This window comes from Dreissena polymorpha, chromosome 9 (assembly GCF_020536995.1).
Source record: "Dreissena polymorpha isolate Duluth1 chromosome 9, UMN_Dpol_1.0, whole genome shotgun sequence".
Lineage (NCBI taxonomy): Eukaryota > Metazoa > Mollusca > Bivalvia > Myida > Dreissenidae > Dreissena > Dreissena polymorpha.
Window position 1 is genome coordinate 56,025,922 of NC_068363.1, and position 72,089 is coordinate 56,098,010.

A 72,089-nucleotide genomic window follows, 5' to 3' on the forward strand; every position below is an offset into this window, starting at 1 on the left:
TTAACGATCTACGCAGTGACACAATCAATAATGAAATGTAAAATATCGAATGATGTTTAATAGTATTTAATATCTAATCAGTAATCAGGTGCCTGACATATTTAATGAATTTTATTTTATATAATGGTATTCCGTTGTGCATGAGTATATAAAAGTACACTTGTACTTTTGTATTAATGTTCAAAGCTGCATATTAATATGTCAAATGCGCCTGATCTTTAATAATTTACACTTAACTGACGCTTATTACGTGTAAATACACGCTCATGTGTGATAATCTACGTGCTATTATTTTGAAGCGCAACTAAGGTTTGGTGTTTATTTCAATGATATTGTAACATTTTAAATTAAATCGTTCTTGGAGTTGAACTATGTCCCGAATGGTTAGAAAACATTTGCACTCTAAGTTTCTAAACAGCTTCTCGTTTACACGATCAGTAGACCAAACAAGCAGAAGCGCGTGCTTTTGCGTCGATAAGTGCGCGATGCATGCTATAATTTTCCGATTGAATGGAATTGTACTTTAAGCGCGCTTGTTCATTCTAAAAATGTTGTGGTTAACACGTGATGATGCGGCAAATCCCACCTTATATTGAAACCAACTGATTGGTTTGCCTCGACTGCTGACAGAGATCGTATGAGCAAGAGGAATGTGTTATAACTAAATATATAAACGATAACTTTAACCATATACAGGTTCTTTTGCTTTTTCGTCATTTCGTCATTCATTTTCGCTGTGTTACAACAGAAACCGGACAGGCGTCTGTGGATCTCCTGTGGATTGCAGAGTTTGTTTCGGACAACATTCGTAGTAAGATAAGCGTTACGGGGAAACCATGACCTTTTAAAATAACCTGTTGATAACGAATACACATTATTGTGTGAGAGATGGACATGTTTCAGACAAAATGTCGATAAGAAGATCTTTTGTAGTTTGAAATATAATCGATACAATGAAATATGGACTAAACTTGGACACTCAGTACAGTAATTGCACTACACTTATTGCGTGTATGTGTGTATCCTTGAACATATGAATAAAAAGAATAATGCACAGTTGCTGCACTGACAATTATTTAATGTTTAATGCGTTGACATCTTATTATTTATGCTACTCACCAATATCAACCGTTGTTTACAGTTCTGCTATGCGGTATCCTATTTTGCAAAACATTCTGATTGCTTTTGCCATCCAATATAAACTGTTTTATATAAACATGTATGACGCAAATTGTGATTGTATTACATTACACGATGTTGCTGCTCGTTACGTTGGCACCACACGCAACTCGGATTTAAAAGTTTGTACCTCGAATGGGACAGCTATAGGATTGTGTTATAATCTTCGCTGGTATTGGCGAGTGATAAAAGTTGTATTATTATTAAATGTTCAACTGAACTGTTTTTGAATTTGTAATTTGGCAAACGTGTTGCCAGAAAACACATTCAATTCTCCGAAAATTGCCTTCGAAACACGTGCTAATTCCGTCTACTTTTATGGACGCGGTATGCATATTTCAGTGATACAGCATATTTCGGAACGGCCGAGTATTGGTCCACAATTGTTGCAGATGAATGAGAGGATGCATTTGTCCACTTGCAGTTTTAATACATTTTTCTTAAGTGCTTGTATTGTTTAGCATGTAAATGGTGCATGATGTTCAAATGTGTAGTATATTGTCATTAGATAACGATGTATTTGAGCATGATGCATGCGATGAAGTGTAGTTCCATGTGGCAAGCACTTAACATTGGACGTTTAAAGTCATGCGCACATTGCACTTTCACAGTTCAGACACAACCGTCGTAAGACGCTCGTATTCCCTTAATCGTTTTCGTTTAGGATTTTCGATTGGCGTTTGAACAGTATGTATAAGTAAATAAATTAAAATACTCAGTCTGAAACACTTTGAATGATATCATAAATAATAGCAACAGCAAAATTATTTTAAAAAAACATGAATATGATTATCATCGAGGGCAAAACTCTGTGTATCAGCAATAGCAAAAATATAACGTCATGAACAACAACAGCAACACCGTCAAAGTAGAAAGTGGTTGTTAAAGAATCAATATACAAAAATCGCTGAATCAATGTGTAATTTATAATATCTTCATGTATACACATTACATTCGCTATACTTGCTAACCTTCCAACTAGAAAATGTATGATCAAAAGTTCACAACAACAAATTGTTGTATTTATTTATATGTGACCCCAGACCCTATTCCGGCCATATCATGATAAGCATCATATATCTGCATCGATTCAACTTCATGGCATTAAATTTGTTTGAGATTTTGGAATAATACCATGTTATTCACCATCGTGTCCATGACTATAAAAGAAAGCGCGAGGTCGGATCAGAACATGCCGTTCAATTATGAAGAGCAGTGCCTTCCTAAACCTGATCTGCCCATTGTCTTGTTTGTATCCTGAATGCACCTCACCAGTTTAAGCTTACTAGCCAGCATGTCATTGAATATTAGTTTGTTTTTCGGCCAAAATAATAAAATGAACCGAACAACTTTAAATGCTGTCTTGACATTTTCTTAGCGCGCACGTGCATGTTTCATGATTTGGCTGAGTGAGTGAGTGAGTCATTCGTTAACCGCCGATAACTTCCATATCAATATCTCACGCAATCGGTTGTCATTTGTTAATAACAGAGTTGTGTTTTGCGGTAAAAGAATGACATAAACCGGAAAAACTTTAAACGCTGTCTAGATATTTTGTTAGCGTGCTCATGCATGTTTCATGATATGGCGACTAAATATCACATGTGGTAAGCGTGTAGCTATGATATTAATAAGTAAAACATATATATGAGAGAGAATTGTATTTTCAGAGAAGTTGATTTTCCGTAATAATTCGACTATTTGTTAGTTAAAATTATAATTAATATCATAGCCACACGCTTGGATCAAAGCCATCACCGGTGCGTCATTTGTCAACCGCTGACTTACTTCCTTATTAATATCTGACGTAATATGTATGCATTTGTTCAACACAGTGGTGATCCTTATGCGTTTGGATACGAGCGCACGGTGGTTGTTGTTTTGGATCATCAATCTTTTAAATTTAACTATACACAACATGGATTTCATTTTTGGATAGTGAAAAAAAGAAACGATAGTCATCGTGAAGCAAGTGAACTTAAAGCGAAACATTATATGAAATAACATACGTGGTTTCTCAACTTATAGCGAGAAACATATCATACTAATGTTGTGGAAATCCCCTTATAATTATGCTCTAACGCCTTTGTTTCATTCACTTCAATGAGAAGCAATAGCAAACACCTTATAGAAACAATATGGATTTTACCACAAACTTACAGTAATTAAATGAACTGAAGTTAAGGTAGCGAAAGATGCTAAATACGTTACAATAACATATATACTTTATAAGATAATCTTTAATAACATTGTAATACTTTACAAACATGATATTGATCATTTTTATATGCAAACTTACTTGCCAGTGTTAAAATACATCAATTTAAGGAGTAATTTACTGAATAAATGATACAATACAAATTCAAAGGTTGAACAAGTTTCAAAATGACATCTCGAGCTTATGCAGGTCATATGAAAAACTTTTCATGCAAAGCTTGAATCTTGTTAATCCAATCCCATTAGTCATATTGCTTATCAACGATTTCATTTGACGACATTGTTTTTAATTAAAAATTTCAATGTTAAATACTTTCTATTTGCAGTACATCCAAATAATATACCGGTAACTGCAAATATATTATTCAGCTAGACATTTAAATGTATTTATTTATTGTCCCCTTCCCCTACCGGTGAAACCGGAGGGAACTTATGATATGCACTATGTGAGTCCGTGAGTCCGTGAGTCTGTGAGTCTGATACACTTTTCTGGATCCTGCGATAACTTTAAAAGTTTTTCATATTTTTTCATGAAACTTGAAACATGGACAGATGGCAATATTGAGATTATGCACATCATTTCATTTTGTTCCTACGTCAAGAATTATGGTTGCTATGGCAACAAATAGACTAGAGATATTGCTGATAATGGTGGAGTTTCATTGGTAGTGGACCATATTGCTTGACAATAGTCTTGTTTATTTTATTTTAACTGATTAGGCCTTTAATATTATCGTACGTGTTTTTTTATTTTTAACTAAAACATATTCGATGGTATAGACCCTAATGGGATTTTTGAACTATGTTTTATGGAAATTCCAGACCTAAGCTTTTTTAATGTCAATGTCATTTAAATGTCAAATGTTTTACATATAACACTTAAAAGGTTGTCCGAGCTATAACTTCTTCTAGCTTTAAAGGATTGCAAAATAAATTCAGAATAAATGTTAAACACAACAACGAGAAAGCTATTTCTTAGATCAAGGTAATACTTCAATAGATATTAACTGCTACGGGATAGCCCCTTTGATTGCTTGCATCCATTGTCTTCTTATGCATCCAATGTAATCATCATAATTATTCGCACGCGTTCTCTACGTTACGTGCAGAAATGAATGTACTGCGGACCGACATTCCGACCGACTTTCCGACCGACATACCGACCGACCGATCGTCGGACTTGTTCAAAGCAAGGTATCCGCGCTTCTTCACAGCAGAGCAGTATGTATTCTAAGAACACGTATCCGTGTAACATCTTGAAAGATAGGACAAATAGCATTACGCGACATCTTCAAATGCACTTGTATTCATTCAACTATTTAACACTCTTTTCCGTATGACACGTAAGCGGCGTCTCTTCCTATGTCATCTCATTGCATACAGATACTTTAGACTCAAGTATCATTGTAAAATGCTCGTAAATTTTTATGATTCAATGCCGTTGGTAATTTTGTCATGATTGTGCACTTATCAGGTACTATCGTTTATGAACTCGTAGAAAGTGCTATGCAGAATAGAACAGACAGTTTACAGTTAGTTAGCAATTATTCAATGACATAAATAAACTTTATTAAAGATAGATGGTTTTTGGAAAATATAGTTAAATTAAGTGAAGATTTCGAATGTATGCTAGGAATCCGGCAAGGAGAATGGTTATCGCCGTTTCTGTTTTCTATGTATAAAAATGATTTAGAATCAGTGCTCGCTGAAAGTGGCTTAAAGGGTATAGATGTAGATGCTTTTAAACTATTTATTGTGTTATATGCAGATTATATCATTATTTTTGCAAATAATGCAGAGGAATTGCAACAAAATCTAAATGTATTTCTTGAATTTTGTAAACGCTGGAAGTTAGTAGTGAACAGCGATAAAACTAAAGTCATGATATTCAAAAAGGGGGCGGTTGCCAAACAATATTTCTTTTCACTACAATGATACTGCAATTGTGATTGTAACTAAATTTAATTACCTTGGTGTCGTATTCACGTTGATGGTTCGTTCTCTGATGCACAAAACACATTAGCTGGCTAAGCCTTAAAGGCTATTTTCAAGATGAACAAATACCTTTACAAATATACCGACATTACTGTGAAACAAAGATTAGATTTGTTTGAAAAACGTATATCACCAATTCTTAATAACGGCAGTGAAGTCTGGGGTTTTGTCAAGGGCGATGCTATATAACGCATTCATATGCAATTTTGTAAAGTCTGCTGGGTGTTAAAAGAAGTACTCAAAACGATTTTATATACGGCGAACATGGGCATCTCAACTGTCAAACAATTAGATATTATAACATATAATATTGGGTTTAAATATTACATACTAACAGTAATAAATTCAATAAAAAAGTTTACCTTGCATTGTTGAGTGACTGCGAAAGATACACAAATAAAAAAAAGTTGGTGTACCCTACTACGTGTTTTGCTAAGCACACTTGGCTTTAACGATTCCAGGATGTCGGTCACGATACTGTATTTCTTGAAGTTATTAAACAACAACATACAGATAATTTTATCCAAAATTGGAACGGCCGACTGGTAAACTCTAGTAGAGCTCTTTTTTTATAGGAATATAGCATCCTTTCAACTTCAACCATATCTAGTATTAGTTTATATTAAAAAGTATAGATTTAGCCTTTCTATATTACGAGTATCCTCTCATAGATTGAGAATAGAAAGTGGCAGATGGTCTAAGCCCAACCCTACACCTGTTGAACAAAGGACATGTACTGTTTGAAATCGTCTAGAAGACGAATATCATTTTGTGATTGAATGCAATTTATATACAGATTTAAGGTGTAAATATATACCTTCATTTTACAGAAACAGACCAAATATGCAACAATTTATTGAATTAATGTCTTCCGATAGTGAATCTGTGTTAAGAAAAGTAAGTGCTTTTGTCCATGCCGCTTTGTTAGTTATATCAACGAACATGTATTTGATGTATTTTTACCCATTAATTAGCTGAAAAATGTAAACTGATACTGTGTTTTGATTTTGTATGTGAATGAAATCCTGTATAATGAGTATTGTGTGTGAGTTCTTGTTTACGCCTTCTTAGTTTGTTTTGTTGAGTAAATGTATGTTAGAAATAATGCAGAATGTAATAATAAGTAGGATTACTCCTCTTAAATTAAAAGTATTTCATCTATGTATGCTGCCGACTATTTGCTTTAGCTGTATAATCAGTATTTTGTGTGAGTTTTTTTGTTTTACTCTCTTTATGTTTTGTTTGAAAAGTAAATGCACGTCAAAATTAATACAATATGTATTGATAAGTATAAGTATGAGTGATCCTTTTAAATATTATTCTTACGGTTAATATGTATTTCCTGCTGTAAATTTTTACTAGCACTAAATATGTAATTATTATTTGAAAAGTTGTGTACTCGCTTACTCATAATTTCATGTGATTGTTATGATCATGTGTATATGTCTATAACTGTAGTTATAATATTGCGTGTACGAAAATGTGTCCACATGGGCCATTGGCCTTCTGGAAAAACTGTAAATATAATCTGAAATCTTTAGTAAAATTATAACCGATGAAAACGTTATCTAAACGAATATTTGTGTAACAAATGTAGTTGATCATTCGTTGTAATATGGAAATAGTTCACCTCTATGCTTAAACATGATTAGATAAATAAAAATGAATTAAGACAGAAACAGACGTAAAAGTAAGTTTTGTAATATACGAACACGGAAAATGTGTTAATGTTTGAAACAAAAAGTTCACAATATCAACGCTTAATAAACTTGCTACATGTTAAAGATAAAATGCAATATAAAGTTGAACATAATATAAACACGGAATGTCACTTCCTGCGTTTAATTTCATTCCTCTAAGATATCATGACAAAAACAATTTTGTATATACACACATTGTATCTCTAAGGACTTTTACTTTATATGGAAAGATAAGATGTCCATTTAAACAATGTAATCGCTGGGCGTCCGTTGGGAGTTCTTATTGGTTGAGAATTATGATAAGCAGCTCAATTAACTTTTAATCGTGAACTGACACCAAAGCTCGGTCGTATCCTGGTGCATATGGACACCAATGCACGCGACCGAGATTTCATACAGAATGATCACCAATACAAACTGATTAATACATGTTCTGCTTGTCTTGCTCGCTTGAAAATATTCATATATTTATGAACGGACAAATTTGAGTTAATGTATATGTATGAACAAAATGTACACAAACGAAGAGGATACCGGAACTAAAAACGCGAATCATACGCCACCGGACATAAATCATTGTGAAGTGTGTTTCAACTTTGTGTCGCATATTTAACATACGAGTTGAATTTTTCATCATTTCCTTGGTGTAAAATATTCCGTCGGCCATAACGAAAACGGCGTAATTGTAACGACAGCTTATACACAAATGAATGCAGAAATTGCTATTGAATTCTTAAGCAATGCTTTCCATAACAATGCAGGAAAAAATGCATTTTCTTTAAATGCTGTCCACTCTCAATTCTCATTACTCCAAAGTCGTGAGTTCAACACTGTCTTGGGCTTGCATTTCACACAGTGTCTTCTTCAACTATCTCAATATGTATTTAATGTTTAAATGCTTTCTTCCGAAGGAATTGAATTTTATTAAACAATTGAATTTTCTTTAAAGTATTATTTTAAAACCTTTTATTCGTTAACATCATTTATTTAGGACAACAACGGCATTCAATATGTCCATTACTTTTCAGCAATGATATTCATTAAAAAGAAAACAAACTGAAGATGTTTTTAATTATAGTACTTGATTTGAAATCGACAAATAACACGATTAAAATCATTAATAAGTTTATGTTTGGATTGGGTATAACATAACAGAATTAACCCAAGGAGGATCCCGCAATATAAGCTACCTTTTTAGAGGATTTAAACTTACAGATATTACAAGGTATTTGACAACATCGCCTCTTATAGAAATATCCATCTATCTTATCTTACGACATAGTATTAAACCAAATAAGTATACTGCTAACCCACATGTTCTTATATGGGGTGTTATGTTTTATCATATATTCGTTTTAGCGACATAGTTTACTTTTCATTTTACACCTACCTTATATGGACTCGTTTTCCATAAATGCAAGGTATGTACTCACTATAAATACATTTTGTAATGCATTAAACGCTTAAGTTTCTACATCCTCATTGAGGAATGTTAACGGTAACGTATGAAGCTTTTCTTTTTTTCGGAATGTATGACATACAAGGAAAGAATTCAGGAAATTTGTATACAAGTGTATCTTATAGTTTTGGACTTATGCGCCATATGTATTTTCAGTTAACACTTGATCTTCAAAAGATAAATTTAAGAACAATAGTATTATGAGTCGGCTTACTTATATGCAATGTCATTTTTCCGTTTAAAGATGTGCGTATATTTAAGAGCGTATTTGATATTTATTGTGTTAATTAAATAAATATTATTTCATAAAGTGTACGTCCAATCCAGTTCTAAATGTTTTTTCATAATGTTTAAAATAGTAGCTTTATTTTTTATGCAAAGCGTTTTAAACATATATTTATGTGCTATTAAGTCGTTAAGAGAAGGTACATTTGATGGCTAAATAACGGCAATTGTGCGCTAAGCAAGTATGACACGTGTCGCTTAAAAGTTATTAAGGAATAATCAAAACTAGTAGACGCTCAACAAACTGTATTTCAAACATACACAATAATATAGACAACAACTATATCAGTGGGATGTTTGTAAGCAACTATTAGAGGTACCTGTCCCGTCGTATACCAATGACAATACAGAAAGGTGGATATTTAGTTTACATACATGTATATTGATTTCCGATACAAGTCGCTTACCAGATGCGTGGATATTTTAGAAAACACTGGACATCTACGTTTAATATTAAATAAACTAAAGGATTGAATGTCATTCTTACAAAAAGTCAACGCAGCAACCTCTTCGTACTTTGTTTTGTCACCGTTTGTTTGGCCACGTAAGTTTAGTTATTTATCAAGCCTCCATGTGAGAATGTATTTGTGTTGTAAAGCTATATCCGGCCAGCTCAATCCTTAATTGACAATTGTAGTCACGTGTTTAAAAAAAACTAATTACAAAAAGCAGACATTCTCACAGCATTTTTATATAAAATGGCATCGGATTTACTAATAACGCAAACTGTTTTAATGTACGACACAGATGACTTCACGTTGTTCTGCGGGTATACAGTAACAAAATATACACTGTAGATTCCCGCTGTTTAAGATTCACATTTAATTTAAAAAAATAATCATATTAATATTTCACATTTCTATGGTGTTTGACATCTTTTATAGAAATGTAACTCAATCTGACAAATAGTTTGAATATCAAATAATGATACGGGTACACGGAATTTATTTTGTGTGTGCTCATGTTCCGTTTACATCAATTTTACCACTGCCGTATATGGACTCGCTTTTCATTCATACAGTACAGCCAAATAAGGACTGTTTTCCCAGTTTCAAAGTAACATGAGCGGTAATGGATTTTCCTTCCGGATTGATCCGATATGTATACAACCATCTCATATTTAGAACGCGTTTGCCTAAAAGGAAGTTTTGTCACGATTGAATAGACCGCTTATGACAATAATGTATTTATAAAAGTTAATACGAATTATTTGATTAATCGGTATGGCAAATAACCGGCCTTTTCCAAAGTCGCATACTCATTTTAGGTCGCTTCTTCATTTGTGAACAAGGCGTTTCGTTCCATAGTAATATAAAATGGTCACGACAATCTGTTAACGAGTCCAATTTATACTTAATAACCTAATCACCACGTTACTATATCAGATAATATAGGGTATCTCGCCCTTGAGTCGATTTCGCCCTTGAGTCGGACATTTTTATCTTTGCAGTTTGTCAAGATGCGTGTTGTTTGACATGAGTTGAGACTTTGTAATAAACACTTTGCAAGTGGTAATAAAACTTGGTAAAGTTCTAAATCAAGTGATATAAAATATGTTTACCCGATTAAAGTGTATATGTACATGTAACAGTTTTAATAGCTTCTGGTGATGGTAAACAAAGATTTTTAAATTTTTTCGATCAGCTTATACCATTGGCTTTCTGGTCTGATGTATTACTGAGCTATCATCAATGACTATATATTAAAAACGTTATCTGTTTCTTTAATAATGAAACGCTATTTCAGTGGTTAGTTTGATTGTATAGATTTCAAAGTACAACATGTTATACAACTCAATTAGCCCTTGAGATGAACACAATGCGCCCTTATGGCGAACATGAGTTTGACTACTGGCAGAGGCATATGGATGATAATTAACCACATATTCTTTCAAATTAGCATGACTCAATCTATAAAGAATCCATTAATTAAAATACATTACATAATGTTTTATCTCTGTATTTTCGCACTTTTCTGTGTTGCCCCAGTGCTTCAAATGGTCCCGTTGTGGTAAAGTTCGAAATGAAACCTAAAGTGACCCTTCTATTTGTTTTCCTTTTAAAAGCTCATTTTCGTCAGCACTTGACATATTTGAATTGTAATACATCTTGGGAATTGATAACCCAATTAGTGCTTAAGACAAATATGTATCACTGTTTAGGGATAATGTGTTCAACTCATGCGCGAACTCAGAGGGTACTGATTTTCAACCATTATTTAATCAAAATAATCTGAGGACCAAATATTTATTTAAAAAATAGATTAGTAAAACATGGTACTAAATGCCAGCACCAGATGAGTCGCGGCTTTTATCGATGAGCTTGTTAATATAGAATCGTACCGCTAACCCGTGCGACTCAATGACGAGATACCCGTTATAAGAATAAAAAGTCATTTCATGATTAAGCTGATATAAAAGATTCATTAATCGACCCGGATATTTGGATAAATACCACGACTTTACTTTAAAAAATGTAAAAGACATGAAACATGCGACACAGCAATGTGTTTAACAAATTCACAAATACAACAGTAAAGTCTATAATTGAAGTAAAAAGTAAACACCATAATAAAAGTTCATATCAATCCTTAAACATACACAGCTGTTAAAAATCATACGTAAAATGCAGTGTGTATCATCAACCGTAATATGAGCAAAGCAACTGAGAGCACATAGAGACTTGAAGCTTCTAGCATTCGTTAAGGTACGAACGGGTGTACATTGGCATTAAACATCGAGCACATCATAATTGGCGTAACGAATTTAAGAGGCGACGCCATTTTGTTTTTACCAGCGTCAATTCGTAGAACACAGACATTCCCGTGGATTATTAATGATGTAAATATGCAACACAATCTCGAGAAATTATATACATATGCATTTAAGCAAAACTGTCTTAGACATAACTTAAAGCACACATATTATTAAAGCTAAATATAATATATGTAATGTTATTCTGCTCGTTAACTAGTAATGACACTAAACAATAACAAACATACAATCCTCTTTGAGTCTCAGATGTAGGTGTTATCATGTAAATTTTGATTTTAATATAGATTGGCATCAACTTCCACAACCTGATATGGTTGTATCTACAGTCGTCCGCTTCATCGCTTGTATATTAAAGTGACCGGGATGTAGGACGATTCCCAGAGAGAAATTGCGAGGATCGAGATCTGGAAGAAATTATGCGGGCCGGAAGTCGTAACGCTGCAGCAGGGCAGTGGTGAACAGGAAGAGACGGTTCTTAGCTAGCGACTCCCCGAGACACACGCGTCGGCCAGCACCAAATACAAGTAAATACAAGTAACCTGAAATATATGTGAATAGTATGACACTAATAAACAGATGAAAATACCGGCCTATTTTTTCTAATGCAATTCAAATGCGTCATGTATTTATTTTTACATATTTAAGTAAATTTAAGCTGTCATTGTTTAATGAAAAGTAATTGGGTGGTTGAACAAGTTACGTGCGATGCTGATTATTTGTATAACATGCAGGGATTAAGATCAACGTTGCCTAAGATTGTGACGATGAATTCGCTTACATTTTAACATAACGTTCATGAGGACTAATTATCACTTAGAACGTCCATACAGACACGTTTACTTGTTTAATACTACATTTTGATTGTTTGCTGCGGTACACTGTTTTATAAACATTAACGTGCAAGGTTTAATTTTTAAGTTTGAAACCAATTAATGCATAATAATAACAATAAAATGCTTTTTTTTTTCAAAAACTAAGAGCATTCATTTTTGAGGAAGCAAACACAAAAATTGTAAACTCAAACACAACGCAAATAAATTGTTACAAAAAAGTGTTCTCGACCTTCGTCGACATTCGTGGTATGGTGGTAGTAGGTAACCGTCAGCGTCCAGGAAGCGACCGGGGTCGAACTCCCAGGGGTCAGGCCACACTTCCGGGTCGTGGTGGAGAGACCACAGGTTGATGTACACCTTGAAAGATGGTGTTAATTTAACGTTACATTACGAGATAATTGGCTAGCCAGTAAAACCGCTTCCCTTAACTGTAAAGCTAGTACCACGGGCTTAAAGGGACCGTCAACCGCGATTGACGAAAACTGAAATGTTCTAAAATACCGTATTTTTGTACAATTATTAGTTTATATTGAATAAAATATCACGACTGGTACATTACATTACTTGAAAAAAGTTGTTAAGTTTTCATATTTCAGTATACTCTTGGTAAACCGGAACTCTCTAAAAACCCGCACGATCAGGCTGGTCCCCAGATCGTCCGGTTTACAGAGAGTCTACTGTATTCGGTAATTAATTTTACTAGGTACAGGTACCAGGTAACTACCATTAACTATAAATAACGCAAGTAGATTGATCATCATCGTCACGTGGTAAACCCAAGAATGCAAATTGTGCATGCGTAGTGAATTGTATATATTTTCTATATAAAAAGATCAATCTACGTGCGTTATTTATAGTGTGTATATCGTTACGTCAACTATTTTCGCGATGTACTTTCGATTTTACATCGCGAAATATCATTACCGAATATACTGAAAATGTGAACTTTTTCAAGTAATTTAATATATGTGTCGTGATATTTTAATCAACATAAACTAATAATTGAAAAAAAAACATGGTATTATATAATTTTTCTTTATCGTCAATCGCGGTTGAAGGTCCCTTTAAAGACCCAGTCCGTTGCCTATACTAGTAACTGAAAGTATTTAAAATTGTCTTATTAATGACCTTTGAGACGAAAAGTTTTGTTTTTAAAGACAATAATAATTATTTTCGAAAATGCTTGGTGGGAACAGTCTATATACATGTATACTAGAGAGGAGTGTAATCAAAGTTTATGACTTCCTGATGATGCATTAAGTGTAGACCCGGGGTGTGTCCCACCACTCTTGCTTATTTCACTTACTAGACTCAGGGGTTGTGGTGCAAATTTGTTATGTTATTATCATTATATGTTATTATTAAATCATTAATATACTTTATGTTAATACCTTGTTGTGATGTGTCTGATGTGATTTATTTTGAAAGATTGATTTTTGTATCATATTTTGAATATTTTGTATTACCCCTTGTATGTCCGTATGCATGTTTCAAAATATATACTTGTGTTATGTTACTGAAGACCACGTTATAAAAAAGAAATTATTTTTTAATGCGAATTCTTCATGAAATAAAGTTGTTATTATTATTATTATTATTATTATTATTATTATTATTATTATTATTATTATTATTATTATTATTATTAATAAAGCTGAATACCACATATTTAGCTGATACTTAAAGATTTTCAATTTCGGTGTGGTCTTGTGTTTAAGAGGGTGGAGAGAGGGACAGAGTTTCCGGAGAAAGTCCCAACTCGCCGGTTAGTGACGGTTTACATAATTATAATAAAGACGCGTGATAAGAATGGAATTCTTGCTATGTTAATGTCGATTTTCATTACAGACATCACAAGTTATCACAATCGAATATATAGACACGTAAAATTAAACTTACCGACACATTATTTTTATTTACAGAGTTACATAATCTTTGATAAGCTGTTCCTGTCTGTTTTTTTATTATATTTTCGGACAACCGTGTGGACTATTAGTGCAAAAATGTGCATAGCTTCCGATAGCTATGATACGGTAAGTGCCCGTACTTAACGCATGCGCACTCACCAATGACGAGGACGGACGTGGCGCAGACGTCAGCAATTTATGAAAGGAAATAAACACAGCTGAAGAACATAATACAACGCAGGGCTTCAAACCACTAATACCACTTGATTTAACAAACATTTTCTGCACCTACAGTGCAAACAGATGAACAAGTAAACAATTAGGTCAAAGCATCAAGCCCATTTGTCTAGGATTACATTCGGAAAATGGACACAATGATAAAATCAAAATTGAGATAAAAGTACTGATATATCCCCTCAAAAAGGTACCATATGCCTTCTAATTTTATTGTCACATTGTATGTTTTTGCACCAAGAGGGCGAATTACAAAACCAACTGTATATAGCGTTAGTTGTTTACAAAGTCTCATAGGTTCGGGTATTCCCAAATGTTACAGAATCTTTGAAATCGTTCCTTTAAATTTGATAACATGATGCGATGTGTTGAAGCATGCTGTATGCGATGAGGTTTGGTTTCATGTGGCAAGCACATAGCATCCGACGTTTAAAGGTGTGATAACATTGCACTTTCACAGTTCAGACACAACCGTCGTAAGACGCTCGTATTCCCTTAATCGTTTTCGTTTAGTGTTTTTCAATTGGCGTTTGAACAGTATGTATAAGTAAATAAATTAAAATACTCAGTCTGAAACACTTTAAATGATATTATAAGTAATAGAAACAACAAAATTATTTAAAAAAACAACAACATGAATATGATTATCATCGAGGGCAAAACTCTGTGTATCAGCAATAGCAAAAATATAACGTCTCAAACAACAACAGCAACACCGTCAAAGTAGAAAGTGGTTGTTAAAGAATCCATATACAAACATCGCTGAATCAATGTGTAATTTGTAATATCTTCATGTATACACATAACATTCGCTATACTGGCTAACCTTCCAACTAGAAAATGTATGATCACAAGTTCACAACAACAAAGTGTTGTATTTATTTATATGCCACACCAGACCCTATTCCGGCAATATCATGATAAGCATCACATTTCTGTTTCGATTCAACTTCATCGCATTAAATTTGTTTGAAATTTTGGAATAATACCATGTTATTCACCATCGTGTCCATGACTAAAACAGAAAGCGCGAGGTCGAATCAGAACATGCCGTTGATTTAAAGTATTGGGAGCAGTGCCTTCTTGAACCTGGATTTCCCATTTTCTCGTTTTTATCCTGAATGCGTCTCACCAGTTTTTGCTTACTATCCAGCATGTCATTGAATATTTGTTTGTTTTGCGGCCAATATAATAAATTGAACCGAACAACTTTAAATGCTGGCTTGACATTTTCTTAGCGCGCACATGCATGTTTCATGATTTGGCTAGTCAATGAGTCATTCGTTAACCGTCGATAAATTCAAGATCAATATCTCACGCAATCGGTTGTCATTTGTTAATAACAGAGTTGTGTTTTGCGGTAAAAGAATGACATGAACCGAAACAACTTTAAACGCTGTCTAGACATTTTGTTAACGCGCCTGCATGCTTTATGGTTTTGCTACTTATTGCGTCATTTTGCAACCGTCGATTTACTTCCATATTAATATCTTGCGTAATCGGTATGCATTTGTTTAACACAGTGGTGATCCTTTGGATACGAGCACAAAGTGGTTGTTGTTTGGATCATCAATCTTTTAATTTTAACTATACACAAAAAAGTTTTCATTTTGGTAGTGAAAAAGAGAAACAAAATGCATTGTTAAGCAAGTCAACTTTAAATGAAACAGTATATGAAATAACATATGAAATAAAGACTCGCTAAGTGGTTTCTGAACTTTCAGCGCGAAAAATTTCCCACCGATGTTGTGGAAATCCCCTTATGATTATGCTCCAACTCCTTTGTTTGAAATACTCATTTACTTCAATGTGAAACAATAGCAAACGCCTTATGGAAATAAAATGGTTTAAACCACACACTTACAGTAATTTAATTAAGTAGTTGCCTTTTTTCAGCCGTATACTTAAGTAATTGATAACAGTAAATGAATTAACGAAACAATTCCTTCTTCCTTCCTAGATAACCCATGGGAAGTTTAGATATTAATATAATGTTATTTATCGGGGACCTCTTGATATTTGCAGCAATTGTAGCATTGAAGATTGATGATAAGATGCGTAAAAAGATGGAAATGTATGTACAGTACACATAGCAAAATATACGACGCATTAGTAAATGGACACACATTCAAAGAAAGAAATTGATCACATTTTGTAAGAAATAGAAAGAAATCACTGTAATTAAAGAAGCGAAAAATACAAAATACGTTACAATTGCACATATACTTCAATAAAATAATAGATAGCAACATTGCAATATTTTACAAACATGATATTGATTATTTGTAAATGCAAACTGACTTGCTATTTAAAAAAATGCATGCATTTAAGGAGTGAGTTGTTGAATAAATAATACAATAAAAATTCAAATGTTGTAAAAGTATCTTTAGAGACGGTCTCAAAATGACATCTCGAGCGTAGGCAGGTCTGAAAAACAACTTTTCATGCAAAGCTTGAATCTTGTTAAGCCAACCACATAAGACGCATTGTTTATAAATAATCTCATTATTTCATATTTCACGACAGTTTTGTTTTATTTTAAAAAGCTTCTTTAATGTTAAATACTTTTTATTTACAGTGGATACAAATATTAAACCGGTAACTGCAAGTATACTATTCAGCTAAACATTAAAATGTCTTTTTATTGGTTTTTATTATATTAATGTCATAAGAACTTTAATCTTATCTGACGTGTTTTTCATTGTTACCTAAAGCATATTCAATGGTAAGACCATACAGGGATTTTTGGACAATAATTTATGGAAAAGCCAGAAATAAGATTTTGTTTGCAGATTGGCTGTATAATGGCGTATGGTTTGTTAATGTCAAGGTCAAATAAATGTAAAAAGTTTTACTAACAACACTTTAAGGGTTGTACGAGCTATACCTTCTACCAGCTTTGAAGGATTGCAAAATTAATTCAGAAAAATTGTTAAACACAAGATCAAGGTCATACTTCAGTAGATCTTAACTGCAACACTGTGCAACATTCGATTGCTTGCATCAATTGTCTTTGTATTCATCCAATGTAATCATCAAACTAATTCGCACGCGTTCTCTACATTACGTGCGGAAATGAATGTACCGCGGACCGACATACCGACCGACAGACTGACCGACCGACCGACCGAACGACCGTCGGACTTGTTCAAAGCAAGGTATCCGCGCCTCTTCAAAGCAGAGCAGTATGTATTCTAAGAACAAGTATCCGTGTTTCATCTCGAGAGATAGGAAAAATAGCATTACGCGACATCTTCAAATGCACTTGTATTCATTCAACTATTTAACACTCTTTTCTGTATGACACGTAAGCGGCGTCTCTTCTTATGTCATCTCATTGTATACAGATACTTTAGACTCAAGTATCATTGTAAAATGCTCGTAAATGTGTTGGATTCAATGCCGTTGGTGATTTTGTCATGATTGTGTCATGAATGTGAACTTCTCAGATACTATCGTTTATGTACTCGTAGAAAGTCTTATACAGAATAGAACATACAGTTTACATTTAGTAAGCAATGATTCAATGACATAAATAAACTTTATGTAAGATCGATGCTTTGTGGAAATTATAGCAAAATTGTAAGCGATGAAAATGTTTTCTAAACGTGACTTTTTGTAACAAATGTAGTTGAACATTTGCTTAAATATGGAAATTGATCACCTCCATGCTTAAACAAGATGAGATAAATAAAAATGAAACAAACATAAAAAGTAACTTTTTGTTATATACAAACACGGAAAATGCGATAATGTTTGAAACAAAAAAAAAAATAACGATATAATTGCTTTATTAAATTGCAGCATGTTAAAGACATAGGATAAAATGAAATTAAGTTGAACATAATTTAAACACGGAGTTTCAGTTTTTGAGTTCATTCCTAGAAGATATCATATTAACATCAATTGTGTATATCTGTCTAAGGTCTATCACTATATATGGAAAGATAAGATTTCCGTTTAAGGTAGCGCACCTCTAATGATTTCCCGCGATTTATTTTACGATCATTGCCGATCTTAAATGATCGGTGATTTCCAAGAGATGCATTTTATTTTTTTCAAACTTCGAATTTTGATATGTGTTTACCTAATTCATTAAGAAAACATTATTTTCACTATAAATATTGACTTTGATCCAATTATCATCTGAAAAATACGATTTCGCGATTTCTTCAAAGATTGACGAGCCTTTTTACCTGTTTACTTATGGATATTTAATTTAAGGTTGCACTGATGTGAAGTTGACGTGGCTGAGTGGTTAAGGAGATAGGCTAGAAATCTTTTGGAATCTTCCCGCGCTTTATTTCTTTTCTAACGTAATTTGATTTAATATAGCATATAAGCTATGTTTATTGTCAAATATGTTGAAAATTGTAAGAACATCCTTCAATTTTTTTAATTAAAACAACATTCTGGCTAAATTGGGTAATATACTGCTGAAAATACGAATGATGCATATTGCATTTTTATTTTTATTTCAAAAAGTTAACGGTAAATCTGTCTATTTCTTGGTATTTTTGCTGTATATAGTGTTTATATAAAAAATTAGTTTAAAATATAACTAAAATGATACTATTTTGAATGTTATGACACTTTGTTTTTAACCGACCCAATTTTTACTTGGCTGAAATCACTTACATTTCATGGCGCAATTCCATATATAAAAAAATTGTAAAAAATAAATGTCTGTAAAAGAATACTTATTTCATCTTGTTTAAACTTTAAACACCTTTACTGCATCTGTACACACCAACTGCATGCCCTTATTTGGAAATCTGAATGAATTATGGAACTTTTATATACCCCAGGGGTTAAAATAAACTGGACAAAAGCCGAGCGAGAGGGTCGTTTTGAAAAAATCGGTATATTTTTTTTTAAAGCATGGAAAGCCTACCTACAAATTTGCATGCAGTTCAGTGAAATGATGCTGATTAAGAAAATAATTAATTAAATTATATTTGGATATGTGCCCATTAGAGGTGCGCTACCTTAAACAATCTAATCGTCGGACGTCCGTAGGGAGTTCTTACTGGTTGAGTATTATGATAATCAGCTCAATGAACTATTCATCTAAACGTGAACTGACACCAAAGGTCGGTGATATCCTGATTCATATGGGCACCAATGCACGCGACCGAGATTTCATACAGACTTTCACCGACCAATACAAACTGTTTAATACACGTTCTACTTGGCTTGCGCGCTTGAAAATATTCAAATATTAATGAATGGACAAATATGATTGAGTGAGTTAATGTTATGAATGGACAAATATGATTGAGTGAGTTTATGTATGAAACATAGGTTCGCAAGTTTACTATAAAACGAAGATGAAACTGGAACTGAAACAGCAAATCATACTATAGCGGATAGAAATCATTGTGAAGTGTGTTTCAACTTTGTGTTGCAGATTCAACATATGATTAGTATTTTTCTGCATTTCATTGGTGTCAAAATATTCCGTCAGTCATTATAAAAAAGGCGTTATTTTCATGACAGTGCACACAAATGAATTGCAGATTGCTATTCAATTCTTAAGCAACGCTTTCCATAACAAAACAGGATTTTTTTTTCTTTAAATGCTGTTCACTCTCAATACTTATTACTCCAAAGTCGTGGGTTCAAAACTGTATTTGGCTTGCATTTCACACAGTGTCTTCTTCAAATATCTCAATACGTATTTAATGCTAAAATATTTTTTCCTAAGGAATTGCGTTTTACTATACAATTGAATTTTCTTTATTTCTTTATGTACACCAAAGGTCGGTGATATCCTGATATGGCAACAACAACAGCATGAAATTGTAGCGTAATTTTCAGCAATGATATTCATTAATATGGAAACAATCCGAAGATGCTTAAAATAATCGGACTTGATTTAAAAGGGACACATAACACGATTAAAATCATTAATACTTTTATATTTAGAATGGGTATAGCATGACAAATTAACCCAAGCAGGATCCCGCAATAAAAGCTTCCTTTTAAGGGATTTAAAATTACAGATATTACAAGGTATTTGACAACATCGCCTTTTATGGAAATATCCCTCTATCTTACGAAGAATATTATAACCAAATAAGTATACTGTTAACCCAAATGTTCTTAAATGGGGTGTCATGTTCTATCATATATTCGTGTTTGAGACATAGTTTACATCTCATTTTACAACTACCTTATATGGCCTCGTTTTCCATAAAAGGCAAGGTATGTACTCACTATATATAAACTTTATAATGCATTAAACGCTAAATTTGCTACATCCTCATTCAGGAATGCGTGCAGTGTGGTAACGTATTAAGATAAGCTTTTGTCGGAATGTATGACATACAAGGAAAGAAATCAGGAAGTTTGTATACAAGTGTATCTTATATTTTTGGACTTATGCGCCATATGTATTTTCGGTTAATACTTGATCTTCAAAAGATAAATTTAAGAACACTAGCATTATAAGTTGGCTTACTTATATGCAATGTTTAATGTTGTTTCGTTTAAAGGTGTGTCTGTATTTATGAGCTTATTTGATAATTAAATAACATAAGTTCATACAGTGTACGTGTAATCCAGCTCTAAATGTTTTTTTTTCACAATTTGTATAATTTCTGCTATATTTTCTATGCAAAGCGTTTAAACATATATTATTGTGCTATTAAGTCGCTAACAGTAGGTACATATGATGGATATATAATGGCAATTATGAGACATGCAAATATGTTATGTGTCACGTAAAAGTTGTTAAGGAATCATCACAACTAGTATACGCTCAACAAACTGTATATCAAACATATAAAATAATATAGACAACAAATATATCAGATGGATGTTTGTAAGGAACTGTTAGAGGTACGTGTCCCGTCGTATACCAATGACAATACAAGTAAAGGCGGACATTTAGTTTAAATATATTGATTTTTCATAAAAATCGCTTACCAGATACGTGGATATTTAAGAAAGAATTGGATGTCTATGTTTAATATCAAAACAAAATTTAAGGATTGAATGTTAATCTTACATTAAGTCAACGCAGCAACCCCGTCGTACTTTCTTTTCGTCAACGTTAGTTGGGACACGTATTTTAAGTTTAGTTATTGTATAGAGCTTCCAGGTGTGCATTTATTTGCATTTGACAATTGTAGCCACGTGTTTAAAAGAGAAATTTACAAAAAGCAAACATTTCCACATTATTGTTATATAAAATGGCATCGGACTTTACTTAAAACGCTAACTGTTTTAATGTACGACATAGATGACTTCACGTTGTTTTGCGGGTATACAGTAGCAACTTATATACTGTAGAATCCCGTTTTTTAAGCTTTCCATTTAAATAACAAAATAATCATATTAATATTATACATGTCTATGATATTTGACATCTTGTATAGAAATGTAACTCGATCTGACAAAGACTCTGTATACCAAATAAGGATACGGGTACACGGAATTTATTTTTGGTGTGCTCATGTTCCGTTTAACTTTACAACTGCCGTATACGGACACGCTTTTCATTCATGAAGTACAGCCAAATAAGGACTGTTTTCCCAGTTTCATGGTAACATTAGCGGTAATGGATTTTCCTTCCGGATTTATCCGATATGTATACAACCGTTTGCCTTAAAGGAAGTTTTGTAACGATTGAATAGACCGCTTATGACAATAATGTATTTAGAAAAGTTTATACGAATGATTAAAATGTTTAATCGGTATGGACACTTACCGGGCTTTTCCTAAGTTTCAAACTCATTTTAGTTCGCTTCTTCATTTGTGAACAAAGCGTTCCGTTCCATAGTCATATAAAATGGTCACGACAATCTATTAACAAGTCCCATTTATACTTAATAACCAAATCACCACCCACGTTACCATATCAGATAATACAGGGTAACTCGCCCTTGAGTCGATATCGACCTTGAGACGGTCATTTTTTATCTTTGAAGTGTGTCAAGATGCGTGTTGTTTGACATGAGTTGAGACTTTGTAATAAACACTATGCCATTGGTAATCAAAATTTATAAAGTTCTAAGTAAAATGATAAAAAAATATGCTCTCACGATTAAATTGTATAATGTAACCGTTTTAATAGCTTCCGGTGACGGTAAACTAAGATTTTGGAAAATTTCGATCAGCTTTTACCATTGGCTTTCTGGTCTGATGTATTACATAGCACTCATCAATTAATTCATATTAAAACATTATATTTTTCTTTAATAATGAAACGATATTGTCAGTGGTTAGTTTTATTGTATAGATTTCACAGCTAAAAACGTGATACAACTAATTAAGCCCTTGAGATGAACGCAATGCGCCCTTATGGCGAACATGAGTTGAACTACTAGCAGAGGCACATGGATAATAATTAATCATATATTCTTTCAAATTAGCATGACTCAATCTATAAAGAATCCATTAACTAAAATTAATAATAAATAATGTTTTATCTCTTTATTTTCGTACTTTTCTGCGTTGCCACAGTGCTTCAAATGGTCCGTTGTGGAAAAATTCGAAATGAAATCTAAAGTGACCATGCTATATGTTTTCCTTTTAAAAGCTAATTTTATTCAACACTTGGTATGTTTGAATTGTTATACATCTTGCTTAAGACAAATATGTATCCCTGTTTAGGGCGAATTTTCGACTCATGGGCGAACTGAAAGGGTACTGATTTTCAACCATTATTTAATCAAAATAAGCTGGGGACCAAATATTTATTTTAAAAATAGATTAGTAAAATATGGTTCTAAATGGCAGCACAAAATTAGTCCCGGCTTTGTCAAATAGCTTGTTAATATAGAATCGTACCGCTAACCCGTCCGACTCAACGACGAGTTACCCTTTATAAGAATAAAAAGTCATTTCATAATAAAGCTGATATAATCGCCTTATTAATCGACCAGGATATTTTGGGTAAATACCACGAATTAACATTTTAAAATGTTAAAGACATGAAACATGCGACAAAACAATGTGTTTAACAAATAAACATCAGTACATCAGTATAAAAGTCTAAAATTGAAGTAAAAAGTAAACACCATAATAAAAGTTCATATCAATCCTTAAACATACACAGCTGTTAAAAATCATACGTAAAATGCAGTCCGTATCATCAACCGTAATATGAGCAACTGAAAGCGCATAGAGACTGGAAGAAGCTAGCATTCGTAAAAGGAGACTTTTCACAGACGTTGGCATGTATTGAAGTTTGTCATTAAATGCTTTGTATTGATAAATGTAAACATTGGATCTAAAAAGCTCCAGTAAAAAAACAAGGATACAATTTAAAAAAGAAACCCTCAACTGGCCTCGAACCACTGACCCATGGAGTCCTGGAGTAAAAGTCTACCGCTTCGACCAGTCGGTCATCCGTGCTGATACAATTCGTGATGTATTTTATACTTTATATGTGCAATCCTCGTAGTATCACAAAATATAACGACAACAACAGACTCTCCAAATTATTTAATCGTTTCGCGTTGCAACGCTTTATAATTTGCAGGTTTTTAAATCTTCAAAAGATGCATATGATGGATATTTTAGAGCATGGTAAATGTTCAGATTTACTGTTTCCTCACATATATCATAACTAAAACGAAAATCTGCGAATCTGAAACAACCATTTTAATTTTTGTCAATTTACCACAACGTGCAAAGGCCCTTTTAAGGTACGAACCGGAGTACATTGGAATTTAACATCGAGCACATCATCCTGGGTACAACGAGTTTAAGAAGCATCGCCATTTTGTATTACAAGCGTCGTTATAAAGAAGTGAAACTCCAGCTGCTGGAGCAGTATTGCATTATTATTATACACAATTGTGTGGTCTTTTATTTATGGCAAGTGACAAAGTGCCAAAATAGTACGAAACAGCAACAAGTCGTAGGATACAGATATTCCCGTGTAAAATTGTTGTGGTAAATATGCAACAAAATCTCGAGAATTTAAACAAATGTGCTTTCTAGCAAAACTGTCGTACACATAACTTGAAGCACACATACTCTTAAAACTAAATATAATATCTGTAAGGTTATTCTTCTCATTAACAAATAATGACAATTTAACAATAACAAACATACAACCCTCTTTGAGACTCGGATGTAGGTGTTATCATGTAAATTTTTATATTAATATAGATTGTCATCAACTTCCACAACCTGATATGGTTGTATCAACATTTGTCCGCTTAATCGCTTTTATATTAAAGTGACCCGGATGAAGGACGATTCCCAGGGAGAACTTGCGAGGGTCGAGATCTGGAAGTGACGATGCGGGCCGGAAGTCGTAACGCTGCAGCAGGGCAGTGGTGAACAGGAAGAGACGGTTCTTAGCAAGCGACTCCCCGAGACACACGCGTCGGCCAGCACCAAATACAAGTAGCCTTAAACATATATGAATAGTATGACACTAATAAACAGATGAAACATAACGGCCTTTGTTTCTAATGTAATTCAAATGTTTATTTTATTTATTTATTTTTAAATATTAGAACATCAATTAAAGCCGGCATTGTTAAATGAAAATTTATTGCATGGCTGAACAAATGCTGTGCGATGTTCATTATTTGTATTACATGCAGGGCTTAAGATCAAAGTTGGCTAAGATTGTGCACATGAATTCGCTGACATTTGAACATAACGTTCCTGAGGACCAATTATCTCTAAGAACGTCCGTACAGATACGTATACTTGTTTAATACTACATTTGGAATGTTTGATGCAGTACATTATTTTATAAACATTAACATTAAACATTAAGGTTTAATATTTTACTTAAAAACCAAATAGAGCATAAAAATAACAATAACATGCATATTATTCCAACAACAAAACAACTATGAGCATTCATTCGCGAGGAAGCAAACGAACAATTGTAAATTCAAACACAACGCCAATTAATTGTAACAAAAAAGTGTTCTCGACCTTCGTCGACATTCGTGGTGCGGCGGTAATAGGTGACCGTCAGCGTCCAGGAAGCGACCGGGGTCGAACTCCCAGGGGTCAGGCCACACTTCCGGGTCGTGGTGGAGAGACCACAGGTTGATGTACACCTTAAAAGCAATAATTTGGAGTTAAATTACGAGATAATTGGCTAGCAAGTCAAACTGCTTCCCGCAACAGCTCATACCGGAGGCTTTAGGGCCCAGTCCGTAGCCTATACTAGTAACTAGTAATACTAGTAACTAAAAGTATTTTGAGAGGACAAGCGTATGGACGATAAGTGCAAAAAAGTGCATAGCTTCCGATAGCTTCGATATATAAAACTAAGTGTTCCTGTCCTTAACGCATGCGCACTCGCGAATTACGAGGGCGACGTGGCACAGACGTAAGCACACTATGCAAGGAAATAAACACAGCTGACGAACAGAATACAACGCATGGCTACAAACGACTAATACCACTTGATTTAACAAACATTTCCTGCACGCGCAAAGCAACCAGTTGCCATTAAAACGTAAACATGGTATGTTTAGCACAAGGCGAACTTATCAAATACATTTTTAGTCACCTGACAAAATGACAACAAAGACATATTTGATGTTGAATATATGTAGTAGCATTTGTACATTTAAAGTTGAAAATGCATTATATATATATTTAAAAAAAAATGTGACCATGCCAAGAAATTAGATTTTAAATGTTTATCTTCTTATTTCAGTTAAATAAATTATTATATTATATCAACACCCAAATGCATTAATGCTATTGAAGGAAACCATTTTTTTCTATTTTTTGTAACTCAAGTTACATCTTAAACTTCAATTATCAAATACTATGATAATTATACAGCATTTTGGATGGATATAATTGTGCCGAGTCATTTGGGACTTTCTTATGTTGCGTGGAGATGTGTTTATAAATAGTTTTAAAGCTGACTACATGTTACATATAAGATTATAATTTATCATGTATCCACGAGTTGAACAAGTTCGCAACCAATGTGAAATAAGGATCACAGAGGAAAACAGTGGGATGGTTTATAAATCAGATCATGTTAACACTCATAACTATTGCTTAATAGTTCATTCCGTTGCCAACATATCTTGTAAAAACTAGAGCTTTGTCACAGACGTGACGTATACCCCCACGTGCCGCATTGACACAGACTTTTTTGCATGCTGTTTTCACAAAAGAATCAAATTTATGGCGATTTTTAAGAATTATAATGCCATTATCATTTATGGCCGTTTCGACCTTTGACCTCTTGAATTCTTTCGCATGACATGCCGTCCAAATTTATGGCCATTTTTTTTAATTTTGAACTCCAAGTGTGACCTAGACCTTGGAGTTATCGACATAATTCTTTCGAATGACACATCGTCCAATGATTTAGAACACATGTACCAGGTATTTTAAAAATCTCACAATAAATGACATAGTTATGGCCCGGACAAGATCATTTATGGCCATTTTTGACCTTTGAAAACACAGTGTGACCTTGACGTTGCAGATATCGACGTAATTCTGTCGCGCGACACACAATCCAATAATAGTGAACAAATGTGCCAAATGATTTTAAAATCTCACAATGAACAACATAGTTATGGCCCGGACAAGCTTATTTATGGCCATTTTTGACCTTTGAACTCAAAGTGTGATCTTGACCTTTGAGTTATCGACGTCATTCTTTCGCGCGACACACCGTCCAATGATGGTGAACAAATATGCCAAATGATTTTAAAATCTCACAATGAACGACATAGTTATGGCCCGGACAAGCTCATTTATGGCCATTTTTGACCTTTGAACTCAAAGTGTGACCTTGACCTTGGAGATATCGACGTAATTCTTTCGCGCGACACACCGTCCAATGATGGTGAACAAATGTGCCAATTGATTTTAAAATCTCACAATGAACGACATAGTTATTGCCCAGACAAGCTCATTTATGGCCATTTTTAATCTTTGAACTCAAAGTGTGACCTTGACCTTCGAGATATCTACGTAATTCTTTCGCGCGACACACCGTCCCATGATGGTGAACAAATTTGCCAAATGATTTTAAAACCTCACAATAAATGATAAAGTTATGGCCCGGACAAGCAATTGACCCTTGAACTCCAAGTATGACCTTGACCTTGGAGATATCGACGTACTTTTTTACGCGACACACCGTTCCATAATGGTGAACAAATGTACCAAGTTATTTTAAAATCTAACGATAAATGACATAGATTCTAGTTATGGTCCGGACAAACTTTCGGTTTAAAACACACTAAGTGACCCCGTGACCTAGTTTTTGATCCGGCATGACCCATATTCAAACTTGACCTATACATCATCAAGATACAACTTGTGACCAAGTTTGTTGAAGATCGGATGAAATTTCGGGACAGACCGACCGACCGACCGACAAACCGACAAATTGACTCCTATATAGCCCCCATTACCCAATGGTAATGGGGGTATAATAAAAGCATGAATGTGGGGTTTACTGATATAGACCTGTGAATAAACATCTGATGACATGAGCTTTTCGATAAAAAGAAAACAAATGAAAAAAATAAACGCGAAAAAAACAACAACGCTCTTTTAATCATTCCATGTTTAAACAAGAGCACCGCCTTGCGGGTGCAGACCGCTCATCTATTTTCTTTTTAAAGGTGAAGGGACTCTCATTTTCAATCACAAAGGAGGGAGGGGTGGAGTGAAGAGCGGTGCATTGTGTGGGGGTGTGGACATTTATTACATTATCTTCATAATCAAAATAAATAGTTTTGTTTTTTAACCGTTTAAAAAAAAAATTGGGGAGGGGGTGGGGTGGGGGGGGTATAGTGTGAGGGTGTGGTGGTCATTTGTGAAAAAAAAAAAAAAAAAATAGGGGGGGGGGGTTCGGGGGGGGGGCACGGGCGATGGTTAGGGTGGAGTCTATTGTGGTATGTCAGGTAAGAGTAGTTTTGTCAAAGTATCAATCAAATCTAATCATAAATAAAGAAGTTATGGCAATTTTAGCAAAATTTAATAATTTGACCTTGAAAGTCAAGGTCATTCAAAGGTCAAGGTAAAATTTAACTTGCCAGGTACAGTAACCTCATGATAGCATGAAAGTATTTGAAGTTTGAAAGCATTAGCCTTGATACTTAAGAAGTAAAGTGGATCGAAACACAAAATTTAACCATATATTCAAAGTTACTAAGTCAAAAAAGGGCCATAATTCCGTAAAAATGACATCCAGAGTTATGCAACTTGTCCTTTTACTGTACCCTTATGATAGTTTGCGAGTGTTCCAAGTATGAAACCAATATCTATGATACTTTAGGGGTAAAGTGGACCAAAACACAAAACTTAACCAAACTTTCAATTTTCTAAGTATAAAGGGCCCATAATTCCGTCCAAATGCCAGTCAGACTTACATAAGTTTGCCTGCACAGTCCCCTTACGATAGTTAATAAGTGTTGCAAGTATGAAAGCAATAGCTTTGATACTGTAGGAATAAAGTGGACCTAAACACAAAACATAAGCAAATTTTCAATTTTCTAAGTATAAAAAGGGCACATAATTCTGTCAAAATGCCAGTCAGAGTTACATTACTTTGCCTGCACAGTCCCCTTATGATAGTTAGTAAGTGTTGCAAGTATGAAAGCAATAGCTTTGATACTAAAGGAATAAAATGGACCTAAACACAAAACTTAACCAAAATTTTCAATTTTCTAAGTATAAAAAGGGCACATAATTCTGTCAAAATGCACGCCAGAGTTATCTAACTTTGCCTGCCCAGTCCCCTCATGATAGTAAGTAAGTGTACCAAGTTTGAATGCAATAGCATTGATACTTTCTGAAAAAAGTGGATCTAAACGCAAAACTTAACCAAAATTTTCAATTTTCTAAGTATAAAAAGGGCACATAATTCAGTCAAAATGCACGCCAGAGTTATCTAACTTTGCCTGCCCAGTCCCCTCATGATAGTATGTAAGTGTACCAAGTTAGAATGCAATAGCATTGTTACTTTCTGAGAAAAGTGGACCTAAACGCAAAACTTAACCGGACGCCGACGCAGACGCCGACGCCGACGCCGACGCCAAGGTGATGACAATAGCTCATTTTTTTTTTTCAAAAAATAGATGAGATAGAAAAAACGGTAATAAGGTCGTGTATATAAACATATTGGTGCTTGTAAACTAGGAGCTGCAAACACGATATGAATACATAGGCGCTGGTCATCTTTAAACCGAGCGTAATGCATAGTGTGCATTACTGTTTATTCCACACAGGCTAATCTAGGACGTCAATTTCCGCATTTATGGAAATGTTGCTGTTAACTTAAATCTCTTCTAGACCAAAATCCAGTCTAAGCGGAAAGTGTCCTCCCAGTTAAGGCAAGCTAATCTAGGCTCGATACTTTACGCACATACATAAAGCCCGGTTTTCCAAAAGACCGACTAATTCCTTTTCTGTTCAAATATACTATGGGACCACGCACTGCCGATTGGGCACATTTTATTTTTACCAGCCAACATCCACGCCACCCGAATGCATACAACTTGACATTACCCGGTTAACTTGAATAGCACAGATTGAATTGTTTAAAGGTGGTTTCAAATTTTAATTGACATATGTCTTTTCTTATATAGCATAAACCACCGACAGTGTATGGATGTTATCATTATTGCCGACAGACAAACACATCCGTTCATCGGAAAGCGTCGGGGATAGTCGGAGCTAGTGATATAAAGTAAACGTATTCCAAATTCGGATGAAGAGCACGCGGGGCAATTTAACTAGTCGGAAGCGTATATTGTTTACATTTGTTTCTATGCAATCAGGCATTAATAAATACGCTGAAACAAAATAAGCAGCGCGATTCACATCAACTTTTTCCACAAAACAGACCATTGGCCAATGGTCTAATGCTATATTGTTTGAGTCTCGTTTTGCACAGGCTAAGCTGGGGCTAATTTTTTTCTGAACGTGTTTAATTTTTAGTTGTTTGTATCGACGCTAGTCCTAGTATAGCATACTGGTAATTCTGCACTTACTCAAGACAGTAACCAGTAAATTAACCATACAAAATGTAATTATTACGAGTGAACATGATTTGTCGATCTTTAAAATTCGTATTTTTTTCAGCATGTTTTGCGTGAATCATGATAAAGAACGAAGTGTCATTGATGTAATAATAAAGGGATCTGACGATGAAATGGTTGCGACTTACCGTTGTATCTTTTGGAATCCTCTTTCCAAGGACAGTGGTATCACATATTGTAGCGTGTGGCACCGCAAGCGGCACGTGCGATATTAACCGCAAAGTCTCGAACAAGCACGCCTCCGTATATGGCATCGAAGAGCGGTCGCTAAGCGACGGGGCACGCGATCTGCCGACCACGTGGTCAAGCTCCTGGTACATGCGGTCTTGAATTTCCGGTTTGTGGAGTAGAACCAGTAATAAACAAGTGATGGCGGTGGTAGTGGTGTCCGTTCCTAAGATACATAGAAAGTACATTATCAGTTTCTTTGCGTCAGTATGCACGTTAGTAAAATTCACATAGTTTTCTTAGTTTTAAAAAGCTACAAGTATTCTTTATTAAGTGAATAACACAATTACGTCCTTATGTTTTCAATGTATTATACTAAGAGGAAAAACGAAACAAGAGGGCAAAAATGGCCCTAGTTCGCTCACCTGAGAGGAGTCGGTTCATTCAATCTTTACCAAACGTCAAACTTGACCTAGATATTGTCCAGACAAACATCCTGGTCAAGTTTCATCATTATTGAACCAAAACTCTGGCATATGGAGTGTTTTGGTTTTTGTAAGATTTGATCTGGTGACCTATATTTTGAGTTTACTCCCCTTACCAAACATCAAACTTTGCTTAGAAAAATAAATATTATTACCAAGATTAATAAAATCTGAAACAAAATTGTGACCTCTAGATTTTGCTCATTATCAAACTTGACTGAGATCTTTCAGCAACTCTGATAAAGAATGCAAACCAAATGTGGACAGGCGGACGGCGGACAAAGACCAATCCTAAAAGCTAACCTGAGCAATCAGGTGAGCTAAAAAGTGTGTGTTCACCGATCTGAGCCATTTCCCAACTTGTCCGAGAAATCAATAAAACCAAAGTATTGACTAAGATTCACGATGACTATGCAAAAAATGTGACTTCTATAGTGTTCGATCACAAGGTTTCTCTCTAGTCACATAAGGAAACTGCCCCCACCCCCTGGCGGCCATGTTTTTTTACCGATTGCGACCATTTGCGAACTCATCTAAGAAATATATAAAAACCAATCTTTTCACCACGTTTCATGATGATTGGGCAAAAAATGTGACTTCTAGAGCGTTCACAAGCTTTTTTTACAATATAAATATAAGAAAACTGCCCCCCACTCGGCAGCCATGTTATTCAATTGACCGGAACCATTTTCGAACTCAACGCTCATATCAAGGAAACAAATGTTCTTACAAAATGTCATGAAAATTTTGCCACATGTGACTTCTAGAGTGTTCACATGTTTTCACTATATACATGTAGAGAAAAATGCCCCGCCCACTGGCGGCCATGTTTTTTCACCATTTTCAAACTCATCCGAGATATCAATAAAACCAATGTTTTGACCAACTTTCATAATGATTGGGCAAAAACTGTGACTTCTAGATTGTTTACAAGGTTTCTCTATAGCCAAATAAGGAAATCTGCCCCGCCCACTGACGGACATGTTTTTCAACGGAACGTATCTACTTTTGAACTCAACCAACATATCATTAAGACAAACATTTTTACAAAGTAACATGAAGATTGGGCATGAAATGTGACTTCTACAGTGTTAACAAGTTTTTTTTCTTGTTTTTTTTACCAAGTGACCTAGTTTTTGACCCGGCACGACCCATTTTTGAACTCGACCGAGATTTCATTGGGACAAAGCTTCTGACCAAGTTTCATAAAGTTCGGACAATAAATGTGGCCTCTAGAGTGTTTACGAACAAATGTGGACGGACGGACAGACGACGGACAAAGACCGGTCACAAAAGCTCACCTGAGCAATCAGGTGAGCATAAAAAACGGAATCTTGCAGTTCTATTACTACAAATCATTCAGGATACTCTTGCTTTATAAAAAACGTGTAAAGCAGTTAATTGATATGAATTATTTCAATTGTATGCATTCAAATAAACGTTGTGAGTGAATTATGGAAATGTATGGCAAAATGTGTTATATAATTATTAACAATTATTTATAATAATAATAATGTATTGCATTAAAATGCATTTCAACTGCACATTTAACCAAACGATTAGGTCAAAGTATCAGGCCCATTTGTCTAGGATAACATGTTTCGGAAAGAGGACACAATGATAAAATCCAAATTAAGATAAAAGTACTGATATAGTCGCCCCATCGGTGCAAAAAGGATGACTTTTAATTTCAATGTCACATGGTATTTATTTGAACCAAGAGGGCCAATTATAAAACCAACTATATATAGCTTTAGTTGTTTCAAAGCCTCATAGGTTCGGGTATTCCCAAATGTTACAGAATCTTTGAAATCGTACCCATTAAATTTAAAACGCTTCGCAATTTAATGGTAAAGGGGAATCGAGTTGTTCAAACCAAGAGTGACTGTCAATATAACCATACTATAGCGCGTGCAATCCACAACATAATGACATTGCTTTTTATTGGATGTAATTACACGTTCTTTTTGAAATTCTGTACTAAGGCATATTCTGATACTTCCTGTGTATTTGTATGATATGTTTTGTGAAGGGTTAATATCAGGATGAGTATTAAAAGGCTGGGACAGTGACGTTTGTGAGTAATTTAAGACTACCGGTGAACAGTAATAGTAACATATCTGCTCATGACATTAGTGAATGTAGATTAAGACAACAAATGAGCAAAACTACTGACTAAACTGCTTTAATGACATCCTCCTCCTCTTCCTCCTCCTCCTCATCATCATCATCATCATAATGACTGCACAGGCTTATCTAGGACGACACTTTACGTACATGAAATAAGCCCAGTTTTTTATACCTGCCAGTATGAGATTGGTGAAGGTCTCTTTCAGAGTGGCCTCAGAGATGTCAAAGTGCGAGTTCGAGCTCTTGGCCGCGAGGTCTCTTAGACTCTGTATCACGCACTCGTCCTGGGTACTGGGACGCTACATGGGAAGAGTGATGTGAGAGCTTGAACAGATCATACAATGGCTAATCATCATTATAAATATAATAATCGTAATAATATTAAGTCGCGTTCCGGGAAAACTGGGCATAATGCATGTGCGTAAAGTGTCGTCCCAAATTAGCCTGTGCAGTCCGCACACGCTAATCAGGGACGACACATTCCGCTTTTATGACATATTTCGTTTAAATGAAGTCTCTTCTTAGCAAAACTTCAATTTAGGCGGAAAGTGTCGTCCCTGATAAGCCTGTGCATACTTCACAGGCTAATCTGGGATGACACTTTACGCACATGAATTATGCCCAGTTTTCACAGAACACGACTCTAATTATAATCATAATCACCATTACTCTAAGCGGTAAATATAACAAACAGCGCATATTTATTTCAGTAAAGGACAAGTGCCCTGCTCTGCTGAAATGTTGGGTTTTTGGAAGGATGGGAAATGGTAATAAATACATGAACACTCCCAACAAAAGTTATGTATCAGAGCTGTGATGCGCCATCACAAACAAAATTGATGAGTGCAGAAGTCTACAAACTGAGCTATTAAAGCCCGGCTAACAGTCGATGTCGTTAAATTATAACATAACTAGAACTTGTTACAGTAGTGACGCATAACCCTTTAACCACATGTCTTAATAAGCAGATAGATGTTATGTATCGTGTAATTGAAATTATCAGCTCAAACTGCGGCATAACTTAAGGAATTGTTAACGTAGGGTAATAAACATAGAACAAGCACAACTTCACATAAAAAGGAACAATTAGTGCAACTTTTAACTTTGTACGTTTAAAAGTATGTGATCAACTCGCCGGGCATTTCTATTGCTATGGACATAACTACGGACGTACATACAGACAGTATAAGCCATCTTTATTAATGCAGGGGTATACTTATTTCAGTCGTCTCATCGTTCATACAGTCCGTTCACCATACCTGTAGGTTACCGATATGGTCCGCCCAGAAGCTGTTACGCATATCAACCGCGGTCTTCAGAGATTTGAACTCGTCTCGTATACAGTTGAGGAACGGAAACCGGTCCAAAATGCGGCTTGCCCCGGGCCCGAAGGAATGATTAAACAGGCCGTTAATTTTCTTGAGCTGGGATAAATCTTCTCCTTCATACGGAAATCTTGTGCCTATTGTCTACGATTGGAACGCGCATTTTACACTATCGTGCGTCAGTTTTTAACAACAACAATAACAACAACAGCAACACCATCAGCATAATCATCATCATCAGCATAATCATCATCATCATCATCATCATCATCATCATCATCATCATCATCATCATCATCATCATCATCATTATCATCATCATTATCATCATCTTCTTCTTTTTCATAATTATTAGCATCATTATTTATCCTCTTAATCCTCCTCCTAAACATCATCATCATTGACGTCAGTCAGACGTGAAAGTTTGAGCGAAATCCATTTTGCACTATACATAATGTTCGGGAAGAATGGACAAAGATAAGGACAAGTATATTGCTTTATCGTTTCCCTTTCGAGCGTTCATTATAAACATCAGGGGTGGTACACACCAGATCTAGCATGATGTTGCACGCGGAGTCGTACAGTAGACTCCAAGGGTCAAAGGTCAAGTCGGGTTGGGACTCGATCCGGTTCAACAGCTGCTCGAGCTCGAACCCGCACCGGTGTTGCAGACGACCCAAGCCATTTCCGTACATGCGCAATGAGGAATGTATCTGCTTCCGTAGAAACTTAAACGATAATAAGATTTCAATAAAATTTCCTCCCATAGACTGTTTCAAATTTAAAGCTCATTAAATTGCTGTCACCATTAAAGGAAATGCGATAATTAGTTAGGTTTAAATCAACCTATTATACATGTATGTAATTAGGACTATTCTAATATATGTTTGCTGTTCAAATACAGTTTTCATCATTTGGTTTTGTTATAAGCGTATTAATGACATATAAAGCTGCAACTATTAGATCTAATAAAGAACAATACACATGATAGTCAAAATCGATCTTTCACCCTACCGTTGTGAAAGAAAGTTTGTTGGCATGTTGCCGTCACTGATAATAGCATAGATGAAATTGTCAACGTCGATCTGTTATCAGGCTCATAATGCACAATTCAACTCAATTAAACATCCTTTTCGGCAAATAGCTATTACTTTAATAAACGAATAATCAAATACTTATTTAGCTATTCGTTGTCACCCCTCGTTAAAACTTATCTTATTTACGACGATAGCATCCAAATCCTAAGGTTTATTGAAACACTCTCGAGTCCGTTTTCCGGGTAGAACCAGGACCTGATTTCTTATGAGATCTCCCTATAATAATCTGTTTTATATGCAATGGGTCTCATTATATCGGCCCTTCTTATTGGTTGCTAAATTGTGTTACTCTGTGCATGTGATTGTTCTTAAAATAGTATTTTTAGTTAATGGAAAAACGAAAATCTTGCTCATGTTGTTCTTCAAATATTTTTAAATTGTATTAAAAACTAATCGGCTTATAAAACATTTGATAAAACTACTATTAGTACATAAACAAACTTACATAAGTGTGTGTTACGTAATTTAAAAATCATAGCATCACCCTGGAATAAACATGATCTACTTTCGAATGAACACCGGTACTCATGAAAATGATCGTCGTAATAGTCATAGATAACAATAAAATAAATTACAACTTTAAAAATGGAAAAAAACTTTAACTTTTCAGCACTTCATGAGGGTTTTTCTTTAAAGGCACCGATACTATGAGGAGGGCCGATACTATGGCATTAAGGAAAACATAAGAACAAACTTCAGGCAAACTGATGAAAACTTATTCTAAAACTCATTTCGTTTTGAAAATAAAGTGCAATAAAGTGAGCCTGACGTGTTTGGAAGCGGAGAAAATAACTCAATTTTATTTGATACTCGTGTGATGTCGCATCGAAAAGCACTATAACCGAAAACGGCGAAATCAAATCTTCCAGAGTTCCTGTATTATAATAGCATAGGGCTTATCTTCAATCTAATCGCATATCACAAACGTTTTAATATATGCGATATCGTAGACAGTGATCGTTTTAATGGCTGTAAAATACTCTTTGTTAAAGGAACCTTATTTTGACATAATTCGCCCCTTGGTGCAAAAAGGTACCATGTGCCTTCTTATCTCAATGTCACATGGTACATTTTTGCACCAAGGGGCGAATTATGTTTGCACGCTGATTAAATGGCAAACGAGAACTATACTGCCTTGTCCCTGTGACCTTACAAGGGAAACGAGACAGATGGCATTTATTATGTTCTATTTTCCGAAAATTGATCACCCGATAAGCTTAAGACGCATAAATGTTAACACCTGAATAATCTCTATTAATTTCTTTCCTCCATTAAGTGTATAATGCAACCAGGAAGATATATTTGCGTGGATTCCCTAGAGAGTTTTAACAGTGGTTTTCTTTTCGCCCGATATTCATATATAATGATAGTATTAAACAATTAGTACGGTGAATTAGAAATTGCACAATTTTCAATCACCGAAAACAAAATTGCTACGATCAAAATCTAATACGACAGCGTGCGGACTTCACAGGCTCACCTGAGACGACACTTTACGCACATGCATTTAAAACCCTTTTCGCAAAGCACGGCTCATTTAAATAAAGATTTCCCGTAGGAGCCTGTTGAATACAAGGTCACGCCTATCATAATCTTGCATGTGTTATATAAAGATTTATATTTACACGTTAATACATTTATGCTGATATTTTTACTCAACAATTAAGTTATGGTTTTGGTTTATAAATGTACAAAGGGAGATGAACCTGTTAATTACACATAAAAACGTTTGCTTATCACCGCCCTTTCAATATCATCGATATATTAGCATGGTAGTTTATACATAATCTGAATCGATGCCCAAGAAACTCGTGACATGACGAAACATGTGCAATAATATATGTTTTAATTTATAACACTTATCTCTTATATTATTTAAATTAATGATTTTTTTTTATTTATCTGAGCCTATACATATATGTCTATGTGGTAAAAAAGAAGAAAAACTCATTCATCTATACAATATTTTCAAATAATGAAATAACATATTATATACTCCGAAACTTAAACATTTGGAGCAAATTTCGATTAAGACGTACGGAAGCTTGTCAATGCCCTACTTCAAACGCTTATTTTAATTTGACTAAATATCTAGGTCATAATACACTAAATAGTTTCCCTATATAATTCAATGTAAAAGCGACAACTTTGAGCGAAAATAAATGCAACATTTTGCACATAGAGACCCCCATAACCATACCTTTTCTTAAAGGCCATTCTAAGTGGAATCGATTTATGCAATAAAAAAGATATGTCATGTACAATGCAAGAAAGAACTTGACACAAATCAAAATCGACTGTTTTTGCAACTTTGTTTTTCGGCCGTTTCTTAGTGGAATGTAACCTTTTCTAGTGCAATGGTTTACTATAGTCTTCAAGTGTATCATATTTCAGGGATTCAGTAGTGAACACCTATTCACGCCCTACCATTATCTCCGCAAGATAACACCCGAATAATGGTAAAAAGTGTAAAACATGCCTTCCTGTCAACTATGATATTTTTTTTAGAGAGTACAGCCATACATGAAGCGATCATTTAGTGTATTGTAACCTATAAGACAACGTTTACTGTTAACATCGCGAAAAATAAGCACTTCTCGATACTTATAAACCTATTTTCTATGTGCCTGCCAATTTTCAGACCGATCTTTCACGTAGAAATGCTTGAAAATGCATTTTATTATAACGCCTGATAAGCCATGTGGCTTTCGCGTTCGGAGCTTTGATTTATAACGGGTGTTCAGGCGTAAAACGATTACCCTAAATAATTACAATCGGTCAAAATACTGGAATATTGTTACAAGCTATGTAGAAAAAGAAGTAAACAACTATTAAAACGTGTTCATGAGCTCTTTCAGCACAAATTGTTGCGATTTGAGATGCTCAAGACGAGTTTTTGTACGTTTTTTTTTCTTATTTTCCTCTGAAAACGTATTTTTTTCTTAAAAACTCACGATGCTCCTTAAATTCGTGAAACAAACGCATTTATTCCGTGAAATTTGCCAAAACGCATCATATCTCACTAAAAAAAATGATGATTTTCTGTAAATACAGCTTCTTTGTGACTAGGCCTGGTTTTGCGTTTAGGTCATAATACACTAAATAGTTTCCCAATATAATTCAATGTAAAAGCGACAACTTTGAGCGAAAATAAATGCAACATTTTGCACATAGAGACCCCCATAACCATACCTTTTCTTAAAGGCCATTCTACGTGGAATCGATTTATGCAATAAAAAAAGATATGTCATGTACAATGCAAGAAAGAACTTGACACAAATCAAAATCGACTGTTTTTGCAACTTTGTTTTTCGGCCGTTTCTTAGTGGAATGTAACCTTTTCTAGTGCAATGGTTTACTATAGTCTTCGAGTGTATCATATTTCAGGGATTCAGTAGTGAACACCTATTCACGCCCTACCATTATCTCCGCAAGATAACACCCGAATAATGGTAAAAAGTGTAAAACATGCCTTCCTGTCAACTATGATATTTTTTTTAGAGAGTACAGCCCTACATGAAGCGATCATTTAGTGTATTGTAACCTCTACATTAGGTCACTATGCAAGTGCGACTTTTTGTACGAAAGTTTGCTAAGTTACTAATAAAAGAAACAATTCATGCACCATATATTTATTTTACGTAAGTGCGAATAGCGAAAGGCAGAGTAATTATATGGTATGATTTACGAATATTTCCCGCATTCGCGCGGTTCAGACTGGTCAGGAGCTAGCATGTCGCTGTAAAGTCACGCGTGTTTAAGTGGTCTCATAAGCGGAAAAGGGTAGATCCTGACCAGACTGTGTCAATATTTGACCGTTGATAATGCGTGTTTCATTTGAGGTATGCTATTTTTGTATTTGTTTTAAGATTAAACAGGCAAGCACTTATTTTTACCTTGGGAATGTAGTTTTTTTTACGATAGGGTCATATGAGCGTGATACAGACACACTATGCGAAAGAGGCAATATTCGTAAGCAAGGAATCCAGAAACTATACATTGGCTCTTTAATATGTTCGGTGTATAGCACGGATAAACGCGTTCTTCATGTGTTTCCTACAAGTTCATCTCAAGTTATAAGCGTTTTTTAAATACCCAGTGCCCTGGCCGAGAACCGGAAACAATTGCGGTAATCCGTTGATTACAACTCGAACACCGCTCCACATTTATCAATGTTCCTAGCTCGGTTCCTGATAGAATAGTTGAGTATGCTTGTCGTTTGATTATATTAACTTATTCGCAGATTTTTTACTTTTTGAAATACATTGTTGTAATAACAAAGAAATATATCTAACAAAAGAAAGTCCCTTCGCAGTGGCTCCAACCAAAGACTTCTCGATAAACAGCGAATGTTCTGCCACAACACCACGCAGGCTTTTGCAATTGCGATGTAAGCTAAACGCTATGCCGGAAATATACTTTATTTTAATTAAAGATGGAAAACGCTACAGATGTGATTTATATTTTTGCGATGTGATTCAGCAATCAACAAACCGATATTTTAAACATTTGTTGTTAGTCATATGTGTCATTTTGCGTGTTCGAATCTTTTGCACACATTCTTATTTGAATGTATAACTTTTTTTTATTGTCATTTTGACAAACTGTGATAAAGTCCCTTTAATATCATACTTTCAGGTAAGACATATCTACAGTCATTGTACGCGTACAAGTTGTTTATCGTCCGCTGTTTGTTTTATTGCTATAAAGGCGACAATACAATTTGTATAATTACGTTCGCAGAGACGCGAAAAAAGTTTTAGGCTCGAGAACCTGGGTGATTTTGAGGGCACTTGCGAACGTTAACCCTCTTTAAAAGGCGTGTTATCCATATAACAATGAACTATGATTACGGCAAAAAGAAAATCGCAATTACACAAACTAAAGAGTGTTGGATAACTTTCATGTTAAGGCCTAGCTGAATACTGGTGTATAAACATTTCGGCTTTTAGAAGGATGCAGTAATAGTAAACACTAGTTTCAAATCTTAAATCAACAAAAACAACATATTAACAGTATAAACGACAAATCGTAGATTACCTGTAATTTCGGCGTGTACGATTGCCACACAATCGAGTTCCGGTTCCGACCCTCATAGTCCGTGCGCGACATGTGCGGCCGGCCGGCGAAGTCGCTCCCGCGCGTCACCAAGGCCTCAAACACGCTCTCGTAGCTGCTGAGAACTACTACTTCCTCCCCATATAGATTGAACCGGAAGACGGGACCGTACTTCCGGTACCAGTCGGTCAGGACTATATGCGTTTTGGACAAATCGAATATGTTACCGACGATCGGTAGTCGACCATCGACAGCGGGTATGTCACCGTACTGACGGTGGTGTTTTGCGTATGCGCTGTACAGATGTGTTAGGAGTAAAACGACGGCGATGGCACCGATAATGAACGTCAGCATGGCCGCTGTTGGGCGCGGATACTGTGAAAGGATCAACACATCTGCTAATGAACAGAGCATAAGAAACAGTATGAATGGCCTATTGAATATCCATCAAACAAATAATATTTACAATGACCGAAATAACAATTTACTAAATCTACATCCGCATCGTCTTCCTCCTCTTTCTCATTATCATCATATACTTCTGCTACTGTTGCTGCTGCTACTACTTCTGCTGCTACTGCTTTTACTACTACAATAACTTCTACTGCTCCTGCTACTACTTCTTAGCTACATAAGAGACACCTTTATCCTCCTCCTCCTCCTCCCCATCATCATCATCATCATCGTCTTCTTTTTCTTCTTCTTCATCATTATCATCATCATCATCATCATCATCATCATCATAAGCAATATAAAATACATAAAAAAAACACATCCAAAAACCACCGAACTACTCACTTGTTTGGTAACACCACGAAATTGAAAGGGACATTATTACAGTTCTGGGCTAGGTTAAAAAAAGATATTTTGCATCCGCACTTTGCTTTTCAAACCTGCGACTGAGAGCCTAACGTATAATTTGAACAGGTCAGTTTAAGATGACAGTGTTCCTTTAGTCACATCAGTCTAATACGCCTTGGGTCTAACTGTGAAAAAATAACACTTATCTATTGGGTACATCCAAAGACGACACATGTAAAATCCTTTCAAAATCACAAAGTGACTTATCTGAAATTATTTTAAAGCATACATATTGATGTATAAAATGGAACAGCTTTGTTTATACCGCGTGTAAGAAGGGATTTTCCATTGGAGTGAAATTCCGGATAACAACTTTTTGTGAATTCGTTTAATCTAAAGTTAAACCAATGTTATTTCGTAACTAATTCTTTATCATGATTAATATATTCTTGGAATACATATTAAATGAGTTTCATTAATAATGTCATTCGAAATAAAAAGAACGAACCATGATGGCAGACACAAACACACAAAAGACACTGTTATTTATCATTCATTAAAAGTTGTTTAGATTCTATAAATAACTACCGGTACTCGTACTATAAAATCGTTATACTGGATATATAATATTGTTTCCTAAATTTACATGCTTATCTACCTATAGTAAGTTATACGTATAACAATAGCAAATACATGACATTATAAACTGCATTGATATTGATACTGGGAAAACATGTTAATATATTATTACAAAATCACGCCGGAAACCGAAACACAGCATACAAAATGATACAATGGCCACTGCATGAGTGGAAACGATGCAACGGCTAATTTATTAATTATGTGTATATCTAAACATAACACAATGTTAAACAAAATGTTAGAAACGTGACATCATGTATGTATTTGTTATTGATGTATTTAGACGATGTACTCTGTACAAGTCTCAATAAAGTGTCTTGTCTTGTCTTGCTAATTGAATGCAAAATCATACTTACGTCCCAAGGCAAAGCAAGTACAATAGTTCCCTATGATACAAATAGTGTTCGCCTGTACGTACACGCTCGTAAATCTACATACTCCAAGGTTATGCTAAATTGTGCATGTTCTATTATGAAAGGTGAAGGTCGCCGGTATTGAAGGTGAAGTTTATTCATGTATATACATGAGATCTAAAGGGAGGTAATCACTTTCGAAACGGATTACAATATATAACAGATCTAAAAATAGAGTATGAGTTGTCTTCCTGTTAAACTCTTTTTCCGCTTGGTTGAGCACTTTGTGTTAGTTAATGTATACATTTACAACGCATTAACCTCAGATGTAAACATTTACGGTTGAAAGCATTGTTGCGGAGTATTTGATAATGTATCGTACTCAGGGAAAAGCCTTTACGTAAACTAGGTTTAAAGTGGTTTTAATATTTGATTAGGGTGCCCATAGGCTGGTGATTTTATTCTGTTCTATGGCAAATGTTTGAACTAACTCATGAATAGAATGCACATGTATACAGAATATCAATACACCAAATGTGCGGTTAGCGATTAGGTTCAACGGAGCGAGGTATGTTATATTTTAAACTGTTTTCATGTAAATGTTGATTTCAAATTACGAAAATCTTATGCAAATACTTTTCATTCACGTTAAACGTTTTGTTATAGTAGATTCTACTAGAAGCCGATTTTTAAAGACGGAATAAATTAAAACGCACATGGGTTTGAGACTACTGTTTTTTTGTCTTGTGTATTTATGTGAATTACTTAGTAATAGATACTGTATTGATGTTGACACATTTCTATTAACGAAATAATTGTCATTATATAAATATTTCTTTATGTAGCTGCTAATAATAATCATGATTAATAAAACAATTAAATTAACATCACGCTGTCCTACATTTCGACCTTTAGAAACTAGTACAGGTCTAAAATCGAAGTTTTCTAGCGTAGACATTATATATATATATAGATAGATAATTTCAGTTACAAAATACTTTCTGTAGAAGCACCAACTTTATGTCCGATAACAATAACTGCAATAAATACAATACTAGCATACTCAACAACAGCTACAATAAAAATACAGCAACAGCAACAACAACTACGAAACTACTACTACTACAACTTCTGCTGCTACTACTGTTACTACTACTACTACTACTACAACTACAACATCAACAACAACTACTACTACTGCTACTACTACAACTACTACTTCTACTACTACTACTACTTCTACTACTACTACTACTACTACTACTACTACTACTACTACTACCACTACTACTACTACTACTACTACCTCAACTACTACTACTACTACTACTACTACTACTACTACTACTACTACTACTACTACTACTTCTACTACTACTACTACTACTACTTCTACTACTACTACTACTACTACTACTGCTACTACTACAACTACTACTGCTACTACTACTACTACCACTATCACTACCACTAATACTAATACAACTACTACCACTTATACTATTACTACTACTGCTACTGCTGCTACTGTTATAGTTACTACGTCAACTACTAGACATACTATATCTACGTATACTTTTTTTCGCAAATTTAAAATCTTTGTTTGTTTGATTCGCTGATAAACATTTGCTTTAGTATTTTTTTCAAAATATCAGCCTTATTTGTTTAGTGGCCATGTATTGGTGTACAGTTTTATACTGATGTTTCGGCAAACTTTAATCGCACAGAAGATATTTGGAAATGTTTATAAAAGCTAGAAACAATGAGATGAGTTCCTTTATGATACATGCATAGTCAGTTATAATTGTTGGGTGATATTTACTTAGCCATGGTTCACGAAAGTCAAGGACGGTCCCTCCTCACATTGTATACTGGTAATTAAATACATTTTGTATAAATATTCAATTTAGAACACATTGTGAACAGAATTACAAACTCATTTGAACACTTCAGTGATCATGAAGGCTTGATAGTAAGAATACAGATAAGAATGTTTCTTATCTTTTTCATTTATCAGTACTCTGCCTACTCAACGAAATATTCGTTTTCGGTTCATTAAATTTGACCAAGACTCACCAAAACATGCATGTGTAAAAACGAACCCTTTAACCAATGTATGCCTAGTGGACTCTCCCATCCTTCTAAATTGGATCAATTTATTTCCATAATTAGGGATGTCTAGTATATTTATTTCTATATTTAGAATATTTCTTACAGAAATTCCTTTAAGCAAACAACGCAGACCCTGATGAGACGCCGCATCATGCGGCGTCTCATCTGGGTCTACGCTGTTTGCCAAGGCCGTTTTTTCTAGACGCTAGGCATAAATGGGTTAAAAAAACACGAAATATATTCAAAAAGTATTCAAAATCATCCAATAGCCAAACGATATTTTAAAGTGCGCGATGTAAGCAGTGATGTAGATACATGCAAGTGACGATTCCAAAGACATCTGCCCGGCGCATTCAATGGACGAAGCGCGACTCCGTTTTCTAGAGACGCTGACCGCCGGCTTGGAGAGCATGCTGCGTACCGGAAGTCACGCCGACACCACCATCGTCGTCGACGGCAGGGTGTTCCCCTGTCATAAGGTGAGTGCAGCCGTACTGAGACTACATGTAAATGTTAGGCAGAAAGTTTTGTTTCAGTTAAATAATAGAAGCAGCAAGTCAAATGTAGATGTGTATAACTTTGACTAAATTCAGAATAAATATATACACATCCAGATGGTAAAAAAATTAAGATACTAAGCTAAAGCACATCACGCACAGCATTATACATACATGAATACATATACTGGTCCCGGTTTCTCAAAAAATTCCTAAGCCTGTTATAACAGGATTTGCTTAAGCTCACCTTTGTATAGTGCAATTCAGTGTGATTTTTTTTTACATTTTAAAAGCTTTATCTAATATTTGTAATGCGACCCTAAGAACATAAATACTGTTTTGTACAACTTAAGCAACTTGACAAATATTAATATGATGACCATCATTTTGAAGAGAGGTAACTTATACCCAATGGTTGGTATTTATTACATTTACGAACTGTGTCAGCAGTATTCATTATGAAGTCGTTTTCGCCAAATTTGCGTAAATTTCAATGCATTTCTTTATCCAAAGCTTCAAATAATATTCCACTAATCTGTCCTACCTAGTTTCCATCTGAATGAGTTGCTTAGTTCAAATATTTTAGGGACAAAATCGGTAAAAAAAATTATTTCAAGGGAAAACTCGTTCTATGATAAGGTTTTTCAATGACAAAATCGTTATAAACTGAGGTACAGTATTTCAAGAACATAGTCATGACATACTGTGATATTTCAAAGACAAATACTTAAATACTGTGTCATTTCAAGGACAAAACCGTTTTGGTTAGTGGCATTTCAGGTGAAATTTGTTATGTACTGTGGTACAAGGACAAAATCGTTCTGAGATATTTCAATAATTGTAATTAAATGTATAAATGGAGACAACATATATATTATTGGTTCACCTTACTATGTTATATAATGCTATTTAATAACAGATACATATGAACCTCGCTCTGGGAAAACAGGGTTTAATGCGTGTGCGTAGAGTGTCGACACAGATTAGCCTTTTAACTTCGCACAGGCCAATAAGGGACAACACTTAACGCTTTTGATGAAAAATTCAAATATAGGCGGAAATTGTCGCCCCGGACACGCACATGTTTAAAGCCCTATTTTCCCAGAGCGCGGCTCAATTATAAAATGTTTGTCTGTATCTGGTTTTATTAACAACAGAGTAGTATAACAAATGCGGTCACATCTCTTTTCTTATTTGTCTGGTCGGCTCTGATTTCAACATGGATCGTGAAAACTAAACAAATTTGATACGTATCATTGGAACACTGTTTGATGGCAAAAGCATTCATGAGTGTGTTTTACCAGGTTAATACGCTATTACGACATAAAAAGCAGTATTCATGGGGATTGATTTAAGTTTTTGTTTTACCGATACTATCGCATGATGGTGCGAATGCACACAACTCTAGCAGGCTCGATTTACTATTTTATAAACATCAACCGCAGAACAACGTGCATGTTTGTAGTTTCGTCACACAGTTTTGCATTAACCTTGTTCTTTAGCCTAACTCTGTGAAAACGGTGCTTAATGCATGTATGTTAAGTGTCGTGCCAGATAAGCCGTTGCAGTCCACACAGGCATTTCAGTGACGACAGATTTCCGCCTTGTCTCGATTTTCATTAAAAAAATAATTTCTTTAAACGAAAATTTCGATTAAAGCGGAAAGTTTCGTTCCTGATTAGCCGGTTGGACAACACAGACTAATTTTGGGCGACACTGTAAGCCCCGTGTTTACAGACCGAGGCATAATTGTTATTGGTTACGATCGCCTGCTTTAAAATAATACTGTTTTCTTGCACACTATGTTCACGATAATATGATGCGATAATCGCAGGGGGGCATGCTGGATACCGCTATGTATGTCGTCCATCCGTGCGTTAGATGCGGGCGTTTGTTAACTTTTTCTTTTAACGATTTCTGCTTTTGAACCGATTGATAAACTTAATTTTCATAGGGGTGATCCGTTGTGATAGACCCTCTTTAAAAGTAGAACAAATTTTTTCGTTCCGTATCAATTGTTGGTTTCTTGGGCAATAAATAGATATTAAAAATGAAAACGACAACATTTCTGAAACACAGGGGTCAATAGTAAAATATTTGGAATAAAACATCTGCTTTAGTGGTCCTTTACTAAGTTTGTTCAATTCATTTCCATGAATTCGAAAGTGACTAAACCCAAAGGTCAACTGATAAATATATTTTTGTTAAGCAAAATAAATATAAAAATATTATCTTAAATGGCAAGGCCCAAAGATGTTATTTTTGCATATAACATGGTATGGGGGCCCTATACAAAGTTCGTTCAAATCATTCCCATAGCGACTTAATTGGTTCCGCCCTTTGTGTCACTTGTAAACTAAATGTTTCCCTCAGATGTATAGAGACAAAAGGTTAGAAACACCAAAGCCCAACAATCGGATGTGTAACATCACATTATGGTCCTGTACCAAGTTGTTAAAATAATGTCCCGAGGTTCAAACATTTTCCTACCCGTCGGGTAACTTGTTTCCCATTTATGTATATAGTGAAAATATAACAACTCTTCTCTCTCTGAAAGCGCAATTCCCAAAGGTGTGGTACTTGGAATGGAGCAGCGCAGTGTGGTCTTCTACCAAGTTTGTGCAAATCATGTCCCTGAGTTGAAAATTGCCCCCCCCCCCCCCAATCTGGATTACTTGTTTACCCCATATGTTTATAGCGTAAACTCTAACAAACATTTTGTGAAACCGCAAGGTCAAAAGATACCGTATCTGAAATTTAATATTGTATGGCGGACCAATACCAAATTTGTTAAAATCATTCCACAAAATCGGCCCCGCCATGGAGGAAACTTGTTTCTCTTATATGTATACAGTGAATACTCAACATTTGTAATTTGTTTTGTAGCTTGAGACTCCTCCTTTTGTTCCAATCTGGTGGTCTAATTTGGTCCCACCTCGTTTTTTTTATCAAATATTTATCACGGCCACGAGGAAGAAAAGCAGATTGTCTTGTTTTGCAACAGTGTAATCTTGTGAAGAATTAAGACGTCATATTTTTTTTTAAACTCACATAACTTGCTGATAGTATAAGTCCTTGTATTGCCCAATCTTAAAGGTCTCTTACTTCGACGAAGTCATAAGGAAAATAAGACAGATAAGACACGAAGAAACAATATCATGTAACTGAAAGAACATCTCACCATAAAAACACGGGGCATTTTCAGTAAAAACAGTTAAACCGTCAATCACTACATGGAAACTAAGTACTTCTCGAATAGGGATAAGTGGTCAGTAATCTATAATTGGTAACATTAATAAATATTACTGAGTAAATACCATAATTAAATTAACACTCTACCCAGTGAATATTGCTCAAGGTAATTATTGATGTTTAATGTGATGTGAATTCAGGTGGTGTTGAGTGCGATGTCACCGTACTTTGAAGCGATGTTCAACCACGACATGATAGAGACGCGCGGGGGCATTGTCACCCTGTACGACATAGAGCCCGACGTATTTGACTGTCTATTGCGATACATGTACACAGGTAGGTATTTTGTTACATGCCATTGTATTGCATACTATTTAAAACACATACCGCTTACGCAGATTCGACGACTAGTTTTAATGTACACAATATTTCGCACCCGATTCTTTCGAATATGAAGCCACTGCTGTTGATCGAAAGTTGTATCGTAATTATGCCTTATAGATTGAAATTGTGCTTGTTTACTTGTTATTATCTTATGTAAGTTATGTTACAAATTTCCTAAGTTATGTCCCCTGTTCAGCATACAATTGAGCATCGCTCTGGGAAAATGGGGCTTAAATAATGTGCGTAAAGTGTGTACCCAGAAACTGAAAAAAATCCAGTTAAGGCGGTAATTGTCGTCCCAGATTTGCCTATGCAGTCCGCTAAACGCGGCCTCAAATATAACGTTTTCATTATGCTCCCCCAAAATTTATTTTGGGGCGGGAGCATATAGTCGCCGCTTCGTCTGTTCGTCCGTCCGTCCGTGCACAATTTTTGTCCGGGCTATTTCTCAGCAACTAATGACCGGAATTCAATGAAACTTTATGGGAAGCTTCACTACCAAGAGGAGATGTGCATATTATCAGCGGGTTATGGTCGGATGATTTTTCACAGAGTTATGGCCCTGAAAATTTCTATAAAAAATTCTTGTTCCCCCAACTACTGTGCCCTCAAGACGTTTCCTTTTATCTGAATATATAGTGCAATATTGTGACAAAAAAAACTTTGGGGATCATCACCCGTCTCCGACGGTTTCTTGTTTTCCTTCAGGTGTCGAGGTGGTTGATCACAATAACGCGGAGCAGATCTTCAAGGCCTCGTCCATGTTACAGATACCCTGTCTCCAGCAGCGATGCGAGGACTTCCTTCTGACCCAAGTGTCCAAGGACAACTGTCTCGGGATCTGGAAGATCGCCAGGGCGCACAATTGCAAAAACCTCGCGGAAATAACTCTTATCAGCATTGTAGAACATTTCCCAGAGATATGTAATTCGGACGATTTTCAAAGTTTGGAAGTGGATGATATGGTGGCGCTGTTAAGCAGCGAGTCACTCGCAGTTCCGAATGAGGAGAGCGTCTGTGATGCTGTGGTGTCATGGCTGAAGTTTGAACCCTCCCGCCAATCTCATTGTGCAGCCATATTCGAAGTCCTCAGATTGCCGTTGGTGACTCCGGAATATCTTTTCAGTCTTTTAGAAGAAGATTTAAACATGGGTGACAAGGCTAGCGATTGCATTCAAGACGCGTTTAAGTTTCACTTGTTTCCTTCGAGGCGAGCACATTTCTCTTCCAAACGGTTCCAACAACGTAGGCATAGCGAGCGGAATGACTGTTTGGTAATTATAGGCGGCTTACTTAAAACAGTTCCCCGGTTCCAGACGACAAAAGAGGTCGTCTGCTACAGTTTTCAGCAGCAGCAGTGGTTCTATTTGCCGTCAATGCCATACGATCCAGGCTACGAATTCGCGGTCTGCTCGCACGGGTCGGATATCTACGTATCCGGCGGTTGGTTGAAGCTGCAAGGGTTGGCCGTCTACAAATCTGAGCAAAACAAGTGGATCGTCTGCGACACGATGACAAATGGCCGGTGTGGTCACTGCATGGTCGCCACTACTAACGCCATTTACGTATTTGGCGGCAGAGACGGGACGGCGCCTGCGTTAAATAATATAGAAGAATTTGACCTCAGGTCGAAGAAATGGCGAATCGCTGGCGAACTGATTTTAGGCATTAGATCAATGTCGTCTGCCGTCGCCGGTGAGGCTGTGTTCTTATTCGGTGGGATCACCGAAACTGATAAAGACTCTGACAAAGTGCAGTGTTTTGACACTCGTTTCGGCACTGCAACAATCATTGGCGATCTTCCTTTTGCATGTCGGATCACACGCTCTGTTACCATAGATAAACAGGTGTACATTATCCTCCCCGATGGACGGGTAGTAGCACTTGACGATTCGTTCACCTCTCGAAAAGCAATCAAGTCCCTATCAGAACTTTCGTTTTCTTTTGACACGGAAGACTCCGACCGTCCTGCATCGCAGATTCCCTTGACCTCCCTTAGGGTGTCTCCTCTCCTACCCTCCCCATCCTCACCGAAAAACTTCCCTGTTCGGGTCACAGAGAAGGAAAACGCGCTCGGAAAAGTTGCTGGTAAGATAAGTGGCTTCAACCAGCATCATTTTGAAGCGATCCAGCACAACGGGAAACTTCACTTGGTCGGCGGCAAGACCCCAGACAACACGATCTTGCGAGATATAGTGGTGGTTGACCCAGACGGATGTAAGATGGTAGGGCAGATAGAAATGCCGGCCGCAAGGTGGTGTTTCGGTTGTGAGAAAATTGTCATTCGTAAGGAGTACCTCCAGAATGCAATAGGGGTTGTGTAATGTATATTCTTATATACATTGTTTTTTCGATTGTGTCAACAATATAATTTTACTTTTTATTTAACAATAACTATTATTAATTAATGTATTACATTACCTTCTGATATCGACCCGATAACACCTACAAACAGTTTTGTTAGGTCACTGTCCGATAACACAAATTAAGCCCCGCCCACATTTGCGATTGTCATGCAATGTCTTCTGATTCTATTGTCACATTCAATTGATACTATTTTTGTTGGAGGTTTTAACATGTTGATGAATGGGGGGCATCGTGATTTCAACAGTGCTGAAGAGAAAATTAGTAAATAGTACACATCATCAATATGAGTGCAAAAGTACATGATGAAATAAGAAAACGTCAATGTAATAAAATCGCTTCAATACCATTTCAAGTCGAACAATCGCCATCTACTGTAACTAACATGCCTGTTTAATTTTCTTATTTTAAAGCCTCATCTTTCGATCCAAAATTCACAATCATGACAATATCAACTGTGATAATAAACGCGTAAATCATTGTTCTGCTGACGTGTTCGCTGTGTTGGCAACAGGGTAACACATCTCATTTTACATCACAATCGTGCTTACGCTTGTGCTTGCAGCCATTAAATTAACACAACGTGTAGCTTTGCAATACATCTACGTCAATTAAAGACACTTATTAAGAATTCCGCTGGTAATCATTAAGAATTGGTACGAATTAATTGTTTGTGTTGTTTTATAGTTTTTACAATTCACACATTTGAATGAGGCTGTCCGCACATACTGAAGTGTGCTGTATGTGTTTGTTTATGAAACATATTGTAGTTGTTTAATGCTTTATCTCACGACAAGTAACACTTTCTCGCTTCAAGTTTTTGTTTATTGATTAACTATGTGCTAAAATGATGTATTGATTAAGTATGGCTGAAATGATATATTTATTCAATATGTGCTAAAATGATATTATGTATTACTTTATCAAGAACTATTTCATATGTTAATAACGTATCGATCCATGTTGACCTTATTAGGTTGTCTCATTTACATGTTGTGCAGTACTGTAAATTGCTAAATTTTAGCGGGTTTTATGTTGATTTAATTATTTTTGTCATATTTTTTGTGTATAGAATTTGCATTATAATTTAAATACATAAATACTGTCTTATAATAGAAGATTGATTTCGGACTCGGATGAATATCGGCAGGAGAGCATCGGCAAGCCTCGACTTACTTTTGCCGTTATCATCTTCGTTGGATATCATTATCTGTTATCATATTCTCTGTTACTGACTTACTTTTTTACCGATGATATTTTTAATTTAATTTTGTTTCGCGAATTCTTTCCGTGCATGTTATTGTAACACTATTCATTTATTTAAATAATGCTAGTATATTGGTGGACAAATTGTACAAATATCATTATGTAAGTATATTGGATGACTAGTGATACACATATAATAATGTTAATATATTGGATGACTAATGTCACACATATAATAATGTACGTATATTGTTGGACTAACGGTACAAATATAAGAATGTAATTATATTGGGTGACTAATGAAACAAATATGATACTGTACGTATATCGAATTACTAATGATTCAACTATAAATATGTTAGTTTATTTGTTTACTAATGCTACAAATATAAAAATATAAGTATATTGGGTGATTGGTTAAACTACTTAACGTTTAGAAATGTCAATTTAGGAGAAATTCAAAATTGAAATGTTATTTCTGTGTAATGTTTGTCCCTTCTTTTTGGAGTAAAATTTAATAATTATCCCAAAGAAACAAAATGTCCTCTATCATATTTATCGTCATTTTCTGTGACATTACACAGATCGTTTTCTTTCTCTTGAAATATTTGACAATTCTTTTTATCACGCCCCATATCTGTACCCGTTTTTAGCTCACCTGAGCGCAATGTGCTTATGGTGAGCTTTTGTGTTCGCGTTTTGTCTGTCGTACGTCATGTGTCGTCATCATTTGCATTTTAACGCTCTGGAGGCCACATTTAATGACCGATCTTCATGAAATTTGGTCAGGAGATTTTTGCCAACGATATCTTGGACGAGTTCAAAAAGAGTTCCGGCTGGTTAAAAACATGGCCGCCAGGGGGCAAGGCATTTTCTCTTAAATGGCTGTAGTAAAACCTTGTTAATACTCTAGAGGCCACATTAATTGTCCGATCATCATGAAACGTGGTCAGAAGTTTTATTACAATTATATCTTAAACGAGTTCGAAAATGGTTCCGGTTGGTAAAAACACATGGCCGCCAGAGGGTCGGGGCATTTTTTTTAATATGGATATTGTAAAACTTGCTAGCACTCTAAAAGTCAAAATTATGGTCCAATCTTTATGAAAATTTCTCAGAACATAATATCCTGAATGAGTATGAAAATGGATGTTGTCAAATGAAAAACATGGCCGCCATGGGGCCTGGCATTTTTCTTAATATGTCAATGGTAAAAATTTGTTAACACTCTAGAGGCGATATTTATTGTCTGATCATCATGAAGCTTTGTCAGAAGATATTTACCAATTATGTTTTGGGCGAGATCGAAAATGGTTCCGTTTGGATGAAAAACATGGCCACCAGGGGGCGGGCGTTTTTGCTTGAATGGCTAAAATAAAAATTTGTTATAATTCTAAAAGTCACATTTATTGTCCAATCTTTATGAAACTTGCAGAACATTTGTTTTAATACTATTTTGTATGAATTTGAAAATTGTTCATGCCTGTTGAAAAACATGGTCGTCAGGAGGCTTTGCATTTTTTCCTAATATGGCTTTTTATGTGAATAGTTAAACCTTGTTAACACTCTAGAAGCCACATTTATGATCTGATCTTAATGAAACTTGGTCAGAAGATTTATCCCAATGATATCTTGGACGAGATCAAAAATGGTCCCGGTTGGTCGTAAAACATGGCCGTTAGGGGACGGGGCATTTTTTCTGATATGGCTTTAGTAAAAACTTCTTAACACTCTAAAAGTCACATTTATTGTCCAATCATCATGAATTTGGTAAGAAAATGTGTTCCGGTCTATTGAACAATTTGGCCGCAAGGGGGCGGGGAATTCCTCCTCATATGGCTTTATTAAACCTAGTTAGCTCTCTACACGTTAAATGTATAGTTCACTTGTCATGAAACTTGATAAGAACATTTGTTCTTATGTTATATTGGGCGGCACAGAACAGGTCAGTTCATTTGTATCTCAGGTGAGTAACTTTGTGCCTTTCAAGCCCTCTTAAATAAAAAATATGGTATGAATTTAAGATCCTTAAAACATTGCGTGTAAATGGTGTATTGAATCTGTTTTCAACTAAATCTCATTTTGTCAATACAACTTTGTACAGAACGTATTTATTTATAGCAGATCTGTTTGCACGGAAAATTACTGTTAATAAACTAATATGCTTCTAATAGTTCTTACATCAGTGCTCACTAGGGCTATGAAGGTCGTACGAAAAAATAATAATACGACGCACTTTTTTTAATACTGTTTCAACGAAATGCATTTAACGTATTTTTGTTATTATTTTGACATACATGATCGTAGTGTATACATTTATTTATTTATTTATTTATTTACAATCGCGTGTAATGGTCTATATTTTATGGCTAATTGCCACGCTTTCAATTTTGTTATTTCAAATGTTAATTCTTCAGGTAGTGTATTGTTATAGCTTGTTTAGGTATTGTTTTATACATGCTTACTCTTTATGTTGTAATACTATTATATTAGTCTTAAATAAAGGTGAAAAATACTTATTTGTATAATGTGTGTTGTTTTCTAACCTGAGCATATTGTTCTCATGGTGAAATTTTGCATTTGCTTTTTGACCACTTGATCAACATATTCCTAACGATTTGAACCTATAATGAAGTTTGTGTAACATCACCTTGGTCTGAACAGTTGTTCTAATAATATTTCAGCTGAATTCGTAAATGGTTCAGTTATGATGAAAAAACATTGCCGCAAGGAGGCGGGGCAGTTTCACTTATATGGCTATAGTAAAACAATTTTACACTCTAGAACTAGTTTTTTAGTCCAATCTTCATGATACGTGGTTAGAACATTTGTTCGAGTATTATCTCGGCTGAGTTTGAAAATGGTCAGAGGGCGGGACAGTTTTCTTTATATGGATGTAATAAAACCTTGTTAACTCTGTAGAAGTCACGTGTTTTGTCCGATCAACTGGCAAGGAACATGTGTCCATAAAACATCTTGGCTGAAATCGAAAACGGTTGCGGTCTGTTGAAAAACAAGGCCGCCAGGATACGGGGCAGCTTTCCTTATATGACTATAGAAGCTATAGTAAAACCTTGGTAATATTAAGAAGTTAAAATTCTTTCAGTCCAATCTTCATGAAACTTGCTAGGAATATAATTATGTTCTAAAGGATATGTTGGCCAATTTCGAAAATGGTTGCGGTCCGTTGAAAACATGGCTGAGAGTGGGCTGGGCAGTTGTCCTAATATGGTTATAATAGTTACAGTAAAACCTTGTTTACACCGTAGAAGTCACATTTAAGTCCTATCTTCAAGAAACTTTGTAGCAACATTTGTTCAAATTATATCTGGACCGTGTTCGAAAAAGTTTCGGTCTTTTGCAAAAAACATGGCCACCGGGGGAGGGTAAGTTTCTCTTATATCGATATAGTAAAACCTTGTTAACACCCTAGAAGTCTGATGAATCGTCCAATCTTCATAAATCTTGTTCAGAACATTTGTTGTTATGATATCTGGGCCAAGTTCGAAATCTATTTAACTGAATTACAAACACATTTAGTGATCATGTAGACATAATTAAAAGAATGAAGATAACATTTGTTTTTATCTTTTTCTTTTACCCATGCCGTACCCACTCGTAGAACTATTCGTAATATGTTCATTAAAGTTTGCAAATACTCACTACTCTAAACGTGCATGCGAAGAAACGACCTCTTCCAATATAAACAACGAAAGAAATATCTCTATGATAAACATCATATCATCATAAGAAAGGAACTCTACATGTCAATAATGCGTCCACTAACCTAAAGGTTAGGCTTTCTCACATAAAGCTTTGAAATAATTAGGTTAAGAAAGTACATATTTTTAATAGTCAAACATAGCGTAAAATGAGCGGGAATCATTACTTCATTTTAATGACAATTTAATTCAAATCATAGCATACCGGTAATATAAACAATGCAACTTTTGGGAACATCATTTTTTTCTGTAGGCATTCACAATCATTCAATAGTCCTGGAATAAGCAGGCAATAAATAAAAATGTATGTATGACGTAAATTAAAAACGAATTACCGAAACATATTCTTATCCCTTTGGAATATGATAATACAAGGGAAAGGGAAGTGCTTCCTATAAATAGAGCTCAATATAAAGGGAGTTTTCCAATCTCTTTTAAATTTTGTGGCTACGCATAAGGATCGTCTTCATGATGCGATTCTAATGAGCACCAATGACAAAAAATATAAGGTGTATTGGTCGCTTTAACTCCCCTTGCTCCCCTTATCTAGAGTCCTGCTTTAAGTTCAATTAAACACAGTCGTGTTAATCCATATGATCCGTTGTATTTTCAATTCTCTTAATCTCAATTTACCACTTAAAACAAGTTTTTTATTTAGACAATTATTTTCGGTCGTCACTTGAAATATATCCTTTAGAAATAAGCATTTGAATCTTATTTAAAATTTGCACTTATAATATAAATTATATAAATAAATAGATATAAGATTTTTGAAAACGAACAACGCCATTGGTTATATTTTACATGTGTATGTACAGTAATTACGTTATGCATAGATTCCCAATGTGTCGGGCTTGACAATGCAAATTGATTCGTACTTCAAAATGTTTGGAACGACTAGCCATAATATACATAAATGCATTTCAGGTAGAAGATAAAACTCGGTTATCAGAGTGCTCAATTTGTTGAAAGTCTCTTTTTATCCGAAGTGCCCTATATCGGGAATCAAAGTATCCGCAACTTCTTGAATACCACCTATTTAAACATGCTCTATCTTCGTTTATATCTCATTGAATACTATCAAAATTTCAGTGTTTGAAGCAAAGTGATTACTCTACATGCTGGAATATCAAACAATTTCTTGCAATATTTCTAAGTAGTTTTATTTTGTTGAAATGTTTACTGTTCATCCAGTTTATGCTGTTTTCCGACCGAGTTTTCTATTTTTTGGGGAAAAATCTACCAGTATTCCGTGATGTTTTTCTTTGCAATAGAAAAGGATACACCATTTATAAACTCGACCATGCGCCTTATCTAAAAAACTGATCTGTATTATATAACTTAAAAAAAAACTGATTAACTTACCTCTCGCGCGTGGCTTTTGTTGTTATCTGGTATCGAAGTGCCATCTGTTATCAACGTATCCGTATACCCAGCGTGTCCTTTACATCTACGTAATAATATTACACTCACTTATTTTCACTTGTTTTTTATTAAATTACTTACTTTAATTCTTTCAAGCACAAAATCGTTATATACTTTTTAGGAAACAAATCGTTATGAACTGTGTGATTTTAAAGACCAATTGTTTAAAACGGTAGTATTTCAAGGACCGAATCGTGATAATACTGGGGAATTTCAATGACAAAATCGTTATATTCTGTGGTATTTCAAGGACATTATCGTTATATACTGAGGTATTTCAATGATAAATTCGTTTTTCTGTGGTATTTCAATATGTAACATAGTGTATTAATACAAACTTTACCAGTATTATAAGTTGACCTTTCTATTACGTTTAAGAACATTTTGTTATATATTAAACATGGGTCCCGCTCTGGGAAAACCAGACTTGATGCGCGTGCGTAAAGTATCGTCCCAGATTAGCCTGTGCAGTCTGTGATGACACTTTCCGCTTTTATGGATTTACCGTTTAAATACTCTTCTTAACAATATCCCAGTCTATGCGTAACGTTTTGTCCCTGATTAGCCTGTGCGGAATACATAGGCTTATCTTGGTCGATACTTTACGCAAACGCATTTATACATTACATGTATTTCGGCGGAAATAAGGTCTAAATGCGTTTGCGTAAAGTATCGACCAAGATAAGCCTATGTATTCCGCACAGGCTAATCAGGGAAATCAGGGAATGCAAGGCTAATCAGGGACAAAATGTTACGCATAGACTGGGATAACTTCTACTTTATATGATATTGAAGCATTTAATAGAATGATAGTTTGCAGAAAAACCGTCGCTTTTGGAGCTCAGATCAGCTCATAGTGCTTATGGGGAGCGTTTACGATATCATGATGTCTGTCGTCCGTCTGTTCGTGTGGTGTTTGCTTGCGTTAAGTAAAAATTTCAAAATCTCTGACAACCCAAAGATCAGGTGTTAACATTTGATGTGTAATATCTGCACTAGTAGCCGCTCAAATAAACCCATGCAGTCTACCAATGACTTACATAACGAAATGACAATAAAAAACATTTGTTCTCTAAAATGATAATTCTCAGACTGCATCGCATGGTGGTTTTCTACCCAGTTTGTTCAAATATTGTCACTGTTCAAAATTGGCCCTCTGTGGTGTTTTGTTGTGTTTCCTTCATATGTTTTAATTAAAACTTAAAAAATATGTTGTTAAACCGCAAGGCAATCATGTTTGGTATTTGGCAGTACAATTGGTTGGCGGACCTTTACCAAGTGTATTCATATCTTACCCAAGGGTCAAATTGCCACCCCCTCTCCCCAAGATTAGCTTTTTTTTTTTATTTTTATATTTTGTTTTGAAAACTTTTTAATACAAGGTTTCTCTTCCCAGTTTGTCAAAATCATACAAAATTGGCCCCGCCCTGGATATATCTTGTTTCCGTAATATTTATACAGTGAATACTAAACTTTTGGTATTCGTTCTGTAACATAAAATGATGGCCCTCACCCAAACGTGTTCAAATCATGCCCAAGTGGTCTATATTGATGACGACCTGGGTTTCTTTTCAACATTTAACATGACAGCCGGGGGGAGCAGTTTTCTTTTTTTGTGAGTAGAGTGTAGCATTTTGAACAATCTAGATGTATTTGTTTCCCCAAAAAGTATCGGAACTTGCTCAGATTGTTTGTTCTAATCCTATCCTGGCTTTAATTTTTTTTATTTATTATGGAAGCATCCAAAAGGCTGTCCAGAGTGGTTTGGGTATCATATGAGCGACATAGGGCCTAGAGCACTCAAATCTTATATTAATACGCGGCACCTTCAAAATTGATCCATTTCAAGTAATTATAAAACAAAAGCTGAATAAGAATATATTGGCTGTTGGTACAGTACGTATGCTTAACACACTCAATAATGTTTACTTTAAACAATTACTTCTGATCATGAACTGGCTTGAACAAATTACAACGACAACGTTTTACATATATATACACTTTAAGTTAGCTAAAAATGTATTCACGTCAACCCAGGGAAGCGTTGACATTTGTCATATGACAGTTCACTTCAATATAATCACGTAATGAAATAATACGTGAACTTACTAGGTACTATTTTGAGCTATTTATATATATAAATATTATATGTACATACATTACATATTTTTATAGGCATATGGTGGACGCATCTTAATAAGACGATGTCTAAATGAAAAAAATACAGGGTTGAAGTCAATTTACGATTTCTTGTTAGTGAAAGAGTATCTCACCAAAAAAACATGGGGCATTTTTGGTTAAAGCAGTTTAACATTCAATCACTAAAATGCCACTGGGTAACTCTCGGATAGTGATATATAAGCAGTCAGAAAATATCACTGGTACTATAACTTATTCAATATCATATTTTAATTTACACGCTCGGCAGTTTTTATAATTCGTTATGCTTGATGTGGTATGATTTCAGATGGTGTTTAGTGCGATGTCACCGTATTTCGAGGCGATGTTCAATCACAACATGATAGAGACGCGCGGGGGCATTGTCAACCTGTACGACATAGAGCCCGACATATTTTATTGCCTTCTGCAATACATGTATACGGGTACATATTTTTGTTGCAGTCATTGTATAGCACATCATTCAAATCAGACAGACATAAAAACAGACAAGTCTGTCTTTCATACTTGACTTGCTACTGCGCTACGTGTATACAGGTAGATAATTTGTTACCTCCCATAGCATTTCACATAATAAAATACAGGCAGACAGGTAGACAGACTTGTCTATCTGTACGTCTGTAATATTTGACTGCCCACTGCATTGTATGTATGCAGGTATATATTCTATGACATGCTGTTGTATTGCATATTATTCACACATACCGCACAAACGGTTTAACATTTAGACGATTACATGTGATGTAAAACAAATTACTGTGCATTTTTACTTCGGATCAGTCGCTGTTGCAAGTTTCTTAAGTTATGCCCCTTTTTGAACAAACAACTTATATAATGTGGTTACTTCACTATGCTGCATATTGCGACACACTGCGTCTAAGGATATTATCACTTCAAAGAATATCGCAAACTCAAGTCTATATACTGAAACGTCGACGAAATGATTATCATTAGTGTAGACTCGTGTTGGTTGTGATAGAAAACTATTAATTTACACCCATGGTTTTATATATACAATGCTACCATACACGTACAACAAAGTTTTTAGAAATAAAGTTTATAATGAAACAATAAGGCAAGAGTAGTGCATACATCATACATATACACTTGAAGACTTTTCTAACGCAATACTTTTCAAACTTGAATATCCCTGTTATGAGTTAAGATTTTGATTTAAAATTTTAAATGTGATCATTTGACTACATTCTGAGCAAAATCACGATACAATCATTCATTAATGTCGATTGGACGCTTTAGCACGTAGGGTATGTTTAGTTTCGTCTTTTTGCACGTGGAAACGGTGAAACGAAATATTAGTGTAAATTTATATGATCCATACATTAAACAAGAGCACCGCATAACGGGTGCCACGCTCGGCTGCGAAAGCTTGTCAGAATTATTTTTTTAGGTCACAGTGACCTTGACCTTTGACCTTGTGACCCAAAATGGGTGTGGCGTGCAGAACTCATTAAGGTGCATCTACATGTAAAGTTTCAAAGTTGTAGGTTGAAGCACTTTGTTTTTAGAGGCAATGTTAAGGTTTTTGTTAAAGTTTTATATTAGAGGTCACAGTGACCTTGACCTTTGACCTAGTGACCCAAAAATGGGTGTGGCGTGTAGAACTTATCAAGGTGAATCTACATATGAAGTTTCAAAGCTGTAGGTGGAAGCACTTTGATTTTAGAGCCTATGTTTTATATTAGAGGTCACAGTGACATTGACCTTTGATCTAGTGACCCAAAAATGGATGTGGCGTGTAGAACTCATCAAGGTGCATCTGCATATGAAGTTTCAAAGTTGTAGGTGGAAGCACTTTGATTTTAGAGCCAATGTTAAGGTTTTAGCACGACGCCTACGGCGGACGGCGGGCGTCGGACTGCGGACGGCAGACAATAGCTCGGGTTTTCTCCGAAAACAGCCTTGCTAAAAATAATAATATGTTATAATTAATACTAAAAATATATCACATATATGAAAAGTAATAACAATGAAAGCAAATATAGTTATTGGCATGAGTACACAAAAAAGCAACATCAAAAATGCATATATTTCAAAAGGAGAAGGCATAGATTTCAAAAGGAGAAGGCATAGATTTTTAAAGGAAACGGTTTTTTTCTAATTAAAAGCATTTTCAAGTGGTATTTCATTTACATGTATACAAATAGTTTATGTTTATTTGTATTGTCAAGACACTGCATATTGCTTCAAACAAGGCTTTTGCATGTTTAATGACATCAGGACCAAAACAATACTTAAACCTTTATTGTAAGAATTATCTCTTAAACCATTTATAATCATATGAAAAACTGACAGTTCAACTGTCAAATTAATGCATATAAAAGTCAGGATCAAACATCTTTGACATCAACATGTTTAAGCATTGGCCCTTTGACAGTGGCCTTAACTTTGTAAATTTATAATTGATTAAATCATAATTGCCATTGATAACATCAGTGTCAAGAAATGTGAAAGGACTTTGGAAAGACCTCAGGGAAAGTCCTTGAAATAAATCAATTTTAAACATGCCAAAAGCATGGATTCATAAGAATTACTTTATTTACTTAATAACAGTCTATAATTATAAAGGTGTGTGCCTTCTGTCATGATTTTCAGACACTAATTGCACAGTAAATGGTGCTTTTAAAAATCCAAAGGCAATTGTCACCAGTGAAGGTTGGGCATGAAACACTATTCAGCTGATACAAAATATATGCCAGTGTGTTTTTTTCACCATTTTGGGAATGGGGTCGGGTTCCCTTGGATTGGGAAAATTTGCGGTGTTTTGACTAAAATTGGGAAATTAGTCTTGTTGTTGTTGTTTTGCTACAAAATGCTTCAAAATTGAGAATGCAAGTGATTTTAGTATTATATTAACAAAGGTTAAACCTTTGTAATTTTTAGCTCCCATTTGGAAAAAAATTATACTTTTTTATTTTTTTTCCATTGGGAATGGGGCTGTTAACCGGACCCAATTTTGAATTATAAAAAACACTTTATGGGATATGCCCACTTGAAATAAATATTTTTTCAAAGCAACAACTTCAACTAACATCACTAAAGCAAACTACCAAAGAGTAAAAACTAAACGCAAAATGAGAAATTAAAAGACATTGCGCAAGAAATGTTATTCATACTAAAAAAAATGAATGACTTTTTCAAATACTAACTACAGCGGAAGTTTGGTGAGTATCATGTTATATCTAAGCGTATGACAGTGACACTGAATCTGGGTGGAGGCCCATCCCCATGTGATGAGGTCACAGATAGCGTGTAACCTCCTCCAGGTCCTGTGCAGTGACCCCAGCGACCTCCAGTAATCCTACCCTCACCACAGGGACAAACAGAGTCCCCAACTACTGGCCTGCTTCAATAACAGCCCAATTAAAAACCGATGAACACATGACATACCGCCCAAAACTGAAAACCATTCACAGTTTCCTCCAAAATAAAACTGACAGCAAAACCAACCAATTTTGGAAGATAAACTTTGCCTGTCAACATGCGTAAAGCCTCGGATTACCATAAATAGCAAAAAAATATACTGGGATGCTAAAGGATAATATTAGACTTTGCATTAGGCTATAACCTAATGCATTTCTGAAAATGTCTTTCAGCGCTGCGAGGTTTTAAATATCAAATGGTGTACACACAAACTGGTGTCATTCGTGGGAAATAAACGGTTTCAAATGCAACTTATATTCTGGTTTGTTGAAAATAAATCTCGTTCTTCCTCTTGAGCTGTCACAATGGGACAGTTGGCAAAAATGACTTTTTAAGGAAGTTTACAGAGCAGAAATTCAGGTTTAATATAAAACATTCTCAAAATTCCCCTAGGGACAGTTGCAGCTGAGTGCCATTTCTTTGTTACAGCGTAATTACTGCTGGGTATTTTGTTGGTCAGAATGTGACAATTAATAATTATCATCTTATTACAACAGAATGCTTTTATAATTTGAAAACTTATTTGTTAGTTGAAGCTCACTTCTGGTGCTAATGCTGCTGCTGCTGCTTCTGGTCATGATGCTAATGATGATAGTAGTGACACTGAATGAGATGATAATAGAAAATGATGCTAGAGATGATGATGATACTGATGATGATGAAATTGATGATGATTGTGGCGAAGACAAACTTCAGTAATTTAATAAATATTTAAATTATGTTGATGTTGATGATCAGTATGAGGATATGACTATTAGACAAAAGCACTTTCTTTTGAATAAACAAGAAACCGTCGGAGACAGGTGATGCTCCCCAAAGTTTTTTTTGTCACAATATTGCACTATATATTCAGATAAAAGGACACGTCTCGAGGGGCTTAACTTTGGACAAAATAATACGATGGATGGTTTAGCAACTTAAAAATTTCAAAGGGCCATAACTCTCTAAATAAATCATCTAACCAGAACCCACAAATAACATGCGCATTTCCTCAAGGTAGTTAAGCTTCCCATGAATTCCAGTCAGTAGTTATGGAGAAATAGCCCGGACAAGAATTGCACTATATGTACAGTTTATAGAAAATTTCAAAGGGCCATAACTCTGTGAAAAATCATTCGACCATAACCTGCTGATAATATGCACATCTCCTTTTGGTAGTGAAGCTTCCCATAAAGTTTCATTGAATTCCTGTAATAAGTTGCTGAGAAATAGCTCGGGCAAGAATAGCACTATATGTAAAATGGAAAAATTCAAAGGGCCATAACTCTGTGAAAAATCAACCGACGAGAACCGGCTGATAAAATGCACATCTCCTCTTGGTAGTTAAGCTTCCCATAAAGTTTCATTTAATTTCGGGCATTAGTTGCTGAGAAATAGCCCGGACAAGAATTGCACTATATGTACAGTTAATGGAAAATTTCAAAGGGCCATAACTCTAGGAAAAATCGTCCGACCAGAACCGGCTGATAATATGCACATCTTCTTTTGGTAGTGAAGCTTCCCATAAAGTTTCATTGAATTCCGGTCATTTGTTGCTGAGAAATAGCCCGGACAAGAATTGCACTATATGTACATTTAATGGAAAATTTCAAAGGGCCATAACTCTGTGAAAAATCATCCGACCAGAACCGACTGATAATATGCACATCTCCTTTTGGTAGTAAAGCTTCCCATAAAGTTTCATTGAATTCCGGTCATTTGTTGCTGAGAAATAGCCCGGACAAGAATTACACTTTATGTACAGTTAATGGAAAATTTCAAAGGGCCATAACTCTGTGAAAAATCATCCGACCAGAACCGGCTGATACTATGCACATTTCCTGTTGGTAGTGAAGCTTCCCATAAAGATTCATTGAATTCCGGTCATTAGTTGCTGAGAAATAGCCCGGACAAGAATTGCACTATATGTACAGTTAATGGAAAATTTCAAAGGGCAATAACTCTGTGAAAAATCATCCGACGAGAACCGGCTGATAATATGCACATGTCCTCTTGGTAGTGAAGCTTCCCAAAAAGTTTCATTGAATTCCGGTCATTAGTTGCTGAGAAATAGCCCGGACAAAAATTGCACTATATGTACAGTTAATGGAAAATTTCAAAGGGCCATATCTCTGTGAAAAATCATCCGACCAGAACCCGCTGATAATATGCACATCTCCTCTTGGTAGTGAAGCTTCCCAAAAAGTTTCATTGAATTCCGGTCATTAGTTGCTGAGAAATATTCCGGACAAAAATTGTGCGCGGACGGACAGACACACACACACACACACACACACACACAAACGCACGGACAGACGAAGCGGCGACTATAATGGTTTCCTCAAAATAAATTTTGGGGAAAATAAAAAAAACAAGGTACAGGCACGTGATTTCAGTATTTTCTATTGAATTCTAATAGGATATCAGAGTGTTAGACAAATAACTTTCATATGACAAACATTATCACCACCACCTGACAAAACATATCCAATATCTCTAGGACACAACCATGAATAGTGTATACTTACAAGGGCCTAGTCCAAAGAAAAATCAAAGTACTGACATTACTGGTGTGACGATGCTTTTGAAGAGGATGGATATAAAAGCATCAATTTAAGTTTATCTACATCACCACAATTGTGTATGTGGGTACGAACATTTGAATACGAATAAAAGGGTACACAAATTTTGGGTACAAAAATAATGCCAAAAAAATGTGTACAAAAAAAATGTGGTTACGAAACAAAATTGGGTACGCAAAATTTTGGGTACGAAGAAAATATTGGGGGTACAGGGAAGTAGTACCCGTGGGGAACTTGACCCATTCAGCGAAACTGGAAGGCGGGTTACATTCTAGATCAAATATACCAAGAAATATCTTTAAAAAGATATTTGACGTGTATTTTCTGTACCACTTATCTTAAAAAAACGTTCTGTTACAGTAAAACGCGTGAGGGTTATAACATAACGTAATGTAGCAGATATATTCAAAACTTGACATGCTCTTTAATTACACCATGCTCTTTAATTTCACATGTATATTATACCAAACTTTATATTTCGTTGTTTCCTTTCCTAAGTTAATGATGTTATGTGTACGGACGTGATTTCACATGCAAATGTGCATGAACATATATTTTTTCTCTTTTGATTATTGTTTTTTCTCTCATTCAATAAGCTTAGGCATGTTTGTTCGTTAAGTACGGCAATAATTTCATGATGATTCCCGAAAGTAGGTATGAGCACATAGTCGAATACGACTTGAATACTTGAGTTCGCCCATGAACACATGGTAAGGTTTACTAAATCTCTGCGATATGACCTAATATGTGTTTAAAACAGAAAGCAATATCCAACAAACGAATGAATTATCAAACATAGTGTGTGCACTGATGTGGCTCTGTAATTTCTGTTTGAAAAGTTTATTAAATATGCAAAATGACAGGGCACGCAGAAGAGCGAGTTTCATTGATTTCGCACGGCTATTATGCTGTTTATATACCATACTCGATTTAACGTTTACAAATGGCAGGTTCGAAATAATTCGTTTTCTTTACACTCATGATCGCGTTAAACGTTAATTATACACGTTTTCATTCGCAATTTATTTGCAGAATCATGACAAATGTCAAATATAATACAGAAAATGCATAGTTGTTTCATTGATCTATAAACATATAATGGATTGAATATACATTGAACGTTTTTAAACTATTATTAATTTTCTCCCCAGAATATGCAGTCCTATTTATAGCTGAGCTTCCTTTACATTTATTAATGATAATCAGCGAGGTATGCCGATTAGAAAAATCGAGCTATCTCAATCGGACTTGCTCGGTCTTTTACATAGGTCGCCATTGTGAATAATTTGTTCATGGCGTGATAACTTTGGCGAGCTGCTTTGCAGCATCGTCAAAAATAACTAATTTTATGTTATCCTGATGTAAGAACCCACCTAAAATGATGAAGTTGAAATTAACTTTGAATATTATTGCGTTTCACCATTTCCACGTGCAAAACGTCCGATCATCAAGAATGAATGATTTTATCGTGAGCTTGCTCAGAATGTAGTCAAATGATCACACGAATTTTTTTAATCAAAATCTTAAATACCGGGTAATAACTGATATATTCAAATTTGAAAAGTGTTGCGTTAGAAAAGTCCCAAGTGTATTACAAATCTGAATGCAGTACGATATTTAATTACTGAACACTAATAAAGCTAGTATCATAAGATTTACAGTAATATATAGTAAATTGTTTAAATATTTTCTGCTATTAAAGTTGTTGATCATGATAACGCAGAGCAATTCTTGTTGATCAGAGAGAATCGGAGCAATCAGTTTTACATGCTGTTTATGTAACACGTTTGCCTCAATTTTCGGATTTTATTTGATCACAGTAACACAGAGGACTTGTTATTAAATATGCCTCGTTATGGGAAAACTGGGATTAATGCATGTGCGTAGAGTGCCGTCCAAGTCCGCACATGCTCATCAGGGATGAAGCTTTCCTCCTAAACTGGATTTTAATTTAAAAGAGACTTTCTTTTTAAGGAACATGCCGTAAATGCGGAAAATGTCGTTCCTTATTAGCCTGTGCTAAAGAGAGCGTCTGCAACGTTGTAGTGTAATGGCTGAAATTTGAATCTTCAAGACAGTCTCTCTGTGCTGCCATTTTCGAAGTTCTAAGGTTGCCATTGGTAACTCCGAAATGTATTTTCAGTCTTTAGAAGAAGATTTGAACATAGATGCGAAGGCGTGAATTTAAGACGCATTTAAGTTTCATTTGTGTCCTTCGAAGCGATCACATTTTCTTCCGAACGATTTCAACAAAAGCTGCAGAGCAAGTGAGCGCAATTACTGTTTAGTCAATGTAGACGGCTTACTTAAAACTGACCCTCGGTTGCAGACGACTAAAGAGGTCGTCTGCTACAGTTTTCAGCAGGAACAGTGGTTCTATGCGCACTCAATGTCATACGATCCAGGCTACGAATTCGCCGTCTGCTCCCACGGCTCGGATATCTACGTGTCAGGCGGTTAGCTGAAGCTGCAAGGGTTGGCCTTGAGCACATCCGAACAAAACATGTGGATCGTCTGCGACACCTCATGGTCGCCACCACCAACGCCATCTACGTGTTTGGGGACAGAGACGGGACCGCGCCTGCCGTGACTAGTATAAAAGAGTATTTTTGGTTGAAGATTTTAAAATGTTGATGAATGAGGGACATCACGATATCAATAGTTCTCGGGAAAAAATAAGTAAATAATTCAAATCATCATTTTTAGTTAAAACGTACACGAAGGAAAAAGAAAATGTCGATGTAAACAAATCATGTTAATACCATGTCAAGTGGAACACTCGCGATTTACTGTAACTAACGTGCATGTTTAAATTTTTTATTTTAAAGCCTTATCCTTCCATCCAAAATTAACATTCATGACAATGTCAACTGTGATAATACAAGTGTAGCTCTTTTTCCAGCTGGTGTGTTAACTGTGTTGGCAAAAGGGTGGCACATCTTATTGTACACCGTAATTGTGTTTTAGCTTGTGCTTGCAGCCATTAAATTAACCAAACGTGGCGTTTCGTAATTCACCTAAGTCATACCTTTTGATTGAGTCATGCAAGTTTGTAATTGCTCCACTACTGGTTTTAAATGATACATTTAATTTATTATAATCATTCCCTTTCCTAAATTTCATTACAAACCCACATCACAAACGAGACACCAATTGTAAAAGCAACACAGTAGTGTTTGCTTTTCCCACCCACTTCATCCTCCAAACTTTCTGAAGAGTAATCGTAAGAATTTTAATATTATATGTATCGTTTCCTGACAAAACAATTAATAAAAGACACACTTGTTAATCATTCCACTGGTTTTAAAAAAGAATTCGTATGAATTAAGTGTTTTTTGTTTGTTTTGTATTTACAATTCACGCATTGAAACACAACTGTTCGCACAGGCTGCAGTGTGCTGTTTGTGTTTGTAAATGAAAAAAGTGTAGTTGTATTAAACTTGTTCTCACAACAAGTAACACTTTCTAGCTTTAAGTTATTGTTTATCGATTAAACTGATATTATTTATGACTTTTATCAAGAGCTGATTAAAGTTATATACTATTTTATCATGTACTATTTAATATGTGTACTGTTCAATACACAACGAATCCTGTTGACCTCATCATGCTCATTTGGATATAGTGCAGTAATTTAAATCGCTATTTTTGCGTTTTTTTTAATTTTACTTATTTTTTCATCATATTTTTGTAAAGTAAAACATGCCTTATAAATTGAATACACTTTAAGTGTCCAATGACAAGAGATTGGTATCAGACTCAGATGAATATCTGCAGATTTATTAACTATGGTAGTCATATCACAGTATTTGTCGCTCATTCATTCCATGCATGGAGTTGTAACACTATCCATTTATTTTAAGAATTTATATTGGTGCAAATATAATAATAATTATATTTTTGGGATATATAGTAAAATATAATATTTTTAGTATATTGGTTGACGTATTGTGCAATATAATAATGTCGTATATTGGGTCACTAATTGTATAAATATTTAGCCTGCAACTAACTATATATTTATAACCGATACGTTTGAAACTATTTTGTCTTCAACCATTCATTTAATGAAATAACTTACAAAACTTTGCCGAAAGGAACAAAATGCCCTCTATAAATTCAACGCCATATTTTGTGTTTTATTTCGTTGAAAAATATATGGCACTTGTTGTCATCTCAACTAATCAAGCGATCTGGGAATACTTAATGGATGTGCGCAAATGTCTACACAGATAAGCCTGTGCAGATCGCACAGGCTAATCAGGGATGACACTTTTGATTTATATTGAATGCCTCGTTTTAAGGAAGTCTCTTTTGAACGAAAGCTAGTCAAGGCATAACGTGTCGTCAGATTTTCCATGCGATGTTGAATAGAACTAGCTCTTTGTTTTAATAAAACTAGTTTTTAAAGAACTAACCCGGTATGACACAATAATTAATTATGCACTCAATAAGAAACAATAATTTCTTAACGAGATGTTTATTACGTATCTGTATTTTATTATTTTTGCATACAAATCATATAGTCTATATTTTCTCTGTATATATATTTAAAATCGCTTGTTGTAGTCTTTATTGTAAGGCTTATTGCCAGGCTTTGAATCCTGTTATCTCAAACGTTAATTCTTCAGGGTTTGTGTTGTTATTGCTATGATATATATTGTTTTAAACACGTGTACTGTTTACGTTGTATTAATAATTAATTAGATTATAATTAAGTTAAAAAATATTTAATTCAATTATTACTAAATTAAGTGCTGTTATAGCTCACTTGAACAAACTGAGCTTTGTGGTCACTATTTAACAGTTTGACGACTATATTCTTAAGGATTTGACCCTGTAATTAATTTCTTGTAACATTGCCCGACGTCGTACAAAGCCGCCAATCTGGTCATTTCCAGAGTTTTTGCATAACAAATACGAAAATTCGGCCAAAATCAAAAGATACTAATCCCAATAAACCGAGGCTTTCAGAAGAAAAACTTGACGGACAATATGATGAGAGTGGAGGCCCGTTCCCATGGATAAGCTTCTCTCGGCAGCCCAAAACAAACTTGAGTGTCGGATAATCTTTTTGACGTCGTCCCTCATTCCCTCCATACGGTCTGACTGAGCAAGGGAATGATGACTATAGATCCCTTTAAGACACGGTGTAATGTAAATGCATATTCGGTTTAAAGGTAGAGCGTTTATTTTTACCACGAGATAACCCGTGTTCGAATCTCGCGGCAGACACACGTGTTCATTTAGCTTTAAAAAATACAATTCTTGCTGTTATAGTTGTGTTCGACTATTCCAAATATTTTACTGTTAAAAAAAAATGAATTGTCATTTTAAAAATATGGAAACGTGTGAACAAGTCCCTTAATTGCCATATTCATTATTTTCTTCTTGTACTTTATAAAAACGAATTTTGAATTCTTGTTCAGGCTAGTAATTCCTTTTTTATCTGTAAAGGGACCATGTTAACATATCGTTTGTTCCACCATAAATTGATAATGACCTATCCATCATTTTCGTATATTTTAACATGTTTTTGCAAATCTGAACTTAAGGCCCGATGGCTTTTGTTAACAAACGATGTATCACATGATGTTCATACTTGCAAGCAACTCTGATAGTTGCATTGATAATAAGGTATAATAAGTTTATGCATCATCTAAAATTCAATTCCTTCTACAACATAGCTATGGAGTATTCATTTTAAGCAATCAATCAATGAAGAGGTATTTTCTTTATAATTTATCACTCATTTTGTCTTTTAGAGATTTATTAATTTTGAACCTAAATCTTTTAAGCCTGTGACTTAGTATAAATTTTCGGTGATTACAGGTTTTGATATATATTTTTTTATTTTTTATTATTCAATATCATACATACAATGTAAACATGTATATGATCATACAACATAGTGATTGTACAAAGCAATAAAGTTCAGACATGTTATACAAGATATGCTAATATATATATTTTTTAGAGAGAAAAGAAAAGAACAACAGAGGAATAGTTATGAAAAATGATGAGTTGTATAAAGTCGGAAGAAAGCATACTGGACTTGTGTATTTTGTTGTATATTCACAATGATCTTGTCAGATTGAAAAGGTTTTGATGTTTTAGAAAAAAAACTTCTAGGTTCAGGCCTCTAAGGAGAACATGAAGCTTTGCAACTGATCGTTGCTCAGCAAATTTATCTAAATGTAAACCGTTTCTTGCCAAACAAGAAGAGTTTGTTAATTTGTTTTATCTCTTCCTTCACTACTAGCACTAGAACCTTGAAACTTACACACATGGTAGCTATGAGCATATGTGCAACAGTGCACAATTTGGATTTTGGAATGTTGATCTGACCCCTA

General features: G+C 35.0%; 2 protein-coding genes across 4 annotated transcripts; one reads left to right on the forward strand and one right to left on the reverse strand.

Moving 5' to 3' along the window:
* Positions 1–11,485: 11,485 nt before the first annotated feature.
* LOC127844878 (cytochrome P450 2H2-like) lies at positions 11,486–42,801 on the reverse strand. 2 transcript variants are annotated; one of them, XM_052375413.1, is made up of 8 exons: positions 42,658–42,801; positions 40,841–41,233; positions 35,252–35,431; positions 34,638–34,847; positions 33,551–33,677; positions 30,724–30,989; positions 12,671–12,798; positions 11,486–12,147 (listed from the first exon to the last, which is right to left on the reverse strand). In XM_052375413.1, exons 2-8 carry the CDS (start codon positions 41,210–41,212, stop codon positions 12,084–12,086), a joined length of 1,347 nt encoding a protein of 448 aa, XP_052231373.1. In that variant the 5' UTR covers positions 41,213–41,233; positions 42,658–42,801; the 3' UTR covers positions 11,486–12,083. The 2 variants fall into 2 exon arrangements, with proteins under 2 accessions (XP_052231373.1, XP_052231372.1); XM_052375412.1 differs by lacking the exons at positions 11,486–12,147; positions 12,671–12,798 and adding exons at positions 24,021–24,952; positions 25,494–25,621.
* Positions 39,518–52,891, forward strand: LOC127844877 (kelch-like protein 24). 2 transcript variants are annotated; one of them, XM_052375411.1, is made up of 4 exons: positions 39,518–39,642; positions 45,054–45,245; positions 48,656–48,791; positions 49,548–52,891. In XM_052375411.1, exons 2-4 carry the CDS (start codon positions 45,123–45,125, stop codon positions 51,161–51,163), a joined length of 1,875 nt encoding a protein of 624 aa, XP_052231371.1. In that variant the 5' UTR covers positions 39,518–39,642; positions 45,054–45,122; the 3' UTR covers positions 51,164–52,891. The 2 variants fall into 2 exon arrangements, with proteins under 2 accessions (XP_052231371.1, XP_052231370.1); XM_052375410.1 differs by lacking the exon at positions 39,518–39,642 and adding an exon at positions 42,964–43,222.
* The last annotated feature ends 19,198 nt before the right edge of the window (positions 52,892–72,089 follow it).

What these genes read in the sequence shown, in the direction of transcription:
- LOC127844878 (XM_052375412.1), bottom strand. Translation starts at nt 41,212, where the DNA reads ATGCTGACGTTCATTATCGGTGCCATCGCCGTCGTTTTACTCCTAACA. An exon ending in ACCATATCGGTAACCTACAG is followed by an intron (nt 33,678 to 34,637) that starts GTATGGTGAACG and finishes CTTCCCATGTAG; the next exon opens with CGTCCCAGTACCCAGGACGA. An exon ending in CACCAATCTCATACTGGCAG is followed by an intron (nt 30,990 to 33,550) that starts GTATAAAAAACT and finishes TATGTATCTTAG; the next exon opens with GAACGGACACCACTACCACC.
- LOC127844877 (XM_052375411.1), top strand. Translation starts at nt 45,123, where the DNA reads ATGGACGAAGCGCGACTCCGTTTTCTAGAGACGCTGACCGCCGGCTTG. An exon ending in GGGTGTTCCCCTGTCATAAG is followed by an intron (nt 45,246 to 48,655) that starts GTGAGTGCAGCC and finishes ATGTGAATTCAG; the next exon opens with GTGGTGTTGAGTGCGATGTC. An exon ending in ATTGCGATACATGTACACAG is followed by an intron (nt 48,792 to 49,547) that starts GTAGGTATTTTG and finishes GTTTTCCTTCAG; the next exon opens with GTGTCGAGGTGGTTGATCAC.